Consider the following 66,070-nt stretch of genomic DNA (forward strand, 5'->3'; position numbering starts at 1 on the left):
GTGTATGTTAGGTTGCTCGCATAGATTGACATATTTGCATTCGTCGGGTTTCCCATTCGAATGCAAACGAATACGAATACGAATGGGTGGTCAAGTATTCGTTTAACCCAAAAAAAACAAAAGAGAACTCTGTCTTTTTTAATTTCCTAGGATAAAAAAAAAGGAACTTCACAATAAATAGGGATAATAAAAGAGGGACTTAGGGATTTGACACTACTAAATTTTTATAATAAATGTATAACTTATAACTTATAAGTATTCGTTTTATTTTTAATAAATAAATAAAATAAAATAAAGGCCCATTAATTTCTCACTTTTTATTCCCTCAAAATTTATGTATATTTTTATTTTGACAGTAAAAATAGTACTTCAAACTATCATATTTGTATAATAAATATAAAAATATTTGTTTTTTAAATATTAATTAATTGATTGATTAATTAAAATAAGTTTCATAAACTCTCTTGACACTATAATCTATTAATGAATAATTGTTCTTTTTTTGGTGAAATAAATTTATTTAAATAAATAGATAAATATTTTATATTTATTTTGCAAAACAAATGGTTTTTTAATATTCTTTGGGCCATTTCGTATTCTCAAATATTGAGAATATTGCGCATTGAGAATATCAAGAATATCACGCATGTGTCAATCTATGGTTGCCCACTATGTTTCAGGCCCCACCAAGGGTCCAAAGAGTTAAATATTCTAGACTTCCTAATCAATGTTTTATTTGTAAGTGTATTGGCCATGTGGTCAAAGATTGTCATGTTGGAGAGGAACAAATTATACAAGAGTGTTCTTTTAGCAACACTAATGATGAAGGTTGGACAGAAGGCAAGAGGAAGCATGGTAGGAAATCCTCGGTGAGGACATCTTATGGTGTAGGGGTAACATCTGGAAAGACACCAAATGCAAGTCATGATAGTCCACAAGTTAACAAGTCAAATTTACAAATAATCCCTTTTAGTAATAATGATGTACTAACTTGGTAGAGATGAGGATTATGATATTGTAATTGACAATGATATTGTAAGTTCTATGAAGGAGAAGCCCTTGAAGGGAGGGAATGATCATGAACAGATGATAGCTTTCGAGCCTTCCTCATTACAAGGTGAGGTTCATATGGAGTTAGCTATGGTAGAAAAGAATGAAGGGATCACATCTATGATATCTTTGGAGGAGGGTCTTATGAACGGTTCACAATATTCTTGAAGGTTAACTCGGGCTAAAACAAAGGCCTTAACAAGCCATGGTAAGAATGCACAAGGATTCATGCTTGAAAAATCAGTTGTGCAATCATATACTATGGCTATGAATGGAGGTGTGATGGTGGATGGAAAGAGCACACTATCTTCCTCAATAAAGAAGGATTCTTACTTAGAAGTTGTGGCAAGGAAACCTTGGAAATGATTCAAGATTGCTAGGCAAATTACTAAGCCTAAAAAAGCAGCAGCGGGGGAGAAGAGGATGAAAGGTAAACAACTTTTGCTAGCCTATGAATATTTTCGTATTGTATCATGGAATGTTCAAGGTTTGTGTTGTGCACAAGCACAAAAAATTAAGGCTAAACTAAGAAAAAGTTTACATAAAAGCTTTATGAGATTTGTAGATATGGTTTTTTTACAAGAACATCATTTGAGTCTGTTTAGCGATCAAGCTCAACTTAGTTTAGTTATTTAGTCAACCATGTAACTTCATAGTTACCTAGATAAAATCTAGTTAGGAGCGTTGACTATAATGCCTTAAATAGGACCTTGTACTTAAATGGGACATTCTAGATCCTCCACTCTTAAGTACATTTAATATAGGACTTACACCATAGTACCTATATTCTACTCACACATGTGTACCTTTGCACGTGAGATGTATATATACCTCATTGTGGGTATTTTTGTTTTTTGATGATCATGATGCTAATTTAATATAGAGTTAATCATCCCCCATCTTGTGTTGCTCATAAATGTACTTCTCTCTCTCTTCCTCTCACACACATACACACACATATCACTTAATCTTTCACTTAACTTAATCACATAATTAGGTACTAATTAACCCTTGCTTAATTACCTAATTCTTAACAAAGTCCCACAAGGATAGATTCTTATGGGTCCTTATTTAGTGGGTCATGGGCCCATCTTTGGAGTCTTGCAATTGGCAAATCCCACAATAAAGCTAGTATTTGTATAACATTAGCCCAGAAATGGTATTCTCATGTGATTGATTATAAGATTTTAGTGGAAGGAAGAGTGCAAGTTATTCTTTTAGAAATCCAAAATTTATAATTGGGTTTTATAAATGTATATGCTCACAATGCACTAGCAGATAGGAGGTTGTGGTCTTATATGTGTGATACTTTACCCCAAGTGGATCATTGGTGTATGGTCGGAGATTTTAATATGGTTGACGATAAGTTGGATAGAAGTGGGGGTAGCCAAGCTCTTTTATATGGTTTAGAATTGAGCTTTTGGGAGAGGTTGTGCTTCAAGTATGGTTTCCGAATACTTGGTGCTCTCCCTCTTTTAGCAAACATATTGAATCTTCGCAATTCTCTAGATCAGATAGACGATTATTAGGTACTCATCTATCTCGATTAGACAGATTCTATGCTGACGACTTCTTTACAGAATTAGGAGGATAGTTACATATATTAGCTGGGATAACTTTCTTAGATCACTCACCTCTTATTGTTACTTTGAAATAAATGGAAAAATGGAAGTCCTTTATTTCACCTATACCTTCCTCCTTGTATGTTTATCTTGCCCTTAGAGGAGATGTTTTAGCAATTTGGAAGGATACAGGTGTATCGCAATTGTTGGTGTGTGATAGAGTTGCAGATGCAATTGTCAATGTTAGTAATTGCTTTTGCAATAAAGTAAAGGAGGAACAATGTCAACTCAAAACTAAGATATTGAGTATTAAACGAGCGGTTGCTTCTTTGCGACATTTTCAGCAACGTATGCCATGGGCTACGTGGGTGATGTTCGGATTGAATGATTACAAAGGATAAGCTCTGTAAATTACAAGATACTTTGGCTCAATGCACTTATAATGCATTTGCTGCAAAGTGGGCACAAGTGGGGGATAAAGTGTCTGTTGATTTTTTCAAAATTGCAACTCCAAAAAAAACTTGTAATGGGATGAAACAACTACAGAAGGATAATAGATCAATTACGGAGGATGCCAAAGAAATGAGGGATATTGCTACAAAATTTTATAGTAATTTATTGTCCGCTAAATGTTTTGCACTCAATCAATTGGAGAGATGGAGAGTTGTGTGGTAGTCCATGCATGCCCGTGTTTCACTCCATATGTCAAATGTTTTGGTTAAACTGATTTCGATTTTTGAAGTAAGGGTTGCTTTGGATGCAATTGGCTCCCATGTATGCCCTGGTACCAATGGGCTTTCAACATATTTTTTTCGGAATTATTGGGAGTTTATTGGGATTGACATTATTGCTGCATTTTAGGAGGTGTTTGACACTGGATTTATGCCAAGTAAGTGGACCGAAGGTATGATATATCTTATTCCTAAGTTGGAAGGGGTAGTGGTTGATATTAGGAAGTGGCGACCCATAACTATATTGAATACTATTTACAAAATATATGATAAGTTGTTGGCTATGAGATTGCAATCTTTTTTATTAGACATCATTCATAACACCCAAACAAGGTTCTTACAAGATAGGAGTATATTGTATAACATTTTTTTATTTTGGGAAGCGGTTGCAATTTCACAAGTCTAAAGGAAAGAGGATTTAACAATCTTGTTGTTGGATTTCGAAAGGCTTATGACAGAGTAGATTGGTATTTTTTGAGGGGTACCATGGAAAAGTTGGGTTTTCCTAATGAATGGTTAACAACTGTCTCATATCTTTACAACTTAGCTACTAGTAGGGTATTAATAGCTAGAGAGTTATTGTTGCTTGCTATAAGGAAGAAATTGTTATATTGGAATACTACTAAATTGCGGTACATTTTATCGGCTTGGTTGTGCTCGCGTTCTGCTTTATCGCAAGTACAACGGCTTATTAGGAATTTCCTTTGGGGATCTAAAGATTGTTCTTATGTGAGAGCCAAGGTATCTTGGAAAATTATTACAATTCCAAAGGACGAGGGTGGTCTTGGATTGATTGATCCTCTTTTACCATGTAAGGCTTTATTGGGAAAATTTGTTATAAGAGGTTTGTTGCTTGGTGGGGAGCCTTGGAAAAAAATCTTAAGGTAGAGAATGGTTAAAGTTATGCCTTCTATAGGTGGCAATTGGAAAGATAGTATTAGATGGTGGTTTTTAAGAGATTTCAACCATTCCATTAATAATTTTTGCCATGGTTTTTTAGGGGTATCATGAAGGCATGGTGGGATTTGAAACATAACTTAGTCCAATCTCTACCATCATGTACGGAGGAATGGTTGCGCCAACCCCTCATATTGAACCCACTATTTACATCAGAAGAGGGGGTAATGTTAGGGAAGAGAACTAGGTTGAATTGGGTTAACTTTGATAAAGGTGAAACTGAGTCAGTGGGGAATTGGCTGACTTTTCCTCCTTCAACGATGGAAAACAAAACCCATGTTTGTAGTACAATTTGGGGAGGGAACATTATGTATTCAGAAATTGATAGAGTCTTTACGATATCTTCCTTTCGGCCTTCTCAAACTAGTCTATTTTGGTATGGTATGTTTTCATCCCTACATGTCTTGTTGGGGGTTAGGGGTTATAAAAACTCTCATGAATACCTTTACTTTGATGTTTTGCCTTCTGGATGACTTCATTCTCTCTTTGTGGAAGACGAAATTGTAACTCGAGGGAATATGTTGCCTATTCGTATATTGTGAAAGAAAGATAAAAATGGATACTGAACCCACATCCAAATGATGTAAACAATCTCTCTGATCTATGGGTCTATGAGAATAAGCCCATTGATCGCCTTTTGTGGAATCCTGGTGAGTGGAAATGGCAAATCATATCAGCGCAAGGAATGCTAGTTAAGCAAAAATCCCATTTTTTTAGTATTTGGTAAAAATGGGTAGAGAAATGCTAAGGAGAGGTGTGACTGTTACGCCAACAACTTCTAAAATTTGGAAATTTGGTAATGTAATAGACTCTTGGTTGAATGCTTATTGGAAATGGTTATGGGCCATGCAAATTCCTAAAAAAGTTGTGTTATTTAGATGGTTGTTGACACATAATGGCATTCCTGTGAAGTCATGGATGCAAGGACATTGCCATGATTTAAAATGTGACAATTGTGGTTCTCCCATTGAATCGGTTTACCATGTTTTATGTATATTTCCTACTGTTAGAGCAGTTCGGAAAAGAATGTTGAGAATGTTGTATCCTATTAATGGTAAGAAGGTGTACACATGGGGTGAGATGGGGAAGATTGGCTAGAGAAATTCAGAACTATGTAAAGGAGTACGGTGATTTTCTTCTCCTCTCCGATGGAAGACATGTATTGGAGGTCTCCGATACAACAACAGTCCGTTGTTTGGAAGAGGATAAGGTTTGGTCTACGATATCTTCTCTAGTAGTTTGGGTATTGTGGAAGGCTAGATGTAAATGTGTATTTTAGAAAGTTAAACAGAATGTGGTTGAGTTAGTCAAAGAGATATGGTTAATGCTCTTACATACTTTAAGAGGTCAATATGATGCAATAACTGGTGAGCTTGAGGTTGTGATTCGTAAACAACAACAGTTTTGAGAAATTTGGAAAAAGGCAAAGGTCTTCACCTCTTTTGGAGAAAGAATAAAGTGGAGATATGCTCCACCAAGATGGCTTTTTCCACCCCCTGTCTTGGAACAACCCTACATGCGGGCTTTTGATACTTGACATGTGGGTTGATGTAGATGTAAGGGTTGTAATATATTGTATGAATTCGTTGTAGCCTTTCAGCATCTTTCCATTAATACCAAGGTGAACCTTCTTTTAAAAGAAGAAGAAGAAGAAGAAATGTATATTAAAATTATTCGTTGTCAAATTGGGTGGGCAATGTTGGTGATTATGTTTGTGATGTCAAATAGTATGCATAATATGGAGATATTCTTAGTTGCAATCAAGATATTAATGATAGGCTTTCCAACATCTTGATATAATCAATGCAACTCATACATATATAAGATCTCCTTTGATATGCAAATCACATTCTAGATACATCAATTATGTTTCGAAGTCTATCCATCAAAATACATCCTACTTGGATGTGTTGAAGCGAAGTAATCCTCAATATGATTTGTAGTAGCATACAAAGGTAAAGCCATTCTCACACAAAGTATGTGTATGATCAAGATTGGTTAATTTGGGGAATCACAACAAACAATTGTGGAAGTCCAAAGCAAGGAAATTTCTCTTAAATAACCCACTTGAAAATATGTTGAAACTTATAGTGTAATGTCAAATTGTATGTATAACATGGTGATCACACTCATTTCCATAATTTGCATTGAAGTTTTAAGTTTTTCGGTGGAAATTTGATGTCATTTTTTTAAAAACTTATGATGTTTGAATTTGAGTCAGCGCCTAGCTTGAGTTAGTCAGGCACCTGACCCTAAGTTGGTGATGTGCCTGATTTGAGTCGAATGCTTGACCTGGGATGGTTGGGAGCTTGCAATAAGATAGTAGGGTGTTTGCTGGTAGAATCAAGCGCATGTTGATAGAGGTTGATAGCTTTTTGGATGATACGTTTTTTCCCCTAGAGATTGACGATGTAGATTGCACATGATCTCAGCTAAGCGCCCTAAACCGTCCGTGGTCGTGATTCCCTTGCGAGGCCTCTTTATGATTTGGTAGTAGATAGACACGAGCTATATACTCACACACACATACATACACAAGAATGACCAATGACATACATACATATACACTTTGTATATTAACAAAAATGACCAACAATACGAGCTACAATACACACATACACACTTTGTATATTAATGAGAATGACCAACAACATACAAGAGGAGAAGGTGCTTATGTAGTCACCTTCTCTCCATGCTCTCCCACTACAATCACCTCTTGAGAAAGAGGTGGAGACGTAACTACCTACTAACTATGTATATGTCATAGGAGTTAAGTTCTATGACACATTAGTTATGAATCATGATACAAAGTGATGGGGGTGTTCACACACTTGGATGCCCCTAGGGTGTGTTCCCACACTGGGAAGTTGAGTTTGATTCTCGACAATTTTGTACATGGCTCACTTTGTACAAGTCACCATTTTGAAAGTGTATATTAAAATTGTTAGCTATCAAATTGAGTGTGCAATGTTGGTGATTATGTTGGTAATGTCAAATAGTAAGCATACTATTGAGAGTATTCTTACATGCAATCGAGATATTAATGATAGGCTTTCCAACATCTTGATATTATCAATGCAAATCATACATATTTAATATCTCCTTTGACATGCAAAACACTTTCTAGATACATCAATTATGTTTCGAAGTTTATCCATCAAAATACATCCTACTTGGATGTATCGAAGGGAACTAATCCTCAACATGATTTGTAGTGGCATGCACAGGTAAACCCATTCTCACACAAAGTCTACTTATGATAAATATTGGTTGATTAGGGGAATCACAACAAACATTTGTGGAAGTCCAAAGCAAGGAATTTTCTCTTAAATATCCCATTGAAAAATATGTTGAAACTTTGGGAGTGTAATATCAAATTGTATGTATAACATGGAGATCGCACTTGTTTCCATAATTTGCACAAAATAAATGAAGTTTTAAGTTTAGAGTTTTGTGCAATTGGAAGTTTTTGGTTTTTTAGTGGAGTTTTGATGTAAGATTTTGTTGTCAATTTTTTTTGAAGTTTATGATGTCAGGATTTGGGTCAGATGTCTAGATTTGGGTCGGGTGCCTGATTTGAGTTGGGCACCTGACCTTGAGTTGGTCGGGTGCCTAATTTGAGTCGAGTGCCTTATCTAGGACGATCTGTTGTCTGCAATAAGATAGTAGAGTGCCTGGCGGTAGCGGCTAACAACTTTTTGGATGATGAGTTTTTTCCCCTAGAGATCGGATTAAGTGCCCTGGACCGTCCGTGGCCGCGATTCCCTCGCGAGGCCCTCTTTATGATTTGGTAGTTGATAAACACAAGCCATACATATACATACATACATACTGATACATACATACATACATACATACATACATACTGATACATACATACATACATACAGACGGAAGGGTTTAAGGGACTGGTGTTGGATTTTGGTTGCTTCCAAATCGCCATGGCAGCCACTGCAGAAAGACCATCTCTGGCGGAGCTCAAGGTGGAGGAGCTCCTCAAAGAGGTCAGAGCAGAGTATCCCCAAGAAGAATTCATGGCCTCTGTCATCTCTATGTTCCGCGAATGCTTTCAACAGATACCCGAGCATGAGGTAAGTGATAGAACCCAGTTCCTTTGTTTCTTTTCATCTCGACGAAAAAGGAAGAAACAATAGGGGTACATGGAATTTGTTTCTATTTTCTGTTTTCTTGTAGTATCAGTTATTAATTTGACTTGGATTCTTCTTTCTTCTTCTTCTAGGTCAATGCTTCCATGGCACCTTCCTTCGTGGAGGACCTTGGTGTGCCTGAGGAGAAAGCGAGATTCACTTTCAAAATCCCTGAGGCAGTAGAAATAATTGGAAGCTGTGCTGTACGAACAATGGCCAAACCGAATCACACTATCGATCTGGCGGTTCAGATTCCTAAGGTTCTTATTTTTTTCCTTCGTTGTTTTTGTTTTTTTCATCCTTTTATATTTAGATAACTAAACATGGATGCGATTACATTTATAGATACTCTGGATGGAATGGTTGAACAAAATCTATTATTGTTGACAGGATATGGTTCATATACTTAGCATTACTCTTTATGAATGTTGGTATATGCTGATGAAGGATCTTATGTAAATCAGATCTTAGATGACAGTTGCGTTGCCAGTCACATTGTGTAGTCCATAAATCTTATCTCAAAAGTGGTGCTATAGACATCTACCAAGCAAATATATTCATTCATTTAATCTATTTCAGAATCTCATCATGAACATATGAACATTAAAATTATTGTAAATGTGTTTATGCTGCACTTTTCATTGAGTGACCTCTCTCTTGTTACTCATGCAAGGTTTGTTGATAAAGTGGTTGATATGAATTGAAGACATCCATGAAACACTTATTCATTTTGAAAGATCATAGAATACTCACGCTATTGTACATACATGCTACTTGGTAATTGTTGAATATCCGTGCTATCTTACATGCTACTCTATGGATGTCCATTACATTTTTATGCTGCATGGTAGGTCAGTAATATATCAACTACAACTTCGAAATGATTTTTCACAAACTTAGCAATTTGTTTTTAGATTATTAATATCAGAGCAATAAAAAGGAATTTCCCCTTACTATCCTGGATCATTGCACTCATGAAAGCTGAGATTCATTATATGACTACAAGCTTCGAATGAATGTGCATCATGTTAAGTGTTAAGTAATGTTTTTATAAGTTTTCTATCATGTTTTAATTGTGAAGTGATTAATATGGTTTTTATATTATTTTCTTGTACAACTGATGAAATAATTGGAATTTTTGATAACAGAGCTGTTTCCATGCAAAAGACTTTTTAAATAATCAATATCACGCCAAAAGAGCATTGTATCTGGTAGAATTGCAAAAGAATTTGGTTGAGAACCCAATCGTGGAAAGTATGACATGGACATCAATGCATCATGATATGAGGAAGCCTTTGCTACTAGTGAAGCTCGGTATGATTGCTTTTATCTTTATAATTGACATTGAGCAATTTCAGCAGCACACATGGTGAGAGGAAAATGATCACATGCCATTATCTTCATATTACATTTTATGATACAGTTATGGCTCTGTAGACGATGGATTGAGTTGCTTTAATGAATAATTTATACAAACCCAGCTTTATAGAACATTTCTCAATAAAGTATTTATGACATAAAAGACTACGAATTAATTAAAGTTGAATATTTAGGTTGCACTATGCATTATCGTGCGATTGTTTACTTCAAGGGGTGTACAAGCCTAGTTTTTGTAATTAAAAAAGTTGATTCTGTGATCAGTATACATATAACATATCTTTGTTCAATTGGTGAGACTGCATCAACTGATGGCATGGAAAAAAGACAAAGTGTTATTTTACAATGGAGGAAGCATATATAAAAAAATATGAGGACAGGTGGGAAGCACAATAATGTTGGATTGTAAATGATGCTAAATTAACAGCAAACACTGATGCATTAGAAATCTACGAGGAAACTGGAAACCCTGATATAGGAATCTCCCCAAGTGAGATCTCAGTCAATTCCTTGATTTCCTAATTTCCCTTGTGAGTTTATCTTGCTGACTTTCCCCTTGTTTGACACTCCCTTCAATGGCCCATGAATTCCAACCCCCCTCATTAACCATTGCTTTCTTCCAGATGTCCTCAATCTCTACTCTGCCTGGCTGCCTTCATATCCTGTCCAAAACCTCAGGGGTCTTCACGTTATCCTTGAGTATGCTCATAAAACAAGCTATGTCTATGCCTCGAATCTACTCTGTTAATTGTTTTATCTACATTTTAAATATCCTTCATGAATAATTCTGTACAGCTTAATTTGATTATTCATTTTGTGAACCTTCATCTGTTGATGTTAGTGCGATAATATAAATATTACAAAACGGATCGTCAAGGCTATATTAATCAAGTTGGTAATTATCCATTCAATGAATGTGTAACTCGAATGGTGAGAATTACATTTGTAGCTTATGTTTTCATTTGCATTTCATTCCTCTCCTTTCACATATTTATATTCTGCTTACTTTGGAGTGGTGTTTCTATCTTTTCTGTTCACAAGCTTATTTGTGCTTATGAATGAACAAAAAACAGAGTGTAAACGGATTGCTTTGGCACCATATAATTGCAGAATGATGCTATTTAACAGTTCCAAGGTTGATTAGGCCAGATGGTTGCAGCGTAGATAATCTGTGACCGTATCCAAACTTATTGAAGGGAAATATTTATTATATTCTAAACAACTTAATACTTGTACTTCTTAAGGATCACATAATCTAAATGTGTACATTTTATGTTTTTTGATGGGCAAGCCGCCCTTTGAATTTTGGTTAATCTAGGATGTATCCTATTAGGGCATGGAAATTGGAATCCAATAATTCGTCCTAACGTCATAATACTTGATTGGAAGCTTATAGAAGTCAAAGGGCCAGGTTTGGCTGTGTTTTACTGGTGAATTGTGATGGTGAATGGAACATTTTAATGGGTATTGATCATATATATGATTATCTTTGACTGATGCACCAGTCTTGTTTCAGATATTGACAAGATTGGATTTGATTTCAAATTCAACATTCTCCTGGTACCTGTTATTGGGAGGGAAGTCTTTAATGTTTCAAAATTGACTCCGACACGAAATAACCTAAGAAAGATCACCTCTGGTAGGTGTTTCTTTTGAATTCTTAAATCCTTTAATTGAACTTTATGTATTTCAATGATCACTCTGATAGGTTGGTTTTCTGGACAGGAATTGAACAGGATGAAGCCTCTCCTCATTACAATGCAAGCATTTTAGAGGACATGGGCATACAAGCCCACAGTTCATACTTACTAGCTGCAATTACACAACGTAATATGCTCAGAGATGCCATTTTGCTTTTAAAGGTGTACAGAATTGTTTTAGCATTCCTTCACGTTTTTATTCTCTGTTCCACTTGTTTTCATGGAAGCTATTTTTTTGCAATAGGTCTGGATGCAACAGAGAGGATTTATCGATATGCCAGATAGTTTTAATGGCTTCCTCATGTCAATGCTATTAGCACACTCAATAAATTCTGGGGAATGGAATATTGCAAGCAACATGAGTTCTCTCCAGGTTTTTAGGATTTGCATGGAAATTTTAGGTAAGTTTTATGCATTCTAGTTGACTTTTTAAATTTTGTTTGTTGCCCATATGTATGCTTCAAACATAATTATTAGAGAAATAATGTGTAAAATAAGAGGGTAAAATGGCCATTATTATGCTCGGATATTTCAATATTATAGAAGGTTAAATACTGTAAATCTGAAATTTCGAATATCATGGTGTCTATGAAAAATACAATGCACTATATTGCTTTTCTTTGAAGTAAAACGTAAATCTCCATGTTTATCAACATGTAACGATTCCCCTCTGGATGTCACCTTGCCAAGCTAGTGGGATTTCACCACGGTTTCTTGATAGATATAAAATGGTTCTATAAATTCTGAAGAGAATCATCACCTTCTTGTGAATGGTGGTATGAGTGCACATGTCAGCATGTGGACGGATTGCAAGCTTGTGGTTGGATTTTATGTACTTGGTGACTCTAATCATAGGTGTCTCTATCTTGAGATTTATAATCCCTAAAGCAGATTCTAGCAACTTGGTAATGTCCTGTAAAGAGCAGTTTGGTTCTTGATGTCGTGAGGACTTATCATATGGGGGAATAATAGCTGGCTAGCTAGGAAGATTGATCCAGATAAAAACTTCGAGGGATCTGCTAGTACTGATCTCTTTTGTCATACATGGCCTATTCAGACCTAACAAGAGATTACATTTAGTAATGTGCGTCATGTTGTGGAACAGGCCAGTATGCATATGACGGAGTTACTTGATATTGCTGTTACCTAAATACTGTAAACTTACTTGGACTAAAGTTTATCCTTAACAATATCTCTTTCATGGGTGTATCCCAGATACAGAGATCTGTTAAGTGGGGAAATCACCTCAAGGTTTTTGCTGATAATGGCCTCAGTTGTATTTAAAGAAGGTTTGTATTGTTAGCATGGGGCGGAGGGGTGATGGTGGTAAAGAAGGTTGTGATTGTCCTTTTCAAATGAGGTTTTGTGGATATGTTGTTCAAACAACTTATTTCTATCTCTCTTGATTCTAACAATAACAGTCCCTAATAATGATGGTCTTTGTACTCCATTATCTTGTAAAGGGGTTCGAAGCCTTGTTTTAATAGGCAATGGTATCCCCTGTTATTTCATTAGAAACAGTAACACAGCATTCCTATGATGACACAATTGTCAGATTCATTCTTCCATAGCTTTGCAAGACATGCATGTGTACCTGTCTCAATTTCTAACTGAGTGAAGAGGCCCTGCTCTTCCCTTACCGCAGAATGCATGCAAGAGATATGTATCCAGTGGGGCTGATCCCTGCTCTTTCATTAACCAATTTTAATGCCATCTGTGTGGATCACTGTATTCTTTTCTGGTTTGTTCATGTCCAACTTTGGACAATGAAGCCAGGGGATTGTGGATTTGTAAATTTCAGCATACTGATAATGATACTCTGTTTCACCGTCTTGGACGTGAATCCTTCCTAAGATGGGTGGGATTACAACTCCTTGATAAAAAAATCTCTACATGAAATAATGTAATGGACATTTGTGCTCACCCTTCTTGGTGGAGATTTGCGGATGAAACTGAAATTAGCACGACTTGTATTGGTTCCCTCACGTGTCTTGATTGTATTGCTTTTATTGCCATCATTTTTTGTTTTGTCTGCTTAACAATTAGCCCGTTTATTTGACAAATGTTTCCAATACATCAAGGGTCACTGTTACCTCCCCTTTGGAGGAACACCCTCTCGGTTACTACGTCTGAGTAACTGGATCAAGGTAATTGTGGTAGTAAGGAGGGAAGGGACTTCGGATCATCCTGTCGGCTGTACCCTTAGCTGGATACGGGAGTTAGGGGAGGTAACTCTGCCCTGATAAATTCCCCGGTGACTCTCTCGGTGGATCCCCGAACTTATCTGATCTGCACGGTACTCGGAGATGTAGACCGCTCTTAGAACTTTGCAAAGAACGCAGGAATAGGTACTCCGTCGAATTGGCCACAACCAATTACAGGTCTCCGAATACACAATACACGAATGCCAACCATATGACACAAAAATGAACACACAGGGTTTACCCACAAGAAGACTAGTATATTAATGATACACTCTCATACAATTACCGATCCACCGCCGGTACAGCAGTGCTCACCTCCCTTGTACAATCTCTCTTTTACACACAGTCCCCCCTTTCCCTTGTTCCTATTTCCTATCATCTAAGGTAATGCAAGCAATGGGTCAGAGTGATTTTCCTTCTGGCCATCAATTCTATGTGTTCCATATACCATAGCATTGCGCATATCAAAGTGATCTATAATTACTGATCCTGAGCAATGTTGCATTGGGCACTCCCAAATCTGTTCCATTTTAGTCATTGATCAGATTAATGCCTTGGTCACTGTTGAGTCTGCTCTAATCTCAGCCTACATTACATCATTGGTATTGGTGCTTGTTTTTTTAAACATGCGAGCAACCATCGAGACTAAAGGTCTCCACACTTCTCTCCAGTTCTCTGCCTTATGGAGCTTTGGTCCCCAAGTCTCTGCTATGTGGAGAAGAGTTGGTGGAACAAGTGTGATCAGATGACCAAGACTTAGATTGTGGTTGTTAGAACTGTATATGTACATCGTATTTTAAAGACACCAAGGGCTGCATATCCATGATAATTGAGCACTGTCAGCCTTGCATAGATGAAAGAACATATCAGAGTTATGTTAATTTCAATACATGGATAATTGAATGTAACAGTCTTGTTATGAGAATTAAAACTATGCTAAAATCTATGGAATTGTACTAGGTCATGAAGCTTATAATATAGGAGCATGTGAGCCCTTCCTTTCCTTGCTTCTTAATAAACTCTCTATGGTGATGTAATTCCATGAGAGCTCATTAATTACTTCTTGTTACTCCTACCTTACTGATAACTAACTAAAATCCAACTTTGAATAAGAAATTGTATCCTCTTATTTTTTTAGGCATTTGCATATGTAATATTCTTAATTCGAGGTACCATATTATAAGATCTAGGCTGCTGTAAAGTTTTTCCAGTTCTAATATCTAGAGTATGAGAAGATGACGTGGCATGACCAGGCATGTTTACATTTCTTATGCTCTCAAACCAGTTCTGAAGCATGCAGTATGTTTTCTGTTTAATATCTATGGACTATTTGTGTGGGCAACTCTTTAAGTGTTATTTCTACATGACTTGTATTTCATGAAAGTCAAGTAGAATCTGCTCATTTAAGTGAACTTTTGCTACCCTGTTCAGCTGGAGGACGCTTTTTAGAGAAACCAATGTTTTTGAAGTCCCCAACCTCTAAACTGGATAAAGAGGTATATTTTCCCATCATTGTTATGGGGTATGATAGTTCATAAATTTGAATATGTTATCCTAACATGATGCCTTTCAATCACAGGATAGGAAAGTTTATTCTCAACATTTTCATGCAGTTATTCTTGATGATATTTTGTGTAATATGGCATTCCGTGTGACTAGAAATGCATTAGAGGAGGTTAGAATCCACGTTTTTCCTCTTTGAACCACATATTTTTAAATATTTGGTCGATACAGCAGATTTCAGAAAGGTTTTCTGTTTTATATTGATCATAGATCAAAGATGCAGCCAGCAGCACTCTCGAGGCTATGAAAAATAGTATGGATTTGGGTTTTGAAGAAGTATTCATGACTGCTGTAGATTTTTCTACCAAGTTTGACTACCATGTTAGGTATGTGCATACCATGTTAGTTTCTGTTTCTAGAACAAAATATACCATTGTGTTTGTGATCTCAAATGCTAAATATTTGTACAGATTTATTGAAAAGTAGAAGTAGTTACTGGTATATGAAGAAGAAAACAAAATAACAAACCAGGCTGAATGCTAATAATTCCAAAATATAAGTTATACTGCTTAAGTTTTTGTATTATTGTTTGGTTTTTCAGAATTTCTATGGATAATCAGGCATTGAAGGCAAAAGCTCCATTCTTCATAGATGAAGATAAATGCAGGGACATAGAGAAAGTGGTGGAAGACGTTCTTAAAAGAGGTTTATCTGACAGGACGAGTGTAGTTCGTGTGTACAGAAGGGCATCATCTCATAGCTTTCTCATGAAAGAGGTAATCTCCATAAAAGCAGATTGGAAATATTCATGTTTCGGCAAGTGACTTATTGCTTTCCCTCTAATGTAACTCATGTAGGGTGTAAATGCAACCTGGAATCTACCGATCTTTGTTGGCATAAAGGCTAATAACTTCGAAAGTGCATATAGGATGGTTGATATTGGGCCTAGTGCAGATAATACAGATGAGGTAGGATCATTTTGTACATTAGGAAAAAAAGAACTATATAGGTTGAATTACTGGATAGATTTGAATTTTGAGAAATATTCTACAGGCGATAAAATTTAGGTCATTTTGGGGTGAAAAAGCTGAGCTTCGTCGATTCAAGGATGGCACTATCAATGAAACAGCTGGTTGGCTCAAAATGAGGCTCATTTGATCATTCCATCATATCTATCACAAAATGAACTCATTATTGTGCCTTCTTTTATAGTTTGGGAATGTGATTCTAGGCAAAGGCACCTCATCATCCAGAAGATTATTCAGCACTTACTTCAACGCCACTTATCTATTTCATCTGCTGATATCTTTATTTCCTCTGGACAATTGGACTTTGTTGTTATGGAAGGAACAAAAGGTCCACTTAGATGGCTGTATTTTAAACATTCAAAATATGTTTTATGACTGTTCGAAACTAATGATTTTCATTTTCTTCATGAACAGATCCATCAGCGTCTGTTCCAAAACTGCTCCAGGCATTTGATATTCTCTCTAAGAAAATACGGGGTCTAGAAGAGCTTCCTCTGAAAATAACAAGCATTCAGCCTCTTCATGCAGGTAGCTATAGTGTTGTGAAGATAGGGTTTGATTGTATTATATATGTGAATCCAAATCTGAATATAAATGTTAACATAGGAATAATAATAATAAATTCAATAAAATCTATATGTAAATATACATAAGGACACAAATATAAATATAATTATAGTTCAAAACCATGAAGATCCAGGTGATTACTATCAACTGTAAGATAGCTTTTTCTTTTGGTTATTTCTGTGGTTTCGTCATATAATCATATATTTGGAATTTATTTCTACTTTATCTTACCTGTAATTTCAGAGTTGCATCCAAACATATAGTTTTTCCACTTTTATTTCATTTGTACGTTGCTTTTGTATTTCATTAACTTACTGTTCATTTTTCCTGATAAATGTGATCTAGGCTTTTTCAAAGGACTATGTCTTGGATTTATTCTTAAATTCCATCCTTTGTTTTTTAAGTCTTTCTATTTTCCAGAATAGTTTCCAAACTGTTATTCCCTTCACTTTGTTTATATATTCAGTCAGCTACAATTATTTTGAATTTCTTGGTCTTTCTCTTACATCTTAGCCACTCTCATATTGTCAAATTCTGTGCTTGTATATTTCCATATTTATTATCATCAGAAATTAATCTACTCTCTGTTTTTAAAATATGTTCATTTTGATGATTTGTTTGTATTAGTACCACTCAAAGTACTGGTCTTATTGCATTGTAATTTTACTTACTGCTATGGAAATGGTCGGACAGCTTTTAGGCATTCAGCTGTTTTTCCTCCCAAGGTAAACTCATTGGCTGATGAGAGACCAAAGGGAAAGTTATCGCATGAATGGATTGCTTCTTGTACTGACCCTTGCGATATTATGATACAGGTATGATATCTGAGAAAGTTCTCTTTTTGTTTATCTTTAAGTTGGTAATAAAGTTCCCTTTTCCTTGGATATGTAGCTGGAAGGATCAGGAAGATGGCCTACGAATCAGGAAGCTATAGAAAAGATGAAGCTTGCTTTTTGTCTGCAAATAGCGGACAGGTTTGGCAGGATTTTGAGATATATGAGGTCTATCTATTGCTGGTAGCTTATGCAATTTCTAATTAATAATGGCCTCTTTTTTGGTATAGCATGCAACGCCTCCATGATATTAAGTGCGTGGCTTCAGAACACTCTGTAGACTTGTTGATGCATGGATTTTGCTTTCGGCTGAAGGTCTATTATGATAAAGATTTGACTTTGGTCCAGAAAAGGAAGACTAAGGCAGACAGTTTAAAGGAGACAACCCATTTGCCTGAAAAAGATACAGATTTTTTGCACATTCTACGGAATGACTTAATGCTAAACAATCTTCATGCAAGTATGCTAAGTGGTTTACAGGGTCGGTATCCAATATATGGTCCAACAGTAAGGTGCAGTTTCACAATTGCTTCAAGTATGAGAGTTGTGGTATTTTTGCTTAGAAATCTAAAAGACGTTTATGATTACAGGCTAGCAAAGCGCTGGATAGCATCACATATGTTCTCTGATGTTCTTCGCGAGGAAGCAGTAGAATTGTTGGTTGCATATCTTTTCCTGAAGCCAGCACCATTTGCCACACCCTTATCACGGATCACTGGTTTTTTGAGGTATAAATGTTTCACACTGGTCATTCACAGTGTAATAACTTGTAATGTTCAAATAAATTTATCCTGTAAGAGAAGACGCATCAGAAACTTAATCATCCTTTAATGTTTGAAAATATATCGAAAGGTACACTGTCAATATTTAAGGCTGCGTCCTTAGAAAACAGTTGATTAGCAATCTGTTGATAGATTACATGAACAGTTTGATTTTATGAGTTGCTATTCTTCCGCATCTCTCCATCGCCACATTCGTTCCATCATATTTTGTCCTTGCCTTCTCTCTACAATCTCATATTATCATGAAGCCTATGAGTGAGTTAGTCAGTATTTCTGCCATACCACTTATGATGAGAGATTTCATCTCTTGATGCTTGCATTGCAACGACTTTTTGGCAACACATGTTAGTCTGTTTGTAAATAGATAAGCCTGCACAAATATTTGACAAGTCGATTGGCATTTAGTGCGCTTATTGAAACGTATACGTACATAAATTCCTGTTCTATAAAGAGAAAAGTCAGTCTACTTATGAAGAGTAATCAGAGGCTAGTAATTTATTTACCTATAGTCTCTTGATGAAGTTTAATTGGAGGTTGGAATTCATTTGTATGAATAAGAGGTTATCATTCATCTGTAAAATTGTGATTAAAACCCTCATAGTGCTACTGTTCGAATTCTGAGGCCTATATGAAGATTTCTTAACTGGAACAGTTTCCTCATGGTGCAGCAAAGGTATAATGATATTTTTTTCCGATTCTGCAAGGTTAAAAAATGGCATGCATATGATCAGAGGAATGCAGTATTTTTTCGTCTTTTCATAAAATTCAACAATTTTACCCAATTTCTGTCAAAACTACAGTCTTAATAACTATTTAATTTTTATGTAAGCTGATAAGATATCCACACACTTGTAAAAATTAGAAAATACAACTGAACTATGGTGCTCAATGTATGCAGATCGTTGTCAAGAGATCAAGTATGTTCCAACTTGATATTTTTTTGAACATTTATGAGTGATACTCTATTGGGTTTAGAAAATCAGTGTAAAATTAACAGTTCCGCATAATTTATTGTGTCATTTTTCCTTGTAGTGAATGTATAATTCTTTTTTATCTTCTGCTACTATGCATTTATGATACTATGATATTTAATCTAGTTCTAAACAATTAATTCAGAAAAATAGTATGATATTTGTGATCTAGTTTTGAGGAATTAGAACCAGTTGCTTATTTGTTGCATTTGATTCTCCTTGGCTGAGTTGGATACTGTTGTTTTTCAGATTTTTGCTATTGATTAAAAATTATGATTGGGCTCTTTCCCCACTCATCGTGGATCTCAATGGGGACTTCACTTCAAAGGAACTTAACTTAATATTGGTATGTTGTTGATTGTCTTATTTATTTTGTGACATGCAGTCATTTATTTATTTTTATCAAATATAACATAAAATTGCAGAGTAATATTGAGCTTAAATTAATAGTTATCATTCTGACTATGCACTTATTTCAATATTTAACCTCATAACAAAATTGTTATATGTTTATTAGGATGAGTTCCATCGTGTGAAGAACCAAGAGTCTTCAGATGTGGTACAAAATGTCAGACGACAGGGTGCAATGTACATAGCAACGCCTTATGATATGAAATCTCTAACGTGGACAGCTATGTCTCCAAATTCCATGGTAAGATCAAACTTCAGAATGGACTTTCACGAAAAGGGATATCACTAATTCTGTGTTGTTTGCAGATGGTTAAAAGGCTTGCCACATATGCCAGGACGTCTGCTGAGTTATTGATTAAGCTATTGAAGGGCGAAACACCAGAAAAATGGCCTGTAAGATTAACTCTTATTGTAACATCTATTCTAAAGGTTAAAATGGTCATCACCTGATCTTGTAGATTATTCTCATGTTTGTGTAGAGGTAGGATGCTTCTAAGGATTCTCCTCCTAGTAGTAGACTTATAGAATGGATGGCCATAAATACAACTCAATCATCTTGCACATATGTCTAGGTACACCTTCTTGTAGGGTTGCAGCCATTGGTATTTCCTTTTGAAGAGTTTCCTGTACTTTCAAAAGCATGTGTTCATAATATTCTTGTTTATGGTAATATTTTCATGTGAACAGTCTCTCTTCCATACACCCTTAAATCTCTACGACATCATATTGAGAGTTCGGCCGAGTAAGATACCTTATCCACTGAGAGTGCTGTTTCCTCAAGATATAACTGCAGCAGGTAAGTTGGCTCCAGAGCTTTCTTACATTTTAGGTAATCATACAGTTTCTAATGGGTATTTCTTGATTCATGACAGCAAAAGTGGTAGTTAGATCATCTGATGATGGTTTTACAGCTTGGTATCCTGCCTCTGCAATACGTGAAGGACATATTGATGTTGAGAAACAACTTTATATTGGTTTTGATCCAACACAATGTCTAGTACAAGATTTGAAGGTTGGTGTAAACTTAATGTGGTTATAATTGAATGGTTATGGGCATTTCATATCAAAGCATTATGGAATTAAATGTTTGTAAACCAATCACTTTCTAACTTCACTTTTTTCTGCTGGATCTTATCCTCTCTAGGGCAAGTTTGGTGATCTATTCAGTTACTGGTATGACAATATTGGGAGTACGACCCTGGCAATGAATTGGAATTTGAGTGACGTGAGTTACTCTCCCACCTGGTGATTTTTTGTTGCATTTCATTTAATAAAGAGTGCATTCTACATCCAAGTCTGAAGGTAGCCATGTTTGTAGGCGGCTGCTAAAAAGAGAAAGAGGACAGAGGAGCAGGAAGAAATATTGATTGAAATTGGAAAAATGGGTGAGGGTTTCATTGAGAGTGTGCATGTCTTGGCATGACCATATCTTAACAATCCTGATCTGAAGATATCTGAAGCAGCACTTCCGTGGTATCTTAGAGAAACTACCAAGTGAAGTTTTAAAGCAAAGGTTACAGGTTACAGATGATGAATGGACAAAGTCGGAAGTCAGCTGAAGCATCGGCTTTTGATAGCACTGGTTGATAACCTAAATTTGTAAGAAAACCACGGTGCTATTGCTGGGTCCATCAAAATAAATCCATTTCAATCTTTAATATAGTTTTCTGGTGTAACTCAATGATGTACACGTTGATAATATCTTGAGCAGAGTTATAAATCAAGAATGGAGATATAATGCATGAAAAATCTCAACTTGAAACTGCGTATCAATTTTGAACAACAGTGTCATACATGAAGCTGAATGAAGGCACATCAGAGGGTTATTACCCAAATGTTTGGAGATGCTACCATGCCTTAAACAATAATATTTTAACCTGTTACTCTATCAACACCATTCATTCTTACAATTTCAAAATTAAAAGTTATTTTCAATCCTGGAGAACTCAACTCGGATATTCATGTAATGAGTTGAAAATGTTAATTTATTAAGTTGTCATTGAACAACTATGGGTGCGTCAGTTTGTTGGTATGATGTTCTGCAATTGATGCATGTATCTGTTGCCAATTTATGTATGAAATTAACTGATCTGTGTCAAACAATCTCCCATTAAAAAATCAAGAGCTACTGTGTTTCAAGAGAATCAGTGGGCATCTTTACTCGATACCTGTATTGTCTTATTGTTTTTTGGTAAACTGTATACCATGCTTGTGGTGCTCAGGAAGCCAATAGGACCCATGGGGTTAAGAATTATTATAGAACACTCTCCACGGCCATGCAGGTGGGTATTTTTAAGTGGCAGAATAAAATGAAACATCAATATTATTACTTTATCTAATAGGTTAATGTCACTATTTACATATTAGAGAGGCAAATTCATGGAATTTACCTGAACTAATAGGTAAATGCCATGAGTTTGGCTGTGCTGCTGTAGAGAGGCAAAGACCATGCAATGTCGCCAGTACTGATTTTGTTTCTTTAGCAATTATTGAAGGCTAATCATACCTAATGTTCTCACATGTGATGCATTCTGAATTGATAATGTTCTTTTTATGCCCTCTTTTCGCTTCAATGTCAGCATGCATGCGACAGTGATGATGCATATTGCTCTCTTGAGCGTCTATATGCAAATGTGAGTTTGAATATGAGCGTGTTCAGTGGTATACAAACCTAGGTATGTGTTGGGTCCTCCATTGCATATGGAGGATTTCCAATATGGCTTATATGTGGCTTTTCTTCATCTCTATCACACTCTTATTTCGTGTATGTGCCCATCCAAATATTCTTTAAGATGGCTACTTTATAAACATTTTTTATATCTTTCATATACTAGGATGAAATAAATTTAGTTTTTGTGTTCTTTTGTTTTGTGCATTCATGGAGGCTAAAAGAGTTTGCCAATAAAATGGAATATAGGGATCAAATTTGCCTTTGGAAAGCCATGAGGATGACAAGATTTTGTTCTTGGTTCCTAAATGGTGGCACATAAGCTTTTGGTATATTGCATTCATTTCATTTCACATAACCTAATCCACACACCTAGGTATGCACTATGCATGCATTAATATTCATGCTCTAACATTCCATCTGTTGGATGTGTTGAAGCAAACAAATATTCTCAAATTTATATCATGTGAGTGTGCTGGTTTCATTTCATTTCACATAACCTAATCCACACACCTAGGTATGCACTATGCATGCATTAATATTCATGCTCTAACTTTCCATCTTTTGGATGTGTTCAGCAAACAAATGTTCTCAAATTTATATCATGTGAGTGTGCTGGTTTCCTTTCTTCTAGTTAGTCACATTTTGAATGTGTCAGTGTGGTATTTGAAAATGCTTCCTCTTGACGATGTATCAACATGTGCAAGCTTTTAATTTTGAGTTTGCTTAAATTTGACCTTAGTCACCTTCACTACAAGGTCACTATGATGGAATGTACGTGTTTTATTTGAAAGAAATGGAGGCACAATGTAGAATACACCAAATTTATGGCATAGTCCAGACAAAGTAGTCGTGATATAGTAAAATGCTTGATGGCAATTTTTCCCGATGCTTTCCCAAGGCTTATATACTTTATCTCCTAGTTTATGAAAAGCCGTGGTTGTCTTGCATTTGCATCTTATTGGTAGGTATGGGCCCGGTTCAATTTCTTTGCCTGGAAACCAAACCATTTATAGAAAAAAAAAACCAAACCCAACCGTTAATGAACTTAACCCTAAGCGACTTAACCCAAACCATTTAATAAAACGTAAAGTAAATCCGAATAGGCAAAAGTTCTTTTTCCAAAAAATACGATACTATATTAGTGTTAAGAAACAGTTTAGGGAAAAGTTGAAACCAAACCAAACTATTTGATCACAAATTTAAACCTAACCATTCAACTCTAATTAAATAAATAAATAAATAAATAAATATACATTAAATTAAATAAGTATTTAAGTCAAATTAATTTAAAATTTAAATAAATAAAAATATATTAAATTAAATAAGCATTTAAGCAGAATTAATTTAAAAATACATTAAATTAAATAATCATTTAAGTTAAATTAATCAAATCAATAAAAATACATTAATTAAACCATTATACACAATATTTGTGTTTCTCATTTGTGGCCATCATGTTTTTAGAATTATGTGTACACTATGAATTTAACTCCATAATCTCGAAAACTCAATCATTGGTTTAGAATTTGTTAAAGAACGAAGTGAATGGAAGTTGGAACCATCTTCAAAATCTTTTGCTATCCTCCTTTGCATCCCTAGGTTACTTGCTTCAATGAGGCAATGATCTATATTCTTCTAACATGCCTTCTATTTTGCAAGACGACTTCTAGTCATTTAAAATATACAAGATAAATGCATGTAAGCATACTGTACTTGGGGACTTTCTAAATGTTGGGGTTGAATACATCAAAGATATAGCCTTGATTCTTAAGAAACCATATACTAATGATAACATCAATCATATTGACTACCTTAGCATCACATTTTGAAACCCCTCGAAGACATTGGCAATGGGGTCTATAACACACACAAATTATTTAAACATTTAATACATATGCAAACAAATCTCTAATCTTCGTAAAAAAGGTTTTTAGCGTCTTTTTACAAGGCCTCCAACTCTTTAACAATCGAAATGGGTTGGATATTGGATCTTTATGGACAATAGAGATATCACCCAACTAACTACATGGTGTTTAATTGACTTTTGCCATGTTTCAAACTCTTCATGTTTTCACCCAAATAAACTTTACATTCTTGAGGAATGCATATCTATATATGTCTTACGTTGTGAATGCCTCAAATAGGGGGGCAAATACTTTGGCATGCGGGTCATTCGTTCTTATCATTACTTATTGGCTTTCACCTCATGGTGAGGTTTCCCACCTATAAATATGACGTATATATACCAACGAAAGGGGTAGCGTGTGAGACAACATTAGGCAAATATTAGTCTTTCCATGCTAATGATGTTGGACTTTCTCAGAAACCATGTGACGATGAACTAATTGTGTTATGCTCAACCTACATCCGGCGCATGCTTGCTTCTCGGACAATCAAGTATGTATGTATTCACTTTGGGATGCACATTCTTAGCTCTGTGTGGATATGTTAAGAATCAAGATGGTTCTCCTCTATGTCATTCACTTGTTAAGTGTTTTTGTTATTTTACATCCATCGGAGAAGTGAAGTAAAGCTTTGTATAGAGCAGGGGATCTCGACATGATTAACGTTTTTTCCTGGGAAGAGTCAAGGTGTTGCTCTGCTTTGGAGCTCTCATGCTGCACAGCTCAAATCCACCCAAAAGGAATGCTCTCAAGTTTAGTACTTTTCCTTCATCTTCTACAAGCTTTCTATGGACACAGAGGAAAGCAGAAGCAGAACAACAGGTCTATGATCTTGATCAATTTCTTTGCAATCATAACGCAGTCTCTCTGTCACATCATTTACAATGGTGTGGAAGAAACAAGGATTTACAGCATGGTAGATATGCCCATAGCTTCATTATTACGCACAGTTTTGATGCCATCTCTGTTCTATATGTCAGTCTTGTACAAATGTATGGAAAATGTGCATCAATGGATGATGCAATAAAGGTTTTCTTTGACTGTCGAACAAAAGATTTGGACATATGGAATGCTTTCCTTGAGGTCCTTTCACGACAAGGTGCATTTGAAGAGATGCTCAAGAACTATGATCGGATGCGCCAAGAATGCATTGTCCCAGACAGGTCCACATTTATGCACCTTCTTTCATTGAGTTTCAACCATTTAACCCTTGCAGAATGTAAGCAAATACATGTGTTTATCATTGAAATTGGATGTAACAAAGATGTGGTTGTGGGTACTTCTCTTCTTAACATGTATGGAAGAGGTGGAAACTTCGAGGAAGCAAAGAAAGCGTTCCAGACCATGCCCTCTCGGAATTTGGTTACTTGGACAACAATGATATCCATATGTGCTCGATGTTGTCAAGGAAAGGAATCCATGTCTGTTTTTGAATCGATGCTCAGGGAAGGGATTGAACCTGATGAGGTCACATTCATCAACCTTCTTGCATCATGTTCTAGCCAATCAATGATTTTACAAGGTCAAAGAATACATGAGTTAGTAATCCGACAAGGCTTCGAGAAAGATGTTAGAATTGTGAACGCTCTCATCAATCTTTATGGTAAATGTGGGAATGTGAAGAATGCTCACAAAGTGTTTGATTCAGTTCAGATTAAAGATATAATTTCATGGACTTCTTTGGTCACCATTTATGCTGACCATGGAGAGCATGTTGAGGTCTTAGGGCTTTTTAATCGCTTGCAAAAAGAAGGGCATTCACCAAACAAAGTTACTTTCGTAAGTGTGCTTGCTATGTTTGATTGTAATGAAGTCTTGCCAACCGGACGTTACATCCATAACTACATCATAACCAAGGGTTTAGATGGAGATGTTATCATTGCTAATTCTCTTATCAATATGTATAATAAATGTAGTACTGTGGAGGAAACCAAACAAATTTTCCACAAAATGATGAATCGGAATGTGATATCGTGGACTTTAATGATAGGAATACATGCCAAAGAAGGTCACATGAATGACGCACTGGAAGCATTTTTATGTATGCAAGAGGACGGGATTGTCCCCAATAAAGTCACTTTCGTAAATATGATTGAGGCATGTGCAAGCCAAGCTGCCTTTAGAGAAGGGAAGTGTATGCATAAATGCATCATTTGCATGAGATTTGAATTGGACGTCTCCATAGAGACAGCTCTTCTCAAAATGTATGGTATATGTGGGAGCTATATGGATGCTTGGGATGTGTTTGATCAAATGGTTGACCGAGATGTACTATCGTGGAATACTATTATTGCCCTGTATGTGAATTATGGGCATGGCAACATGGCATTGCATCTTTTCCAACTAATGCTGGGGCAAGGAGTTTTACCTAATGAAGCTACGTATGGATTTCTTCTTGTTGCATGTACTGGCATAATTTCAGTGTCAGATGGTATTGAAATACATGCTCAAATCCAAGGCAGTGTGGAGATTGAGCCTAATGTTGTTAGCAATACCAACTTACTTAATATGTATAGCAAGTGTGGGTGTCTGGAAAAGTCATGTACATTGTTTGATAAGATGGTTGAGAAAAATATATTCTCTTGGACTGCAATGATTGCTGCATATGGAGAAAATGGAGACAGTAAAAGCGCTTTCCGTCTTTGTGCACAAATGCTTCAAGAATCTGTGTTGCCAAATGAAGTCACTTGGATTAGCCTAATAATGGCTTGCAATGATCAAGTGGTGGAGGGCAAAAGGATCCATGCTGGCATCCTTCATGGTGAATCTAATGCAAAGATAGCTTTGGGAAATGCTATCATCAACATGTACAGCAAATGGGGTGACATAGATCATGCACAACAGACATTTGATGGCATGTATGAAAAAAATGTAGTTTCTTGGAGTGGAATGATTTCACTGTATGCCCAGAATAGCCAAGGAAATGTAGCTATGCAACTCTTCGAGCAAATGCAGGAGAAGGGTACATCACCCAATGAAATCACTTTAGTCACTCTTCTAAGTATGTGTGTTAATCAGACTTATCTGACAGAAGGCCAGAGAATGCATACATTTATACTGGAAAACAAAGTAGCTTCAAGTACCTTATTAGGAAACTGTTTGGTGAACATGTATGGGAAGTGTGGGAATATTTTAGGTGCGTGGGAGATATTTTGGAATATGGATGAGAAAGATAAAATGACATGGAATGTGATGATAGGAGCATGTGCTGAGCATGGGCAGGGTCGAGAGGCTCTTGCTCTTGTCAAGCAAATGATGGAAGAGAATACACCACCAGATGATGACAGTTTTGTCAATCTCTTATCTGCATGTAGCCATTCAGGTCAAGTTACCGATGGTTGGGAGTGTTTTGTTTTCTTGAAGGAATATTATTGTACTAATTCTGATCATTGTGCTTGTGTTATCGATTTATTTGGTAGGGCTGGGTTGTTAAAAGAGGCAGAGAATATGATGTACCATTGTCCTGTTCAACCGACAATCATGTCATTCATGTCAATGCTTAGTTCTTGTCGATACCAAGGGGATGTAATTCGAGGAGAATGTGCTGCAAACCATGTTCTGGAGCTGAATATGAAAAGCACTGCACCTTTTTACATGTTGAAGTGTATCTATTCCATTGCAGATGAATATGAATCATCTGCTATGCCATAGGTTTCCTAAAAGGATGCAAAGGCAACAAAATTGTGTGCTTTGCTAAGCATGTCCTTGATCTGGATATGAAGAACAATGCACCTTTCTATATGCTGAAGTGCATCTATTCTTTTGCTGATGAATACTGAATGATGACAAACAATTGCAGCATTTCGTGACTGTGCCAGTAGACATAGATGGACAACATAGTTTTAATTGCAGTAGTGCCAATTACAGGAATTATCCAAGCTAACTCTGTGAAAGCCTATCTCAATACATTTGGCCCTACGGATGTGGCAATAATGTGGTGGTGATCTGTCGAGAATGTGGCCCCATGTGGGTTGCATGGCATAGTAATGCAAGACATAACACGCATACATGAAGTTGTGATCTCATAGTTGCATGGTTGGGTCATTTCTTTGTTGTGTTTGTATATGAAATCAAGCTCTTCATGGTAAGGGAAGAATTAGTGGATTATGAAATGTTCCATGCACTCATGTTCCCTTTGCTTCTGGGTGAGGAATTTACAGCAATATGCTTGATAATGGTGCAAAATCATTTGCCACTGAATGTGCAAGCGTGCACATAAAACCCAGAACCTCAAAAGCAAGACTCAATAAAAAATAGCATGTCTTGCCAGGTGAAAATATAATGGTTGTATTACTTAAAAGGTCTAGACAAGAAATAATACTACAATCCCGTACTAATCTAAACCCTAAACCCTAAACCTTTTATGATTCACACAATTATCCTCGTCATCATAGGCGAAACAAATCAGTTGAATAGATGAGATGGAAACTAGATTCAATCTCATTACACAATTTATGAACAGACATTGATATTAAACAAGATGGTCCTACTTTAAGTTGATACACAATTGATCAACCTACTTTCCATGAATTAAGTTCCTAGTCAAACAATGAAACACCATTGTCAAGAATCTTAATGATTCCCCTCACGATGGCACAATAGTCATTAAATTTTTAATGATTTAACCATTCATTGCCTGATGGCATATCAACTTCTCTCAATTGTATGAGGATGGAAAATGAACTTCAGGGAAATTCTCATATGAACTAGTATAGATGAAACAATATAATTATGATTAAAGATTCACCTTAGTATTAATGGAAAGATGTCCAAAGGCTACAAAGAACTTGTAAATAATTATGTAGTACATAAATAGATTAGAGATGTGTGTGTGTGTGTGTGTGTGTGTGTGTGAGAGAGAGAGAGAGAGAGAGCCCAGATGGATGTAGCTTAGTTGGTAAGGTTGCCCAATGGAGACCAGGTGGTCATGGGTTCAACCCCTACATTCCACAGTGGCATCTAGTGAAATAGAGATATATATGAAGTACATAATAGAGAAGTGAGGGAATTGGGTTTCAAACCCAAGACACAATGCTTGTAGTGTTATCGACTTACCACTAGGGTAAGCTAATTACAAAAAAGAGAGAGAGAAAGAAAGAAACAAGAAGGCATTACAAAACATTTTACAACCTATTCTGTTCATGTTGTGGCAGAAGGGAGAAATGATGGAGATACATGGATTTCATGGGACCATCTGCCTACTCCCAAAAGGTTAGGTGGTGCAACAATATTGGATTTGGAAAGGCATTTGATGGCTTGTAGATTTGCATTATTACGAGATATATGTCAATAAGATCAACCCTGGATATACTCAATGGAAGTATTCCTCTAAAGATTCAACATTTTGTATGTGGACAACATTTGGTAAGATCGTGGCAAGATGCATTATCTCTTTTTGAATGGGGACCATCAAGTGATCGAGAATATTGTAATTCATTACAAAATGAAATGTTTGTTTCTTCTCGAGTGTTGTTTTGGCATGGGAAAGAGAAGTTGAGATCTCAATTCAATTGTTTATTTCGATTGGGGATTGTACATTTGGAAGATGTGGTTAATAATGAATATGAAAGGTTGTCGGATTTTGAAGATGCCAAGCGATGGTTATGAATTCCCCCAAATTATGGATTTATTTGGGAGAAATTACAAGATAGACCATTGTTGCAAGGATCTTTGCCATTGAAAACAAATTTTGCACCTTGGGTGGATTGGCGGTTACAATATGGTACACGCTTGTTACAGGTCACTACAAATATATTGTATCATCATGCAATGTCATCATTATCTTGGCTATCTCCTAAAGTAGCGAAGTTGTGGAATGAATGTAAGTCAAATGCAAGGTGGTGAAAAATATTACAACGTAGTTGGCATTCCCATCTACAATTTCGTGCAAAGGTATTCATATGGAGAGTCATGATTGATGGGCTCCCATTAGGTTCAACCTTAAAGAGATGAGGACTAGGGTCCGGCACTTGTTTCTTTTGCATCGTTTCATTGGAGAATAGTACACATAGGTTCATTAAATGTCCTATAGTGTGTACCATTTGGAAGTACTTATCGGATATTTGGCAAGTTTTAACCCGTTGTTGTTTGACACCTCAACAATGGGTTTTTTCTCAATATGTTCAAAATGCTTCAAACGATGAGATGACATGTTGTTCCAATTTTTACGTTATTGGGGTCTACAACACAATTGGAATATGCGTAATGCTTTCATGTTCGATAATAGACATGGGGTGAAAGCCTATATAAAGAAGCTTAAAGGTATTCTCATGTGGAATTTTTGGATGTTAGAGCATGTGGGGATCATTCCCTCAAATGCATATTCAGGTTTTTTAATAGCAATACAAAACGTTCCTCCCCTTAATAGGCATATGATAGGTAGAGGAGACTAAGAAGTGTTGTAACTAAGTGGATTTTACATACAATTAATATAATTAATTGTGTGCTTTTACCAAAAAAGAGAGAGAGAGAAGAGAGACACAACACACACAAAAATAGAATTGTATATTCACAAGAATAAGAATAATAACCAACAATTACAAAAGAGAGAGGAGAGTGCTTCACTGCTTTATATCTAAAGCCACACACACTCTCTCTACATTTTATCACTATAATGCCCACTCTCTTTAGGATCTTGGGAAATGGGTAACCTCTTAAGTAACTCATAACTAATGTGTCATAGGAGTTACATCCTATGACACATAGTTATGTTACAAGGTGGTGGTGTGTTCACACACATTACCTATTCTCAAGGTGTGTTCACATGCTAGTTGAGTTTGACTCTCAATAGAACTCATACAAGAAAACATAACCATCATACCCTAATCAACCAACATGTCAAATAACAAAAGCCCTCAAGCAACTACCTTAGAAACTACATTTGCACATCTAAAATCGGGGTCCAAAATTCTCAACATTCTTTTCCAAACTGCTCTAACAATAGGACATACCCATAAGACATGGCGAACTGATCCAATAGGGAAACCACAACTATCACATTGTAAATCATGGCAATGCCCCCACATCCATGACTTTACGAGAATCCCATTATCAGGAACAATACTAAGACAGAGAAGGAATTAGTACTAAAAGATGAGGATTAGTACTAAGAGAGGTGTAGAACTCTCGAGAGAAGGAAAGAGAGGGAGAGAGAGTGAGAGAGAGAGAGACAATGATGATAACAAAAGATATATATTATGTGAAGAGAATATACATTAGTAGCTAGGAGACTTAAGACTAGTGTTGAACTGATTTTGTTCGAAATAATGCCTTGTGCCTCCTTTTATAGTGTTCTTAGGAGTACTCCTGAAGTTTCTAGAATGTTCTAGAGAAATCTGGAATATACATCAATTTTCTATAGTAAAACTTAAATGAAAATAATATCTTTTATATTACAATATATAGTCTAATGGTCAAGAGCTCGACCCGTGTGACTTAAGGTCATGGGTTTGAGTCTTGCCATATCATGACACTATCCCCCTTTAAAAACAAGGAGTGTCACGAGTCGTTTTGGGTTGAGGACCCGGTTTGTCTGGATATTGACGATGGAAGTCTTCAAGAAGAGCACGAGCATTGGTCACATTCTCTATTAGTTCCCAGGTACGCTCGTTGGGACTATATCCTAGCCAATCGACTAAATTATAGAGCTTGTTGCGAACAATCTTGGAATAGAGGATAGCGGCAACCTCGTACTCAAGTCCATCTTCAAGTTCGATCAGGGGTGGAGGTTGTTTAATACGACCTAGGATGGTGCTGTCTTGATAGGGTTCGAGGAGAGAACTATGAAACACCGGATGTATCCGAAGTTGTGGAGGTAGATCGAGACGAAAAGTGACATCATTAATTTTTCTGATAATACGGAAAGGACCTAGTTGTCGATAATCCAACTTCTCACATGGGCGAGTACTCTTGATGTGTCGTCATAGTAGCAATACTCGATCTCCAATGTTAAAACTAGATGGAAGCCGATGACGAACTGTGTAAACCTTGTGTGTTTGTTGAGCTTGCTGTAGATGAGTAGATAAATCTGCTTGTATCTTGCGTAACCACTCCAAACGATCCTCTACGCAAGGATTTGTGGGTAACTCTAGGGTTTCAAATACACACCACCGAGGGTGACAACCCGTATAAGCATAAAATGATGTAACCTTTGTCAATGAGTGGACAGAGTTATTATATGCAAATTCGGCGAAGTGGAGAATATCCGCCTAGTCATCTTGATGATAGCTTAGAAAGCACCGAAGATACAGCTCAAGCGTTTCATTTGTTCGTTCTGCTTGGCCGTTTGTTTATGGGTGATAGCCGGAGGAGAGGTTACAAGTGACCTTGAGCATATTAAAGAGCTGCTTCCAGAATTTCGAGACGAACTGAGTCCACGGTCACTGATGATACTATCGAGAAGGCCATGATGCCAACATACTTCACGCACGACAATTTCAGCGGTTTCCTCACTAGAGATTTCCTTAGAGAAATGGGCCATCTTTGTATATCGAGGTACTACTGTTAAGATTGCATTGAATCACTTAGAGACCGGAAGATTTGTGATGAAATCTAGAGCAATGGATTCTCAAGGCTAGCTTGGAATTGGTAATGGTTCTAATAAACCATATGGATTATGCATTGGCATTTTTGCTCTGCAACATGTATCACAAGTCCGAACAAAATCTTCGACAAATTGTCGCATATGGGGGCACCAGAATGATTGTTGTACTAAATCTAATGTTTTAGTAAGTCTACCAAAATGCCCAGATGTATATGTGTCATGATAGTTTTGGACTAATCGAAGGTGACAAGAACCATTAGGAACATACAAGAGTTTCTTAAAGAATAGTAATCCATCACGACATTCGAATTGTCGATAGTCCGTACCTGGTTGTTGCGACTAGGAACAAGATGCCCGAGAGGGATCAATTTGTGTTAGAATGGCTTGGGCAAAAGCATTTGTCTTTAAGTCCTCACGTATGGTATCGATAACGTGGGAATTCAAGGGCATACCGAAGACCTGCGTTGCTTGCAGTCGCGATGGTCCCAGGATTACTTGCTTTTGGTTATCGAAAGTTGGCTCGCCAGGACGCGGTGCTAGATACCAGTGCCGTGATAATGCATCTGCCTTCCCTTGTTGCTTCCCCGAACGATATGTAATTTTGAAGTCGAAACGAGTGAGGAATTGGGCCCACCGAGCTTGAGTTCGTCGATTTAACACACAAGCATTCTAAAAGTAGGCAAGGTTTTTGTGATCACTGAATACGGTGACTTGATGAGAAGATCCCTCTAGAAAATGCCTCCATTGCGTAAAAGAATCAACTATTGCTAATAGCGCCTTATCATGAATTTCATAGTTGATTTCAGCGCCCTCAAACTTGCGTCAGTGGAAAGCCACAAGATGTAGCTTTTCATCATCACCTTGTTCTGAAAGAATGCTACCCAAGGCGAAATCCGATGCGTCTACTTCAATGATGAATGGTTTTTCTAGATGAACATGAGCTAGAATAGGAGCTTATGTAAATGCCTTCTTAAGACTCTCAAAAGCCATGTCTGATTCTTCAGACCAAACGAACGATTGTCCCTTCCTAGTAAGTTATGTGAGAGGTAGAACAAGCTTTGAGTAATCCTGTATAAACTTGCGGTAGAAATTGGGAAAGCCTAAAAAACATTGCACGTCTCGTAATGAACGCGGATTCTACCACTCTACCACCATTTTGACCTTAGCTGGATCCATGGAGATGCCTTCCGAGGAAATGACATAGCCTAGAAATTCTACCTGGTTGCACTCGAAACTACATTTTTCCAGCTTTGCATAAAGACCATGTTCTTGAAGTCATTTTAGTACTAACGGTACATGAGAATCATGCTCTTCTTGGGTCTTCAAATAAACCAGTAGATCATCCAAATAGATGATTAAAAAAACATCCAAGAGATCTCTGAATATATCATTTCCCATGTGCTGGAAGACTTTGGCGCATTAGTGAGACCGAATGACATGACCATATACTCGAAGTGCCCATATCTGGTGCGAAACGTGGTCTTGAGGAAGTGCTTACCTATTCCTGATGGTGACCTTATTCAAGCCATGGTAATCTACGACGAGACGAAGTGATCCATCCTTTTTCTTGACGATGAAAACGGGTGCGCCGGTTGGAGATTTCGAATGTCGAATGAAACCATTTGCTAAATTCTCCTCTATATAGGCTCGAAGGACTTCTAGCTCGATTGGTGACAAATTGTAGATCGGTCCCCATGGTGGCTCTTTTCCCAGTTGTAAATTGATGGGGCAATCATACGGTCGATGGTGAGGAAGTGTATTGGCTTGTACTTTATCGAACACATCGGCATAATGACGATACTTCTTTGGAAGTTGAACGATGGACTCCTCTTTAGTGGTGTTGGAGGGTTTCATACGGTCGATGGTGAGGAAGCGTATTGGCTTGTACTTTATCGAACACATCGGCATAATGACGATACTTCTTTGGAAGTTGAACGATGGACTCCTCTTTAGTGGTGTTGGAGGGTTTTACTGATACTGCGAACAAAAACATTTCTTTCTTGCGTCCTTCCTCACACAACTGATGTAGCGAAATGGTTGCAATCTTATGAGTAGATCCTCGGGTTTGTTGATACCGTATTTCTCTTGTTCTCCAATCTATGCCTGGGTTATGTAATTCGAACCATGGTAATCCCAAAACAATGGGATGTTTTGGGATACTAATTATATTAAATGATATTACACACGCTAAATTATCTAGGACAATATTAACGAGCTCTAACTCTTCTATGATATTTCTGGAAGCAATGGGACGACCATCAATGACTACTACAGAGGCTGGACACGAGAGTTTTCTTAGGGATATTTGATGAGCTTGGGCAAAATTCCTATCCATGAAGCAAGAATTAGCTCCAAAATTTAGGAGTGTTGAGACATGTATTGGAGAGGTACTTTTAGTACTAACTGTTACTTGGGTTAAGAACACGTTGCTAACTTGCTTAGAGGGAATGGAACCACTAATGGGTTGCACAGATCTAGGGTTGTCGAACCAAACGACTCCTATTTTGGCTAGACTTAGTCGTTTAACTCTTCTTCTAACTAACTAAGGACATCAAATTTGTTCGATAGATTTGGGCTATTAGTAGTATTAGGACTATCAGATATTCCTACTGAAATAGACTCAGGTTTAGTACAATTAGAACTAGCAACTATTTGGTTTACATGTCTTCTTGGCCTATGGGGACAATTCACTGCAATATGCACTGGTCCACCGCATTAAAGACATAGTCGATTTGCTCGACGTCGTTGCTTTTCTTCTTCCGATAATGGTCCGCGACGACCTGTAGTGTCAATTTCCATCGGAGTTGGAGTATTCACGGGAGACGCTTTATATGACTCCCTTGGAAACACTTTTGCTACCACTGAGGCGTAGGTGGGCTCTGGAATTGACGTTTTGAACGTCGTTCGAAAAGTCAGTTGTCGCATCTCACCACGCGACTGATTGCTTCTGTCAATGACTTTGGTTCTTCGGGGAAGGTCAAGAGTAAATCCTTGACATCGTTACGTAGACCATAACGAAATTGCTCCATTAGTGCTTGGTCATCCCAGGGGATATCGGAGGCGAGTAGGCGGAAATCTGCAGCATATGTGGAGGCTGGACGATCACCTTGATGTAATCATTGGATTTTGTTGATTGTTATCCTTATGCTGTCAGTATCTCCGAAACAGGCTTTAAACTCACTTAAAAACTCTTCAAAATTGTTTAGTAAAGGAGATTCCTTTTCTAACAATGGAGCGAACCATGCCAAAGTTGAGCCACTTAACAACGTGCCTACTAAACTCATTCGTGATGCATCGGTGGGATATCGGGAAGGATGCATTTGAATGACTAATTGTACCTTATTAAGGAATCCTCTAAACTGCAATCGTGTTCCATCGAATTTCATGGGAAGGCCGATCTTGGGTTCTTTATGAATCCCTTGCGTACTGGGTCCTTGTTGTTGCATCGCTACTATGGTTGCTTCGAATTGTTGCACGTGTAATGTTAGTTCCCCATGTTGTTGTTGCGTCTACTGCTTTTCTAAGGAGATTTGTTGAAGATCCCCCAACAACCGTTGATTTTTTTGTTCCAAAGCAAGGAACTTCTCTTTCAAGCATTACAACTCCGAGAAAACGAATTGATATTCTTGAGCGCTAATAGTGGCCATAGGATGAGAGGAAAGAGGAATAAGATATTAGTATGAAGGGAGGGAAACGTAAGAAGATAAAAGGAAGATGAGGAAAGAGGTGAGAAATCGGTTCAAACTGTCAGGAACAGTACTAAGACCGAGAAGGAATTAGTGTTAAAATATGAGGATTAGTACTAAGAGAGGTGTAGAACTCTCAAGAGAAGGAGATAGAGAGATAGATAGATAGATTATATTATCGTATTCGGAGGTCAAATATGACCTATGAGACCAAAAATATTACAAAAGTTGATGATAACAAAAGATATATATTATGTGAAGAGAATAAACAGTAATAGCTAGGAGGCTTAAGACTGGCATTGAACCGATTTGGTTCGAAATAATGCATTGTGCCTCCTTTTATAGTGTTCTCAGGAGTACTCCTGAAGTTTCTGGAATGTTCCAGAGAGATCTGGAATATACAACAATTTTCTATAGTAAAACTTAAATGAAAGTGTTATTTTTTGTATTACAACATATAGTCTAATGGTCAAGAGCTTGAGCCGTGTAACATAAGGTCATGGGTTTGAGTCTTGCCATATCATGACACCCATAATGTACCAACAACCATCTAAACAATACAACTTTTGTAAGATTTTGCCTCAATAAGCACCCAACCAAGAATCTTGTACATCACCCGATCTCCAAAATTTATAAGTTGTTGGCACCATAGCCAAACCGCTCCTTAGCAAGAGTACTGGAAAAAAGGGATTTGCTTACCTAGTATTTCTTGCGATGATATGATTTGTCATTTCTACTCACCTAGATCCCATAGAAGGTGATTAATGGGCTTATTCTCATAAACCCACAAAGTATAGATGCAACTCTTACCTAAATATGGCCCCAATAGTTGACATCTTAGAATGGTTTCAAAGAGAAAAAGAAGGATGTGTTGTGACATGACATGATATGGTAAAGCACAAGGGAAGCATTGCCTTTTGCATAATTAAGCCATCTTTGCAAATGAAGTCTGAGAATGGTATTACAAGGTACTTTAATACAATTCTAAGTTATGAATATGCCTTAATGTTAACACAACCTTCATGGCTATGCTATCAATGGTCGTGTTTCACAATGTTAAACATGTGAGTGCGAGTTTTGATCATTATGTTTCAATTTTTGTATTCATAACAAGGGCTCTTCATAAATCTAGTTTGTGATCATGCAACATGAATCAATTGGTCAAAGAAACATGCCATGCACGCTCTAACCAAACTTGGAGAAACAATACATAAGCAAGAGCAAGTACAACCAATATTAGAGATTGTGTGGTAATCTTATATGAGTTTTCTACCATAAGGTCATATTGGGGAGAAACACCATACACATTATCATGTAATATAAACTATGAAAAATTTCAAAATCTATTGCAAATGCTAATGACTACGATTTCTCAAATTGGGCCCTTACGTCACATGCGAATGGCATGTTTCCTCATCCAATACATGATACGTTGATAAAAAATGTTCAAATTTGTAGAGTTGAAGCACAACATAAAATCTTAGCCTCAAATAAATAATCACAATCCATTACTGACATCATAGAATGAACCATATGTGCAATTGCATTCGAGAATGATTGAATCAAACATGTATGGTAAATCATCTCAAAGTTGGATTGAATTTATAAGTTGGAAAAAATAAATAAAGATTGGAATTTAAAAAAATGACTATGGTCTATATTATATATTGATTGAATCAAATGTCAACACAATTGAAAGTTCAAAACTTAGGAATTACTTAACTACTAAACATTGGAAAGCATGAACATAAAAATCAAATATTTCAAAGACATAATTGTATTGATGATGAGCGCATCTTACAATTATCAATGTTCTCATCTCGCGACTAGTGAAGGTATCGATCTCTTCACTTTAGAACAATACCAAAAAATGAGTATGAACTATAGAGATTGAATCAAAATATGTCATTATAAATTATAATCAAACGTTCAAAAACTCCTAATAAATATATTGGAGAATATGAAGAAAACATGACACTAACAGAAAATTTTACTATGACATGACACTAACGAGAGAGAAAAAGGTAAGAAGATTGGCATTCGAACCCAAGATATATGCAATAATAGCAATACAACTTACCACTAAGGTGAGGTAATTTCTAATAAATAAAAATAGAACATGCATCTTTCACTTTTGAAACGTGTTCGTTTCCAAACATTTTCAAACGTTTGTATGTTCGCACAAACACGTTTATTACGTTCTATGAAATTTATTGTAATAAAGTATACATGTACTTGAGGTATATACCATCACAACTTACATGGTTCAGTCTGGTTGGTGAGGAGAGCTCAATCCATTTGACAATATCCAAGAGATCATAATCACAATGGCAATGGCAATCTTGATTGTGATGTCAATTCCAACGTCAATATACTCTTATATCATTCACAATCTAGAGTTATCTCTTTGTTTAGTGAGACAAAGAAGAACTTCATAAATCAAAGTTGCTTCATATCGGTTTTTAATTACCTTAGAATATATATGTGTTATAATCAAGCTCATAAATTTTACTCCCATGTAACTTTTCATTAACCTAGTACTTATGCACATGCTACATTGTGCTTAATCTATGTTTTAGTCACTAAAATGTGTGAGGGTTAAAATCATAAGAAGGGTACATATTGATCTTCATTTGTGTTTAATATTTCCCTTGGAAATATTCAAAAAGATAGGGCGGGTAAGACATAAACTTTGAATGGAAAATGAACACTATATCAAGGACGGTGTGCACTTAAATGGAGCTTATTCCATGTTGTCAAGAGCTTGCTGCCGTCACATCATTTTACTTGGATAAGACCTCTAACTAGATATTTTTTCTCTTAACGTAATTGATGTACATAATATAATCAAACCATCAATTGGACTCATCTTTTTTATTACCTATAGGCTATAATCATGTGACAAATTGGGAAACTTCATTAGTCCAAACACCAACTACAATGTATTAAATCGTTTGATCAAGTAAAAAAGGTTAGTAATCACGCGACTACTAGTAAACTTTAGGGAAAAGTACCAACATACCCTTAAATGTTCGTCTATTTACCAGAATGCCCCTGGAAGTTCCAAATTTACCAAACTACCCCTATGTCCAAAAAGATACACTTTATAAAGTAATTATACACTCAAATCTACAAGCCCTATTTACCATATATATATATATATATATACATAGATTGACCCATGCGTGATATGCGGGGTATTCGACATCCGCAATATTCGTAGTATTCGAGAATATAAAATTGCTCCAAGAATATTATAAAACCATTCGTTTATGGAAAATAAATTTACATAATAAAATTTATTCAATTCACTTAAAAAAAAGAAGGAAAAATCACAAATTAATCAAAAAATGGAAGGTCTTCAAAAATCAAAACCACTAGTGGAACCCATTGAGTGCCTCAAGCTTCCATAGCCATTGTTGCTTCTTTTGCTTTTGGCCTTTTGCCCATGGCATCCTTGACAACAACATGTGGATTGCTGTTGCTGCCCACCCCTGCCAAGACATCCCCTCCTGTGATCTCAAGGTAAACAAATCATGGAATTTTTTTATAACTTAACCCCCCCCCCCTTGTTTCTCTCCTCCTGTCTTAACCTATATTTATGTGAAATGATACCTTTGATGAGATTCTTCTTTCTCTTCTGCTTTGAACCTCATTGACTCTTTACATTTGATGGGTTTCTTTCTGTTTCTTTTTGTTTTTCCTTTCTTTCTTTTGCTACCCAAGCTGAGTGGTATCTTTTATGGATTCCTTCTGATTAACCTAATTTGAGTGATCTCTATCTTGGATCATATTTGTTTTACCCTAGTTTGATTGATATCTCTTATTGCTTTGTACTGTTTTGCCCGAGTGTATGTCTTATGCAGGAGGAAGAAAGGACGCAGTCAAACCCTAAATTTCGAGGAGCCGATGTTTGATGTTGTTCCTTGTTGATTGCTGATTGCTATTCCCTACTGAGCTCTTCTCTATTCGCTACTCGTCGAATGCATTTTTTCAAAAAAAAAAATAGGGAAAAAAAGGGGAAAAAAAAAGTTAATGAATATTGGAAGAAATATTCTTATACGTATTCGTTGGTATTCGTGGGGGAGGCCCCACGAATGCGAATATCTCAATCTATGTATATATATATATATATATATATATATATAGAGAGAGAGAGAGAGAGAGAGAGAGAGAGAGAGAGAGAGTGTACTGACCTTCTATGGATCCTGATGATGAAGACGATTGATCAACCCAATGAACAAGAAAGAAGAGAAAGTCTACACTGTTAGGTACAAAGGACCCAAAGAATTGCTTAAGTAAAGAAATTTGTGTTTGAAGGGTATTCTGGTAAATAGGGCTTGCAGATTTGAGTGTATAATTACTTTATAAAGTGTATTTTTTTGGACATAGGGTTAGTTTGGTAAATTTGGAACTTTCAGGGGCATTCTAGTAAATAGATGAGCTTTCAAGGGCATTCTAGTAAATAGACGAACTTTCAAGGGTATCCTGGTACTTTTCCCTAAAATTTATAAGCACAAACTATATTGTATCGGTTGCTTTGCATACGTGAGCCAATATCTCTTGTAAGTAATCCAAACTTTTGTAATTTAACAAATATATTGACTTGCATATCTTATTCCACATACAATCATTAAACAAAACTTTACAAAAATGGAACTTTCATCAAGTTTCCATCAACCAACATTGGATATTTATTCATGAAAGGCAAGTTAGCGAGAATGACCAAACTATAATTGCTCCATCTTTACCCTATCCTATATGCACACACAAAATACTAACCTTTCATAAAAATCAAATAGTATTGTGGTGTGCATGTATGCCTTTGTGCCACTCTTTTAGCACACCCTTTTTAGGATGCATGTACCTAAGCCAACCCACCCTTTTAGCATACCCTTTTAAGCTAAGCCAACCCAAATGGGTACCTTTGTATAAATTATAAATTGAGTAAGAAGTAAGAACCTAACTAGATTGGCTTTGATCTCTTATGTGCATTTCACAGTATTATCATGAGGTAAATATGTATTTGTGATATATATTACATATGCTCACATGGTGTGTGCACGTTTGTGGGTTACTCGTGAGTCGTGCTTATTTGAACTATCTAAGAAAAAACATTAGTGGACAATATCCCACTAGTCTATGATTTTCACACATTGTTGTTCAATGTATGGTCCTTGTAAGTTCATGTATCCCTAGTGTTGGTTCATAATAGCATGGGTAACCCATTACACAACCATTAATGATCAATGTTGAGGGCAATAAGGTGTCCCCTTTGCGGCCATGTGCTTGCATTACAAGCAAATGCGTTGTCCATATCTACGTGACCAATAACATGAAATTTAAAGCCCAAATAACATATTGAGTTGTTTTCAATCTCAATTATTAAGACACACATCTACAAGAAAAGTTTGCTTACTTTATTGATCAATATATATTTTGAGGGATGTGTGTTTGCTCCTGAAGATATCAATAATGTTATAGAAAGTTAGGTTCATAACGCATGAACGAGTTATATAAGGGACAACTATTGTTTATTGTTTGGGAAATCCTTTATTGACCATTCAATGTGTGAATACTAGGTGACATACTAGATAAAACAAATTTAAGAAGTTGACGAGGGATACGTGTGTTAAAGATAAATGTAAAGGGGACACACGAGCTTTTCTAAAGAAACTTAAGCAAAGCACCTACATCGAAGCAATAAATATATAAAGTTGTATAAAAGTGGCGAAATGACCATTGCCAACATGCATTTAGTATTTTAAAGGATTGGTAACTTTTCGGACTATTGATATGTCATATAAAAACCGATAATTCAACATTGTATTTACAACTTGACATTCATGTCTTGGTTCAATGCTACAAATTCATTGCCTCCTTATAGAGAAAGCTCCTGTGGTTAAATGATCCATTCATGTAACATAAGCATCCTCACCAATACAATGCTAAGAAGGACATGCCAATGTTTTAAATAACATATCATTTATTAGGCGTAAGTTGTAACAATTCATTGATTTTTTTGACTAGCCAATGCATGCGTGTGTTCTTTTTTGGAGATAAAATAATTTATTTGCACGACACAATCCACAAGAATGTGTATGCTCGCTCATGATGCACCCAAGATGACTAGTCTAAGCTTTTAAACATTGCATTACCTAGGACCTATTTTTTAACAAGTGTGATGCCATGCGCCATGTGGGTCAAAATTTTGAGTGAACCCAAGTTCGGTCCTTGCCATGGAGCATTTCCCATTGATTGCAATTGGTTCCTCGTGGACATTAAGAATCTCTCACTCCCTCTCCCCCTCTTTGACCAATCAACGAACAACTCTACTTTATAAGAAAAACAATACACCTCTCTAACACACACACACACACACACACACACACACACACACACACACACACACACCGCCAAGTATCTAAGCATTCACACTCTCTCCAAGCATGATCTTGTGTAAGGATAATTACATACGTCTCTTTCACTTTCTTTGAGTGGTTGCCCAACAACTAATCGAGGCCAACAAGATCTCTTGACATTGGTATTTCATGAAGCATCGCTAGAATGGGATGTGAAACCATACAATATAACAATGAATTCAAGTGACATCCTTTGTTGAACATATTGTGCTAGTGTTATGGCTCTTGTCACCCACCTATCAATATCACATAGAAAAACACTTTCCAAATGTAAAGTAAAAACAATAGATGAAATTCCATGTGCACCATGAATCGAGCCACATCTTTTTCCAAATTTAGCTAAGTCGTGGCAATCTCTTGCGTCCATTCCTTATACACACAACCTCGTGGCATTGGTGTATCCAAGTTTAAAACATCACACTACATGTTAGTAAATCCATATTATGATAGATGGACAACAATTAGCGATACAATCAGAATTGACATTGAAGATCATATCATTGGGCATATATTTTGTAGTGAACACATGGTATGAAAGCCTCATTGCACATTACATCAATACGATAAAGTATTTTTCAAGTCAATGTGACAGTAAACCAAGTGAAGGGTATACATATATATATATATATATATATCTAAGGTTTGCACGCACTAAGAGTGAACCACCCAAGCATGCATAAACATGTTAAGAGAAATGGCGACCCTAGTCGCAAGATTTGGTGTGTTCTTAAGAGATGAGTGGTCATAACTCCCCCGCGTTTGACAATGCAAAGAACATGTATGTATATACATACATATGTATGTATGTATGTATGTATGTATGTATGTATGTATGTATGTATACACATATATCATATCTTATTATATTATACCAAGCCAACCAAAAATAGCCTCCCCATCAGAAAGAATAATAGTCTAGCACCCATTTATCTCCCTCACTCTGTTCTGTGTCTGTCTGTGTGTATATACACATGTATATGCATATATATGTAAGGAGACTATTGAATGGGTGATTCTAATCTCTGTACTCTTTAATTTGAGCAAAACCTTCAAGATCTGGTCTCACGCCCAACACACCCCAATTTGATCTCTCCACAAAGGGTGTAAGTACTCTCTCTCTCTCTCTCTTCTTCGTTTCCGACCCCACCCTTACACTGTCTGTGAATGAACTTAATCTTCGGATTTGCAAAAGACTCCCTCAGATTTTGTTTTTGTTTCATTTTTTTCCCCTTTGTGAAGAATCGGATTCTGTTTTCTATTTATGGTTTGTGAAAATGAGATTCCATCGAGAATTGCTTTTGTCAATGCTTTGTGAAATTAATTGTTTTCATCAGATTTTGTTTCTGGCAACCCTGTGTGAAAGGAATATTTTGCCATCAGTTTCTAGCAAAGAATGGACCATCGGTGTGTATGGTGGAGGAAGAGAAAGATGAACAATAGAGTGGGAGAAAAGAGAAGAATTTAGGAGTAAATGGCTGAGTAAGAGAAGCTCGGCAGCTCTAATTCAAGAAAGGATAAGCACCCAAAACATCGAGGGTGAATGGGTTAGTGGCAGAGGAAGAGAAAGAGAAAGATGAACAAAAGTGTGGGAGAAAAGAGAAGAATAAATGAGTAAATTAATGAATAAGAGAAGCTCGGCAGCTCTAATGTAAGAAAGGATAAGCACCCAAAACGTAGATGGTGAATGGGGTAGTGGTGGAAGAAGAGAAAAATGAAAGAAAGAGTGGGAGAAGGAGAAGAATGAAGTAAACGAATTTACATAAGAAGCTCGACAGCTCTAATGCAAGAAAGGATAAGCACCCAAAATGTAGAGGGTGAATGGGTCAGTGTTGAAAACGATTTGTAAATGAAGGTATAGTCACATTATATTCTTGCAAAAATTTTATTTTGTAGATCCGGTGGATGATCTCCCTAGTGAAGGCCACTAGGAAGATAGAGCCAAATTACATGGGGCTGAGTAAACTTTTGTAAGTATGTGTGATCAGCTAATATCTCCTGGAACCAGTCACAGGATTATTATGTTGTGAATATGGAGCCGGCGACAACCGGCTGTCAAGCTGAAATGAAAGACAATGAGAAAACAGAAAACACAATAATAGAGACACCAAGTTTTAACATGGAAACCCTGAATGGGAAAAAACCACGGGAGCCCATAGACTCCAAACAGAATCACTATGATATGTGTACAATACCCAAAGCCACAACCTTGAGCTGACCTTCTTCTCAGCAGATGGACACACACACAAAGCTCTCACACTCTCTATATCCACTCAATGCTCACCCACACACATATATATCTTAATGTGGTTGCCCTAGGTGTATTTATACTTATACACAAAATGGGCTATTTACAAATATGCCCACTAATCGGCTTCCAGCTCTTAGCCGACTCTGAGCGGATCGGCCCTCAGCCAACCAGCTGGCTCGCGTTCTTAGGATCTGTCCAGCTCTTGTCTGGACTGATTGGCTTACGGCCAACCCTTGGCGGATCGACTACCAGTTGATCCGGCTGATATCCTGTATCCAGCACCATGTTAGGCCGGCTGATAGCCGGTTCCTTAGCCAATCGGCTCCTGGTCGATCCAGCTTTCTAACTCATCCCATCCGGAGGAACCAGTTATCCCAGCATATTATTCCCAGACCACCTATCCCGCCCTATTAAACTTAATAAAACCCATGGGTGGACAAGAGATTGCTAAAGATGATCAAAGAGCCAAATTTGATTTAGTGAACGAGACGAAGCTGTGAATCTAAGGCTGATAAAATAATGGTATTGTATCTCAATATGCTTCGTGCAGTATGGATCTTGAGGTTCTTAGAAATAGCCGTAACACTTTGGCTGCCACACCTGAACAGTTGTGTAAGGTGATTTCAAGTTGGCCAGGCACTAGAAGGTCCTATCAACCTTACGGTTTCGGTCTCTGGATTGCTAGACCAATTTAGGCAACATTTTTGTAAAGCTTTGCAAGCTTAGAGACAGTGCTGGGATGAGTCACATTCCAGAAGTCCCCAAAGATTGATATTAATGTGAGGTTAAATGTTAAGAGACTGTTTTACATTGTTATACTTTTGTTAAAGCTGAGGTTTGTTTGAACCCTGAGCTAAGTATAGGGCACCCTCTCTGCAGGAGGACTGAGTTGGAAAGCCAATGGTTCTTGAGGGGTTTTCAGTTTGTAAACTGAGTATTATGCACCCTCAGTGTAAGAGGAGGTAATTGAGACTAACGGGGGACGTCATAGTTTTAAGATGTTGCCAAGTTGCAATTTAGTTTAAGTTGCCTCGATTGGCATTCTCCACACCCTACAGTTTTCGAGTCTTCATGTAGTGTACTGTTGCAGCATATTGTGTTGGTCACATGCTGCAGTCAGTCACTCCTAACCTCCAAAAATGAAATGTTTTTGAAACTTTTTTTTGCAATTTAGTTAAGTTGCCTTGACTGGCATTCCCCACACCCTACAGTTTTGGAGACTTCATATAGTGTACTGTTGCAGCATAATTCATTGGCCACACACTGCAAACAGTCACTTCTAACCTCCAAAAATGAAATGTTTTTGAAACTTCTTTTTTTTTACAATTATTACTTGACTGACGTTACACAAAAATTGTGGTGCAAAAGCTGTCTTTCTTCTTTCTTCCTTCTCCTGCTGTTCTGAGATCTTGTTCTCATTCAATCTCAGGCTCTCTCCCTCTCTCACTCCCTCCCCTTTTTATTGTTTTATCTGGATAAATTATTGTGTATATATGTTCTCGAATAATCCTATATACATTCAATTTTGATGTATAAAACTTTGATAATGACTGGGTTTTAAAGTCAAACATATATATTGGACATGTAATGCGGGAATCCTATTACTTGAAAAAAATGAATGCACAAAGTGGGTTGTTCACAACACCTTTAGCAACTTTTCATTTGGTGCATAGGCAACTTTGTTAATGACTGTAGGTTTTAAGTCAAATGTATGTATTGGACATTTCTTGCTTCTTGTTTGATATCATCATTGGGGAAAGGCCTCTTGAAACAAGCCAACAATGTTAGATAGATGAAGGTAGAATTGTAGGAGTTGTTGACGTTCGAGCTCCATGTGCAGAAGTTCCATCAAAGTTGAGAATGGAGTGCTGACCACGTCCATTAACAACATGCCTTGCTTTGCATTTATTGAGGCTGCCACCTATCCAACGGTACCAATTACCTTGCATTGTGGCAGCTGTGGTACTAATATCCATGCCCATTCTTCTCATTGGCACCTAATGCTGCGTTCATGGCATGACTCCATTGTGGTTGCTGAAGGGTCTCCTTGGTGGAAGCAGGCTCATTAGGATCATGGATCACCTTAGTCATCAAAGTAAGATGAATAAAATGCTTAGATTTCCCAGGTAGTCGTGAGGTAGGTTTGTAGTCGATGCCCCAAGAGGCCGATGTGAAGCATCTGATGAAATGTCTAGGTTATATAACACAGTAGGCAATACGACATATATTAGCTTGATAGTGGTGTTAAGAGTTCACAAGAGACACCACTCAACTGAAGGGAAGACGGCAGAAGGAACGCAGTGATGGCTTAGATCATGCAGTAGATGAGGAAGAAGAAGAGTGTTGTTTCCCTCTAAAGGAAGAAAGGAAGACGTTTTCCTCCAAAATTCTCTAAGATTGAACATTAAAAGAAATTATAATCTGGCATTTCCTAGGCCTTTCAGACTATTAAATTTAAGTTTCAAACATTTTTGGAACCTGTTTCAGCTCGCCTATTTTTCCTCCCAAAGTTAAACCTTTAAATTATGGTGCTTTATTGAATGAAGACCATGAACAATAGATCTATGTTGACCAACCACCTGGTTTTTCTGTCCATTGTAAAGAGGGTCATGTTTATAGGTATTTTGCTAACATATATGTATCAAAGTTAATCCGTCTAAAGTTTGTAAGAGGATATTAGGTACACTTTTTGTGTACTTTATTTTGTCACTCTTGTGACAGCCTTTGTTACTTAAGAATCAGTATCCTTTACAGTTGAATACACTTCTGAGAATGCTATTCTGCTAAATTAAAGTTCGGCTTTCTGAAACTTCAAAGAGAATATGCTTGCTGGATGTACCCTGCTAACGTTGTTCTTCTGATATTCTTTGGAGTGTTTAGCAAGATATACCTAGATGGAGTCATGCTGATCATGATTTGATTTTGTAACATTGCTAGTGGTCATGTCAAACTTTAAACATGTGCTGTTCATGTGTAAGGTATATGATTTTGAACATGTGCTGTTCATGTGTAACATGGCTAATGGATATTATCCTCTGCCACAGATTATTCTAGTGTTCTGTAATTAAGTTTAGAATCATCTCTTTGAGTGACATCCTTCATCAGCAAAGTTCGATATAACAATAAGCTAATCATGTAAAATTCAATACATTAGTTCAAGATCATGCCGTGTCTCGCTTCTTTCACTCGCTCAGCTACTTGCACTTACAGATGTAAATTGTACCCTTTTGGTCTTTGGAAGGCATATAAATTATTAGAGAGCATTAATGTAGTCTGTCTTTAAATAATTTGATGTGCTCATGAAACAGAAGATCACATTGTTCTGCTGTAAGGTCTGATCTGGATTCATTCTTTTGCAGAATCTATTCCTGTACACATGAAGTGGATAAAGAGGTTCTTTAAGGGATCTTCCCATCATAGAATAGGGGAATATGAGACGAGAGATGGTTCTAATGATTATCCAGTAAGCTCGTTGATGTTGAAAAGCCATTTCGAAGTTAGTTTACTCATGTAAATATTTGTGTATTTAGAAAATCTTAAATGTTGTAGGATTACAAATCTCAAGAACAAGTAGAAGATGAGGAACTTGACCATGCAATTGCTCTCTCCCTCTCTGATGCAGATTGTATGAAAAGTAAGGGTAAATGGTGTTGTCAATAAAACATATTTATATTGTTTTTTAAGCAAAATGCTTCAAGAAATATCAGCAGTTTTATGATTATCTAAAATGCCTTCGGTGTCTCTTTGTCTCTGAGGAACTGTGGAATGTTATAACTTAAGAAAATGCTAGATCTCTCTACAGTGGAAATTGACACGAGTTTCCCATGAGAAATTGTTTCCCATTCTGTGCATGAAGTTTGTTAGGACTATAAATTGGGGTAAATAGCTGAACACAAACAGTAAGCAGGAAAATTAAAGAATGTTGTAGTATTTCTATTTGTACAATGATTTGTAAGCTTTTTAGTCACTGATTTTCCTGTTGATTCATGAACTTTAGACAGACTGTATAAGTCTTTAAGAGTATTAAATTAAACATAGATTTGCACATTGATTCATGAACTTTAGATAGGCCATACAATATATGGAAGTGTTGAGTCTCTCACATACAGTTAATACTTCTTTAGGATTATTCAGTCCATTTTGTAAGGCAAATAGAATTTTTACGGTCTAATATGAGCTGCAGATGTTGCAATTATTTGATGAAGACTCTAAACGAACGTTCTTGTAATCTTCTTAATTTAAACTTCACTAGGATAAAGAAACACTTTTATAAGGTAGGATCTGTACGCATTGATCAAAAGAAATGATTCTTGGCAGATAGGGAAAGGAGCGTGACTTGCTATGAGATGTTTATGTAAACAGACTTGAGAAAATAGATTCAGGTATTGGTTATGGGCAGCTGTACTGAAATTATGATTGTTTGTTCCTCTTCTTTCGTAGGTGCTAATTATCCACAAGTTGATGGAGATGAAGATTTGGCCAGAGCATTGCAAGAAAGTCTATATCTGGAGGAGTCATCACCTCGTCCAAGTGCTTCAAGAGTACAAAATGTCTCTGCAGGAAGAAGGTAAAATTCTCACCCTAGCCAGAGTATGTATAACACATTGTGTCTTTGTACCCTACTATCATTTAAAGAATGCAATCTGCGAGATCAATGATTTTTAATCAAAGGGAATGTAAACACTTTAAGAAAATTGGCAAAAAAATTAAATTGCATACCAAAAAAGGTGCTGATAAAACTGTGGTGTTGTATGTAGATCATTTTTATTTTTGCATTGTATCTTCGCTGTTATGATGTTTGAGAATCTTGCTTTTAGGGTATGTGAAGGCTGTAAAGAGGAGATAGGTTACGGAAGATTTCTCAGCTGCATGGGATCAGTATGGCATCCAAGTTGCTTTCGTTGTTATGCCTGTGGTTCACCGATATCGGATCAGGAGGTCTAAAGCAATCAAAATTTACTATTAAAATAACTACCTGGATATCTGAGTGACGAATTGACATTTCCATGCAGTTTTCAATGTCTAGCAGTAATCCATTTCATAAGAGCTGTTACAAAGAGCTATTTCATCCAAAATGTGATGTTTGTAAAGAATTTGTAAGTTCCAGCAGCCCCACATGTTAAATATGTATTTCTGTTATCTCATATTATCAGGGAGCTCTATTGTAATCTCTCTAATGCAATTGTTCTGTCAAACCAGAGGATAATACAAACTATTGTGTGCAGATTCCTACGAACTCTTCTGGGTTGATAGAGTACCGAGCCCATCCATTCTGGCTACAGAAATACTGTCCTTCACATGAAGTGGATAGCACACCTCGGTGCTGTAGTTGTGAAAGAGTTGAAGTAAGAACAAACTTACTTTCCAAGATTATTCTTCGAACCATATGGATGTCTAACTGTGCGTGTCTTGGTTTTGGATATTAATAGTCTAAGGATGCTCAGTACATATCTTTAGAAGATGGACGCAAGTTATGTTTAGAATGCTTAGATTCAGGAATCATGGACACGGGAGAGTGTCAGCCTCTTTATCACGCAATACGTGATTTCTATGCAGGGATGAACATGCCGCTTGACCAAGAAATCCCAATGCTGCTTGTTCAAAGGGAGGCTTTGAATGAGGCCATGGAGGGAGAAAAGGAGGTAACTTCAAAATGAGTGAATACCTGATATTCATGCTACGATTTATAAGTGTGTTGACTAGGGTGGCATATTGCATTACTTGTACACGCAAGGGACATCATCACATGCCAGAAACAAGAGGCTTGTGTTTGTCGGAGGAGCAGACAGTGAACATAGTAATTCTTTTCACCATCTTGTTTCTTTCTCTTTCATATATAGCACTTGTAGGGTTAATGCTAGTGCAAGTGTAACTTTTTAGCAGAATCTTTTTAGCAGAATCCTTGAGAGGCAGTGGATTGATTTAAGGTGTACTTTCTTATCGTTTGAATGAAACAGATCTTTCGAAAACCGAAAATTGGTGCTGGTAACAGCATCATAGATATGCGGACCGAGTCACAAAAGCTGACACGTCATTGTGAAGTTACAGCCATACTAGTCTTGTATGGCCTTCCAAGGTTGGTAGTAATGCACTTATTCCAAGTCCTCCTATTCAAATTCTGAACTTCCAGATCATTCTGACACGTCACCAGTGTGAATCTGTAATCTTTCATTTGCTATATCAGTATTGCAGTAAGACTCCATCAGAATTTCCTCTGCGAGCTTTTCAAACTTGGAACAATATGACATACTTATTTGGTGTGTTTCTTTGTATATACCAGATTGCTCACAGGGTCAATACTAGCACATGAGCTCATGCATGCATGGCTTCGATTGAATGGTGAGTAGATTTTCCCATAACGCCCGTAAAGGAGATTTTGGTATGGCAATTTATATGATGGGAACTCCATTTGGTTTTACCAGGGTTTAGAAATTTACAGCCTGATGTGGAAGAAGGTATTTGCCAAGTTGTTGCGCATTTGTGGCTTGATTCTGAAGTCACAGCTGGAGCAGGTCCAAGTAGTTCGTCGTCTACTTCTAAACACCATAAAGGACCTAAATCATCGGTTGAAAAGAAGCTCGGGGAATTCTTCCTTCATCAAATTGTCATGGATTCGTCACCCATATATGGTGGTGGATTCCGAGCCGGACACGCATCGATGCTCCAATTTGGTCTTAGACGGACATTGGAGCACATTAGAATGACAGGAACCTTCCCCGAATAATAAAGGCCTAGGGTAATTACATCATCATCCCGAGACAATGATTTTATTCCTTGGTGATATAAAAATATCATTATTCTTGATCTTGCATAATAGGAATGAGTCAACCTGCAGAACTGTAACACACAACACACATTGACATCTATTAACAGAAGCACTAATTTGTCCCAATGTTGTATTCTTCCTTGAACGTTGTATTTACTGTACCCCTCTGATCAATGGGTCCTATACCGTATATCATATTGGAAATTTTTGTATGAAAAGCTATGGAAAACAATGGTGTAATCCTGCATAAAATAAAAAAAATTAAGGGTTTTGCAGCTTGAATCAATGTGTCATTTTATCTCCTACAGCTGCTCAGTTGTCTTGTGTGGCATACTGTGAAGTTAATTTATCAGTATGGTGTGATGAGAAGAGAAGATAACACTGAGTTTAAACTTGGAATGAAAATATGACTCAGCTTTTTAAGCATAGTATGGAAGGTCAGGCATTGCGGTAGGAAAATTAATCGACCTTCAGGTAATAATTGTATATGTATATCATATAAATGTGGAGATAAAATCCAACCGTCATGGATTACAAGATGTGATGGTGGTGGGAACCAAATAACTGTTTGCATCTTGATGTATTGAAGAATTATGAACATGGCAACTTCAAGACATGTTGAAGTTGAGCACCATTGTCTACTAGTATGAAAAACGCTAGGATCCAAAGGATCTTGATTGGAGTATGAAACGAGCTCATTAGGCATGGAGTCTAAACAAAAGTTGACTACTAATTGTATGGAAGAAAACCAAAATTTCATATGGTTCTAGGACCATCCTATCACAAGAAGCCTTGTATGTATAGTGAAAAATCTCACTAAATGCATGCACCATCATTATAAACGTGCAACATGTCATCCTTTCTAAGTATATCTAGACTTTACATAACCAATGAACTTCATGGATAATGCTCTTTGCATGGAAATTGTCTTCATATTACGCTGAACCTTTGCCCGAGTTCTTGGTGTTGCAGAAGAAAATTATCTTGTGACAAATATGACATCCATAAGTCATGCTCCTCATTTTATCCATCTATCACATGCAATTTTGGGATATGGCTTAATAATCTCTACATTGGAAATGCAAGGCATACAATCCGTGTGCGTGTACATGCTTGGAACATAGGAGACCTTAAAACACCCCAGGTTTTCAAAAATGTCATTATAGCACACCTTGAATGTATGAAAAGACAAGACTTGGAAGGGGTTAATAAAGATTAAATTCATAAAAAGGATGAAGGCGAACATGCGCACAATAATTCACTGTCATTCATCTTGATGACTTATTAGCTTTGATTTGTTGAGAAACTTAGTTGAGAAAATGTGATCAACGAGGTTGATTACTAGCATTAAAATAATTAGGAAAGAAAGCAAGATAGGCAAGTAGAGTTGACTTTAGAACAAGCCCATCTAGATGCAAAAAGTTGGAAATTTCAAGGTTTTCAAGCATACGACGGTGATATGGATTTAAAACTAGAAAAACATTTATGTCAAATATAAGTTATTGAATTTGAGACTTTGTATGTATCTCAAATGGGAAATTTGGGAAAAATGTGAGAAACTTTGTATGTATAAAAAGGAGGATCCAACTCATATTTTTTGGAGAGATATAACTTCACGCAATCTTACGAAAGTGTATCTTAGTGGAAGTGTGCGGATTAGAATATTTGCTACTCTTGATGATACATTAAACTGTTATGCATGCAAAAGTATTTGTGTGAAGGAATCTCAAGCATTGGATATGAAATCCATTTTGTCCCTCTCACATCTATAACAATTATAGGATTCACAGGCAATTCTTTTACAAATAAAAACTTGGGAGAGATGCAAAAACATTTTTGTCTTGTATTAGTGGTGGTGGGGGGGGGGGGGGGGCAGAACTAAAGGCTCTTAAAATTGTAAGGTTTTTGTTTTTTTAAGTCTTTGGTAAGGAGACTTATGGTGAACCTTCTTATAAGGCATTTGGCCAGCCAAGAAGAACGTAGGAAATTGAGTTCTCGAAAAGTGAAAGAAAAAACTTTGGAAAAGCAAAAAATAAATAACATTGGAAAATGCTATTTGGAAAAACCATTGTCCTCACCTGTATGTGAGAGGGCATTCGATGGGCGATGTATACATATGGTGGGTAGAACATAAACAAGTTGTTTAGACAAACTTCTTGGGAGAATATTTTTCAAGAGGAATAAGAGTTTTTTCTTCCAACCAACAAGAATGCATGGAGCTTTGTAACGACAATCATGGACTCATTGTTATTGATAAAGCCGGATGGGAGATGGCTTTTTGTTCATAGTACTATTTGATTTCAGCTTGGCTCCTTATGCTTATTGATGATATTCTTTAGTCTTTCATTTTTTAATCCAAACCTCTTGAGCTCTCTATAAACCCTTATACATTACTTCACTTTTGATCCTCTATATGTAACTCTCTTCATAGATGTAGTAGTGTTATGTTTGAGGTTTGTAGTTGGTTATGTGGTAAATAATAAAAAAGAAATCGGCAATATCTCCTTATGTGACAATGTTTACATATCATAGACTGCATGCACACTCTAAACTCTCACACATAAACTCTAAGAGTCACTTTGAACTTGAGAATTTAATAAAGGGTATGGTTAGTATATCATATTCTAAATTCCCTGTAAGTTCATATTCTAAATTCCCTGTAACTCTCTTCGTAAGTTCACTTTGAACATGCACGTGTTGGGAAAGAACCAATTAAGTATGACAACATAAACACACAAGGAATTAGCCAATTAAGTAAGTTGAGAACATAACAATATAAATATATCAATGGAAAAAAAACAATGAGATATTGCATGTTGATTATAAGAAGAACCAATCCCTTTCGAGGTTATGGTTGCTTGTGACGAAAGGTCATGAGTTGTAAAGGGTGATGTGACAACCTTTAGAAACTTTAGATGTATCCCCCAACAATGCATGATACAAAAAATCTCATACAGTTAACCTTTTCTTTTCCTTATTGACGGAGAAAAGTGGGTCTTTCTCTTCGTCCTTCTGTGATGCAACATAAACCTAACTTGACAGGTTGGACGAGGTAGTTTTAACTCAAACCCCACTTAGCTAGAAGCATGCATTCCTTGGTTGGCCCCAACATGGATGCTAGAAATCCATTATCTTTCTTTCACGTGGGTTGGAGGGCAACCAAACTATCTAGGATTGCATTATGACACAATACAATTTGTAAAAAGAGTAACATTCATAACATTCATGAGGAAAATCATTTGGACTCAAAAGAGACATTATTATAAGTGTAACCACTAAAACAAGGACTTCGAGCCTTTAGAAAGATGGGTGGTTTGCTTTATCTTTCTTTGCTAACCCTCTTCCTCTCCTTGTCAATGTACACTCCCAATTACAAAGTTCACTAGTTAAATTCTTGAATATTGAAAGTCAATCTTCAATTCGACACACGCTTTATGAAAATGGTTCACTTTTGGTTCCATAAGTCATATTTTATCTCCAAGGATGATAATAAAATTTCTCTATTATATCTCTCTCTCTCTCTCTCTACGCGTTGTCTTTGTAGCCATCTATTTCTAACTGTAAGGTCCAAAAAGTGATATTTATGAAGCCATTACACAAGGAGAAAAGTATGAGTGTACAAAGATTTCAAACTAAAAGATGAATAAGTAACATTAAACACATGACTTTACACTAATACCCCACAATCTTTAGGCTATACAATATGAGGTTTACCACTAGATATAAATTTATTTTTGTAATTGCAACATTGGATGAACATATAGATACAATGTGCTAAGTTTTGTTTTTAACAAGGAGAAATACTTTGACTTGCTATTATCGTGGTATGGAAAACAAAACAAAGGAAAAGGGACACATAAAAGTATTGGAAAACACATATATTGAGGTGTCATATATATCAACATCTAAGTTATCATTGATTGCCAGTCTGGAAATAAGTAGGATGTGGGTTTTCTATGTTTCCCCTGGAGTAAGGGGTCCGCGTCCCTCATCCTCAAACCTCTCTCACACAGACACACTCACTTATTATTTTTATTTCTTTCAGGAAAGTAGTGTATGTATTGAAACAATACGACAATACAACTTGTCCCTACAACAGTGAGAATAACATTGACAAGGTAAAACAATCTAGGTTGTAAGATTGGGTCACATCAAGGCAACCCCTTGGAGGACAAATTGAATCAAACTGCCATTTTGTTTAAGAACTTGTTGTGTTGCTCCATGGAGATCATCAAACAATAACTCGTTCTCATATTTGAATTGTACCATAAACCCCAATACCTGATCTAATCAAACACCCTCTTACATGATTGAGAGGGAAAATGAACCACCCCCATTGAAAATGTGACAAATTATCGTAGTTAATGTTGTCAAACATTGTGACTAAACAATCCAACTATATTTGGTAATTTGCATGCAAGGAATTTGTGCCTACCATCGTCCTTAATCTCTATATTGAAAAGAACAGTCCAATCTAAAATATTGGTGTTTTAAAGCCCCTACAAAAGGCAAACCTACCCAAATTTTAATGGAAGATTATCTCCATCATATATCCAACAATTGATGCCACCATCATATAATGTGTTGTGCAAATGACATCTTCATTATGAACTAACCTCTATCTTCTATAAAATTATTATAGACGTAATCAACGTGCATTGGAGAATCCATTTTCTTTTATCAACTAGTCAATCTTCCCACTATTTATCCACAAAATTCGAATGTACACAACACTAAAATAATAATTGCCCATCATTACTAGCTCAAGCTTTGCCAAACATTTGTGTTCATGTTAGAGACATCCTTTCCCATCCCAATACATAGATTATAAAGATATAAATCTCTCTCTCTCTCTCTCTCTCATTTTTGTGATTTACATTGTAGATTCAAAGTCCTAACTTAGAGAGAAATTAATTTTGCTTCTCACATTGTCCCATAAATCATAATTGATCTACAGTGGATGTTATTTGAGACTAGGGTTGACCAACTCCGCAAGTTATGCGAAGGAGAGGTGGAAATTAAGGGGCGTTTTCATGTGAATTTGCTCAAACTACAATCACACTTGAGAGACATGCGTTGTGGTTCTTCGGTATTGTACACCACCATTCAATTCATGGGAGAAGGTTGACCTCTGGAACTTTGGCCAAATTATTCAACTGTTCTTCAAAACCTAGGGAATTAGGTCTTATCATTACATGTAGGATACAATGACACTTGCATCATTAACTTTTCCATAGGCTTGCACCTATGTGGACAAACATATTGAGTGAGTAGATTATTAAAGACCACAAGTATTGGTATATAGGCATGCAGATGGGCCACATTGGTCATGGAGATCGTTGCTCATCGTGTTTAAGTAATGCAAAAATACCCAAATTCAATCAATGAACTTCATCATAGCATTGTTCCACTACCCCAACCAACATTGCATACCATGTGCCTTGTCTCATTTGTACAAGCTATGCAATCCATGCAAAACTAACTTAGGAAGCACTACCAAGTGTAATGCCACCTCATGCACTAAAATCATTTCCAAGGACTTTTGGGGAAACCTATGACCTAGAAGTTTTGGCTTCATATGCATAATGTGTGTTCACCCATTTTTCTAATCATGATTTGTTTCGTAGGCCCAATTTGGCATCTAGTAGATAGTAAGATATATTTCGTTCTTCCTCAATCAATCAACCTTTCCCTTGATAGTTATCATGGTGGTTCCTTGAATACTAATGATTTTGCATATGTCTAATCAATTTTTCATGAAATGAGGTAATACAAAAAATTTAAGCTCCCATTTCTCTCTCTCTCTCTTAAAAGTAATACAACAAAGTTGAACACATAATTCTACTAGTGGTAGAAGTCTCTTTTGCACATATTTTACATATTCAGCCATTTACCGTGAATAGTGTGGCACCAATAGTTATTGATTCAATTTCACAATGACAAAAAAGTGCAAAGTTCCATGCATGTTATGTGGTGAAAACAGCCACATAGCCTAGAATGTATATCCCCAATGACATTCTCATCAAATTTCTGACCTCTTTTTTTCTTCCACCATGTTGCTCTCCACGGTTCAAACTCTAAGCCTATATCTTTCCTTCCATGTCCTTCCCTCTTGATTTATATGCTTATCATCTCACTGTTGTTTCTTCAAATTTTGGTTAGAATCTACATTTGATCTCCAAGACAATCTATACCTACATTTTCTCAATAGGTCCATCTCTCTTGCTCTCTATTCGTGTTGTCCATCTTCAAATCCTCTATATTTAAGCCCATATCTCCTCTATAGATGTGTATCTACCATATTATTTAAAGTTGAAATAAGGTTTCACCAACTATGTGGGAGAAATAGAGTCAAAGAAATATTACATCTACATACATATGTACTATAATACTATGATATCCAAGAGGGATAACGTGGTCGATTTCAAGAGGGATTTGGACCATTATATCATATCATACATTTTGTAACTAAAAGAGTTTGGGATTCTTTTCAGAGGTACTTCATAGATGTAGATCAACCATATTGAAGTACATGACACTACAATTCATCAACACGGCAAATTGATTTTAGATTGCGTCCCTTACTTACCACAAGGCCCACAAACTCACTTACGCACAAATAGAGTACACGGGACCACTACGGAAAGAAAGAGACTACTTTAGAAAGAGTTAAAGTACTTAGGTGCATTAGATGCCCAAGATTTAAACAAGAGAAGAATGAAGGGTTCACTTCATAAAACATATAAGCGCAATAGTGGGAATGATGAGAGGCTTGAGTAGGGACTCCTCAAACACAAACATGGGCATCTCTCATGGGGTTTTGAATGGATCAATATGACCAAATTTGCTCTTTCTCTTTTTAGTTTTGATTTTGCTAAATTTCATTTCTCAAAGAAGCAAAAAACTTGTAAGATGCACATTGCTTTCATCTCATATGCCAATGTCAACTTCTACGTTTTGTCTTTCTTTGTAGTGGCAATCCTATTCTCCTTCTAGTTCTCTATGTTACTTTTCTTATTGTAATTAGCTTACTCTATTGGCATGTTGTTAAACTACTAATCTTAGGCATTGGGTTAAAGCTTTAACTGTCACACCTCTATATTGCAAGAAAAATATTTTTCCTAATTTACTAGATGCCATTGTGGAATTTAAGGGTTGAATAATCTGCTAGTTGTCGTTGAGGAATGTAGTTGCCTTCTAGTGTCCAACAACCTTATTAGCTATTAGCAATGGTTTGGGAGTCTCAAATTCAAAAAGTTAAAAAAATTTGAAACTTAAAACGAGGTGAACTAAACCACAAAACCATTTTACCAGAAATGGTTCAAACCGAACTATTATATCAATTTCCAAGCTGAACCAAATGGTTCTAGAGATTTACAAATTGTTAAGCCACGGTTTCTTGGTTGGTTTTAGTTTCTATGTAGACCAAATTATTTGTCACTAAGTGCTTGTACGATAAATTTTTCAAAGATGCATTTTTATTATTGAAATGCACTTAATTCTAATACTTGAACCATTTAAACTATTACTCCTGATAAAGGCTCAAACCGAAACGAACCGTTGAACCCCCAAACTGAACCGAATTGTTTATATCGTTAAGCTAGTAAAGCATGATTTATGGGTTTGGTTTTGTTCAAAGCCGAATTGTTGCCAATTGCTAAACTTTACCAACTAAGGTACATGCACCTAATCTCTCAATTGCTAAACTTTACCAACTAAGCTACATGCACCTAATCTCTCCCTCTCTGGTAATTAGCTTACCTTATTGGTAAGTTGTTACACTACATGCCACTATGTCTTAGGTTCGAAACCCAATTTTACTCACATCTTTATCATATATTTCATACGTATCTCTTAATTTGGTAGATGCCACACTGGAATGTCTCTCTCTGTCTCGAACCCAATTTTACTCACCTCTCTATCATATACTTATCTCTTAATTCACTAGATGCCATTGTGGAATGTCTCTCTCTCTCTCTCTGGTAATTAGCTTACCCTATTGGTAAGGTATGTTACACTAAATGTCACTATTTCTTGGGTTTGAAACCTAATTTTACTCACCTCTCTATTATATACTTCATATTTATCTCTTAAAATTCACTAGATGCCACTGTGGAATGTAAGGGTTGAACCCATGACCTCCTGGTCTCCATTGGGCAACCTTACCAACTGAGCTACATCCATTTGGGCTCTCTCTCTCTCTCTCTCTCTCTCTCTCTCTAATTGCTTATCAGTATAAAGCTATCTTATCATTGGTTCTAACTCTAGAATCTCTTTCTCTTCTGATGGTTGCACATCAAGAGTTAGGCCTACTATATGTATATCACACCATTATTCAATAGGAAGAGTTGGTTGTGGGCATATCCAGTCAAGTGGGGGGTCGGCAATCGATATGTACTCTATTACATTGCCCATGTTTACTTTCGTTGGAATATACACACTAAGAATCAATCACTAAATGGGATGATATGAAAGCAGTACCCCATTTTTGTTGTAAACCAATTGTCTCATGGGCCAATTTTGGTCTTAGAAGATGTTAATATTTCTTTCTTTCTTTCTTTTCTAATGGAGTACAGAAAGAATCAATCAATAGGGAAGAAGAAGAGGAAGGACCCTTCATACGACATACATACTACTCTACCTATACATACATACATACTACTCTACCTATATATACATACATACATACTACTCTACATATACATACATGCATACGTACATACATACATACTACTCTACCATTGATGTCGTTGCTGTCAATTGCTGATGTTGTTGTCGTTGTCGACTGTAATCGTTGCCACCATCGCCTACGCCTCTGACGTCGTTGGTTGAGTAAACAAGAGAGCGCATCTTCTTGTAAGTGGCACGCAAGGTCTTTTTTCTGGCGGCTTGATTGCGAGCTCAAGAAGTGAATGACATGGATGAGACATCTACTGATGCTCGGCTAAGTTGTCTGTCCTTTTCTTTTTCTTCTATCTTTTGAATTACAACATGACTTCTAAACGAACTAAAGACCATAAGGAAATACACAAAGAAACTATAAGGAAGAATTCTTAGATGTCTTTAATCGTTTAGTTAAAATAGAAAAATGGGCAAAAGAGATCGAATCTCAAAAGCAAAAAGATAAGGAAGAAAAAGAGATGCTTATAGTTGAAATAGCGAAACTCAAAATATAAAACATGAACCTTCAGAAACAAGTTAATGACCTCAAGACCTCTACGGAAGATGGTGAAATATCCTCCCTAGAGGATATTAAGGACAAGATTAAAAAGGTTAATAAGCAAGAGGTAAGAAGCGACATGGAATTAGTGAAAACCGGTTGGGTCGATGTAGTAAAACGTAACATTAAAAAGGAACCAAAGGAATAAAATATTGTAAACACTACCCTTGAGGAAGAGAAAATGCGTCAAGCTCAACGCCTAAATGTACGTGTCACTGGGCTCAAGGAAGGGGCATCTACCGACGAATATGCACAAACACTTAGGAAAATGTTAGGGTACACAGAGGTCCTACCAATCACCAAAACTTGAAGGGTCAGACGTGACACTACTAGGAAGAGAGCTTTACTCCTTTAGTTTAAAGACTTGGAATCTAGAATTTGAGAAGAGACCAATTCTTCAAGGATTAGGCGGGGACCCTATCTACCTAGATGAAGACCTCACCAAGATGCAAATTGAGAACTTGTATGCCGCGAGTCATACAAGCTCGTAAAGAAGGGCATCACGCCTTTTACTGAGATGAACGAATGCTAATAAATGATCGTGCCACCAATTGACGACGTGTGGCTGATGTGACATACAGTAAAACTAGGATGACTTTATGGAATTGTAACGGTGCACTTTGGACACACCCTGGCCATCTAGAGGAGATTTTAAAGGTATCTGATATACTTTTCTTAGTAGAAACACATCAAAGCCCAAATAGAGGACTGCCACGAGTTGAAGGTTTTCATTGGGAATCTGTCTTTAGAAAAACCTCACATCGACACACTACTAGAGGGTTTAGAGTGGTTGCAATACTATTTTGGAGAGAGATACATAAAGAGGATAGAAATACTAAAAACAGACCTAGAAGCCCGTTTTATCCCCGTTTTATGTGGGTGAAAGTCCTCACTAGCAAGGATCATGCAATATTTATCGTCGTTTGTTACTTCCCCCCGAAAGGATGCCAGTATAATATGGCTGGAGAGGCGAGTATAGTTGATGAAGGAGCACCACATGGGCCTTCTCCATACAAACCTTTATCGGATGACATAATCCAATATTCTTCTCAATGGGAAGTCTTCCTCGTACGAGATTTCAATGCGGGAACCCAATCCCGACAATGCACAATATTTCAAATGGATAAAAACCTAGAAATGGTAAATGTCGACCCTTTAGTCATATGCATCACACATAGATCAAAAGATCAAGGTGCGGACGCCACAAACTTTGGCCATCATTTGCGTGAACTTGGAAATCGACACTAGATGATCATATATAATGGTTTAGCCAAGTGGCTGGGCTCGGAAGAGCTCACATGTTTCCCACATGGAGGAGGGGAAAGCACAATTGACTACCTAATAGAACACCTTGAAGCTACCCACATGATTAACTCCTTCCGGGTGGCCCCATGCCCTATTGGTGCAAACCATAGCTTTTAGAGCTTAGCTACTAATGTAAGCATATGATAACGATAAAAGATAGATAAATAAGAAAGGAGAGTGAGAAAGAAGGATGTCGATCCACCCAACCACCCCCGAGCGAAGGGATCGAGATGGACTTGAGCCTCGATCGGCGTCCCATACCACTGCCGTGGCGTCGAGTCGTACCTGGTGTTGGTGTGCTCGCTACAAGAGTTGACCCACCATAATGTCAGAGTCTCGACGCAGTCGATAATGTGTCAAATGAGGGTAGCTAGGCCTCATATTTATAACTAGACCTAAGGCCCCCAAGCAAGTTCACACTTGGCCTAATGGGGTGTCTCAATCATGAGGATTAAAAGTAATCCTCCCCTTCTTTACACTCTCGTTTAACCCTCACACTTTATCCAGATGTATAGAATACTACGGTAAATTCTCACGGGATATTATATGGTCATGCCCGTAACAATAGCTTCCTATACTTTGAGCTAAAATGTGACACCACCAACTCTAGTCAATCAAACCATCACACCACAATACATTTCACACATGAGCTCTCTGACATCTACTCCCGACATGTTCAAGCCCATCTCTCCTCTCTTGATTCTTCCAGGTGCCTTTAGAGAACCTCACTATAGAAGTCACATGCATCCTTCACTCAACAACAATTAGTAGCTTCCCATACATGAAATACTCCAATCACTGTAGAATAGGGTCTATGCCACAAAATAGGTGGTATGATGAGGATTGTAGAGACTTGTATAGACAACTTAAAGTGTTGCGACTTAGTGGTACTATATCCTCAATACATGCTCGCAAAGAGATGCGCAAGATGACACGTCATAAAATATGAGCTTGGGAAGCATCTCAATATTGGGAGCTCTACCACATGCTCATGAGTAGGGACTGCACCCTTGCATGGAAGAGACTACGGGAAGCGAGACCACAAACACCCATCGAGGATCCCAACACTTGGCACACATATACAAAGAGACTCTACCACATCCCGAACCAACCACCCATTCCAATGCCTTCCACACCTCAACCTACCATGGGGAATCTTTTTACGACCTCTAGGGTCATGAAGGTCATAAAAAAATTACAACATAGGAAATCCATGGACCACACATGATTGCGAGCCGAACACATCATATATGCTCGAGAGTGCCTAACCCATTTTCTCACTCTAATCTTCAACCGCGCCCTCACCGAGGGTTTTCCACCACAATGGACCATGAACACAGTGGCCCCTATACATAAAGGAGGGGACCCAATGGACCCAAATACATAAAGGACCATTATGATAGGTCATACGCTCGCTAAACTATATGGTGCAGTAATGGAAGCAAAGCTCAATGATTATATGGAAAGCTTAAGTCTTCGAGCACTTGAGCAGGATGGTTTTAGACAAGCCTTCTCCACTATTGAGCATATCTTCACACTTAGATGCTTTATTGACCAGACGAAGGCTTGCTTGAAGAAACTATATTGTTGCTTTGTGGACTTCCACAAAGCCTTTGACACAGTTCCTAGGGAGCGGTTGTTTGATAGGCTTAAAAGCTTGGAGATACCAAATGACATTATCGAGGCCATATATGCTCTATATGAGCAAGTCTCTAAGTGTGTAAGATGCCCATGTGGCCTATTCGATTGCTTCACCAGCACCATTGGTGTAAAACAGGGTGGCCCCTATCACTGACTCTTTTTGGGATCTACATTGATAAGATCACTGATTTTATTGCTCGTAAGGGAGGTAGCGGAGTAGCCATTGGGGGTACGCAAGTTAGTCTCTTACTCTACGTAGACGAGATTGTCTTGCTCTCAGAGTCTGAACACGACCTACAGAAACATCTTAATGACCTAGATAACTTTTGCACACAACGAGGATTGGTAATGAATCTAGCGAAAACGAAAGTCCTTATCTTTCATACATCGTCTCGAATGAGTAGTAAATGTCACCTAATCCTCTCTCATAACCCAGTTGAGGTAGTTGGATCACATATATATTTGGGAGTCACTTTCAGTGCTCGTTTAGGTAAATTCTCGATGACCCAGGCAACCAAAGATAGGGTAACGAGAGGGTATGCATCCCTCTCACTCTTAGAGAGACAATGCCACCATGCATACTTTCAAGAGCCACAGACTAAGGGATGACTCTTCGACTCATTAGTGACCCCTTCCCTCATGTATGCATCAGTAGTATGGGCTCCACGTCTACCATCTTTCATGTGGACACAATTAGAGAGACCGAGAGACCTTTGGTGACGATGTTATCACGTCAACTCCGAAGCAAATAGACAGTACCACATGGCATTATTAGAGCAGAGTTCAGTTTGCCCCCATATTAGTAGAAGCACTTTTCCAAGTGGTAGTTTTTATTCATCTGATACATAGCCAACCACAAGATAGGATATCCCGTCGAGCTTTTGAGGCATCTCAATCCCTATATGCGTTTGGAGACACTAGTTCTTGGTATAACACCGTAGTGAGTTGGTTACTTGCAAATGGTATAGACATTAATAACTTACCTCCCCTTAAGTACAACCATGGGACTGACCAAACTCTAATATCTCATGAAGACCGTAATAAAGTGATACGCCAAGAAATATGGCAAATTTACACTTGTTATAAATGGATCACCCCTCGAGAGCCACTCCCATCTAAAATGTTGTACTATATAAGGAACACTTCTTGCACATCTCTAAGTTAGGTTTTATTACACGACCAAAATATCTAGATACATTCTTATCAAATGCACTAAGGCTGGCCATTAGACAACTTAGGATATCATCTCACCAACTTGAGATTGTGAATGGTCGTGCTAATAGAGTTCTTAGAGAGGATGAGTATCACTTTACATGCAAGTATCCAACTTATACCGAGATAAGGGCGAAATACCAAGACATACTAGGACCCTCTCCCACCCTCTCCAGACTATTAGATACCCCAGATATAAAGAGACTAGGTAGGTATATCTTAGAGCTAAAACAACATAGGGAGAATAAACTACAAAGTGTTAACCATAACCCTTTTAGTATGCACCAACATGTAACTAATGTAATTTTTCAGGAACAAGGGGAGACGATGAATGTGGACACACCAACACCACTCGGCCTCTCTCTTGATGAAGCATAAATGCAAAGAACAACCAAACGCCCGTGGATGTTGGGTCTCAAAGTTCCTCGATGTGGAGTAGAAACGATTAAGAAGATAAGGGAACGTGAGCTGCGCGCCGCCAAGAAGATATGGTTGGGATACCTTTTTACATTGGAACCACGGGCCACATCCACATCGAAACCCTTTGACGTCCCATTTCTTTTCGAGAGACATGGATGGAAATGAAAGTCGGCCTAGTATAAAGCCATTTCCTTACATGACATGTTTTT

At 37.0% G+C, this 66,070-nt stretch overlaps 3 protein-coding genes across 4 annotated transcripts; all 3 read left to right on the top strand.

The window, feature by feature from the left end:
- Window positions 1-8,179: 8,179 nt before the first annotated feature.
- LOC147861396 (nucleolar protein) lies at window positions 8,180-21,775 on the top strand. 2 transcript variants are annotated; one of them, XM_087322118.1, is made up of 25 exons: window positions 8,180-8,391; window positions 8,541-8,708; window positions 9,597-9,762; window positions 11,342-11,464; window positions 11,551-11,687; window positions 11,770-11,926; window positions 15,161-15,225; window positions 15,309-15,404; window positions 15,503-15,618; window positions 15,834-16,008; window positions 16,090-16,200; window positions 16,286-16,364; window positions 16,445-16,588; window positions 16,675-16,788; window positions 17,521-17,642; window positions 17,719-17,801; window positions 17,891-18,172; window positions 18,251-18,388; window positions 19,663-19,759; window positions 19,931-20,065; window positions 20,131-20,217; window positions 20,512-20,620; window positions 20,697-20,836; window positions 20,969-21,049; window positions 21,143-21,775. In XM_087322118.1, the coding sequence occupies exons 1-25, from the start codon at window positions 8,242-8,244 to the stop codon at window positions 21,245-21,247; spliced, it is 3,180 nt and encodes a 1,059-aa protein (XP_087178244.1). In that variant the 5' UTR covers window positions 8,180-8,241; the 3' UTR covers window positions 21,248-21,775. The 2 variants fall into 2 exon arrangements, 1 of the variants encoding a protein (XP_087178244.1); XR_015530008.1 differs by lacking the exons at window positions 20,697-20,836; window positions 20,969-21,049; window positions 21,143-21,775 and adding an exon at window positions 20,304-20,396 and having other exon boundaries at window positions 20,512-20,564.
- A 3,335-nt stretch (window positions 21,776-25,110) lies between these two features.
- On the top strand, window positions 25,111-28,050 carry LOC147861397 (pentatricopeptide repeat-containing protein At5g39350-like). The gene has a single exon (XM_087322370.1). The coding sequence runs from the start codon at window positions 25,111-25,113 to the stop codon at window positions 28,048-28,050; it is 2,940 nt and encodes a 979-aa protein (XP_087178496.1).
- Window positions 28,051-44,002: 15,952 nt separating this feature from the next.
- LOC147861398 (LIM domain-containing protein HDR3-like) lies at window positions 44,003-52,345 on the top strand. Its single transcript, XM_087322223.1, has 12 exons — window positions 44,003-44,152; window positions 48,657-48,760; window positions 48,847-48,931; window positions 49,738-49,864; window positions 50,115-50,235; window positions 50,310-50,393; window positions 50,523-50,642; window positions 50,727-50,939; window positions 51,032-51,094; window positions 51,255-51,373; window positions 51,578-51,636; window positions 51,720-52,345. Exons 2-12 carry the CDS (start codon window positions 48,674-48,676, stop codon window positions 52,019-52,021), a joined length of 1,380 nt encoding a protein of 459 aa, XP_087178349.1. The 5' UTR covers window positions 44,003-44,152; window positions 48,657-48,673; the 3' UTR covers window positions 52,022-52,345.
- The last annotated feature ends 13,725 nt before the right edge of the window (window positions 52,346-66,070 follow it).

This window comes from Azolla caroliniana, unplaced genomic scaffold, assembly GCF_043228905.1.
Source record: "Azolla caroliniana isolate FFs.n. ecotype wild unplaced genomic scaffold, voAzoCaro1.0.p SCAF_7, whole genome shotgun sequence".
Classification (NCBI taxonomy): Eukaryota; Viridiplantae; Streptophyta; class Polypodiopsida; order Salviniales; family Salviniaceae; genus Azolla; species Azolla caroliniana.

Bases quoted from the DNA above. Each gene is read 5' to 3' on its own strand.
- LOC147861398 (XM_087322223.1), top strand. From the start codon at position 48,674: ATGAAGTGGATAAAGAGGTTCTTTAAGGGATCTTCCCATCATAGAATA. The intron at 50,236-50,309 runs GTCTAAAGCAAT...ATTTCCATGCAG, and splicing joins CACCGATATCGGATCAGGAG to TTTTCAATGTCTAGCAGTAA. The intron at 50,394-50,522 runs GTAAGTTCCAGC...TATTGTGTGCAG, and splicing joins GTGATGTTTGTAAAGAATTT to ATTCCTACGAACTCTTCTGG.
- LOC147861396 (XM_087322118.1), top strand. From the start codon at position 8,242: ATGGCAGCCACTGCAGAAAGACCATCTCTGGCGGAGCTCAAGGTGGAG. The intron at 11,688-11,769 runs GTGTACAGAATT...TTTTTGCAATAG, and splicing joins ATGCCATTTTGCTTTTAAAG to GTCTGGATGCAACAGAGAGG. The intron at 16,201-16,285 runs GTAGGATCATTT...AATATTCTACAG, and splicing joins GTGCAGATAATACAGATGAG to GCGATAAAATTTAGGTCATT.
- LOC147861397 (XM_087322370.1), top strand. From the start codon at position 25,111: ATGCTGCACAGCTCAAATCCACCCAAAAGGAATGCTCTCAAGTTTAGT.